This window comes from Ipomoea triloba, chromosome 1 (genome assembly GCF_003576645.1).
Source record: "Ipomoea triloba cultivar NCNSP0323 chromosome 1, ASM357664v1".
In the NCBI taxonomy this organism is placed as follows: Eukaryota; Viridiplantae; Streptophyta; class Magnoliopsida; order Solanales; family Convolvulaceae; genus Ipomoea; species Ipomoea triloba.
In genome coordinates, this window is record NC_044916.1 from 28,634,472 (window position 1) to 28,706,560 (window position 72,089).

The window sequence follows — 72,089 nt, forward strand, 5'->3', positions numbered from 1 at the left end:
TGCGGAGAGCAGTGGAGGAAAATGAAAGAAGAATTCAAGAGCTTCAAGCTCGATTTGATAGCCAGTTCCACCCTCCCTCCTTCGGCAATCAGTGATGCCTTCCTCATCCATTCTCAATCCTGACACTTGATCTGTGATTTTGAAGTCTGACTAATATTGGTTACCATGTGACACCCCAACTTTTCACAAGCCGAGATAGCTAAACTTTAACGCAAAAGCTGCCTATCTCAACTATCAAACATACATAGCGGAAGCGATTTATAACCTAAAGGGGTATCATGCCACATCTAGGTAAGAAAAGCACGGCCTAGATGCACAGGCTAACCAAAAGAACTGAACTGCATAGATAACAAATCCTCAAACATGTCTAAAACATCTGAAATCTAAACAAGAGTACATATAGTCTCAACATTGGCACACAGGCCCAAAACACATGTCTAAAACAACATAACTATGTCTAAGCTGCCTCATATAGATAAGCTCTAGCGCGCTCTCGCTTAGACTTATTGCATACCTGGAAAACATACAAGAAACCATTAGCAAAAGACTGCTAAGCAACCACCACTCACACCCGCAAGGAAGTATAGATATATAATAAGTTTGTAAATAGGTTTACACACCCATATAGAATATACACACCAACGAACTGTTCAGTATTTAAAATTGGATACTCAACAACAATACGCTGAATAAAAGATAAACCAAGACTTCTCAACAATACCAATATCCAACCGAATCATGAATACAATGGAATACTCATGAGAAACAACCAAACAAGAATACAACCAAGAATAATCAACAACCAACGAGATATGATATAACTCAAGAATCGAATAAGAGGCCAAACAGACCTCAACCCAAGGATAAGTACTAACCCTTACCCTCCAACCAACATACCAATCCTCATACCAATCATCAAAACCAAGCTCAGTTCGCAAAGGCAAATAATGCCCAAATATACAGAGGCAAATGATGCCCAAATATACACAGAGGCAAATGGTGCCCAAATATACACAGAGGCAAGTCGTGCCCAAATACATAGAGGCAAATATTCATCACTACCAAAGTGGCAAATGGTGCCGATATACACAAATGGCAAATAGTGGCCATATACACAAAGGCAAAGGGTGCCAAAATACAGAGAGGCAAATCGTGCCCAAATATACACAAAGATACTCAAAGATCCACCGTCCACATCCAACCTTAACCTTAGCCCAAGAACAACCACTCAGAGTGTTAATCTCAAATTATGAACACAAACCAACTTCCAGGTACTATAATCAAGGATTCAACTACACAAGAGATTCAAAAGGTGGACCAAGAGAGATGAATAAATACTCCAAAAAGATGGTAAAATACCCAACAAGATACTCCAACAAGGTTCAGAACAAAAGGGAAACAATCAGACAACAGATCACAGAACAGGTTACTGGAACCAGAATTGGAAATGACCTTGCGGAGCTCACCAACGGAACACCATGTTCCGCCAGACCCTTCCACCAACACTAACGGAACACCCTCACGGAGCTGCCTCTTCCACCGAACCCTTCCTCTAGTTCTAACGGAACACACCAACGGAACACCATGTTCCGCCAAACCCTTCCACCAGTACACTTGCGGACCACCTAAGCGGGACACATTATACCGCCTAAATGCACCGCAAGTGCAACCACAACACAGATTCCAAACTTGGAACAAAATACGCAATACTCATTCCAGAATACAAAACTAAGATCAGATTGTCCAGATTATATATCTCAGAAGCCAAATAAACATGGAATCCATACCAACAAATGTTCATAAACATCAATATGCAAAGGATCAAGAACACAAGTTCATAATCCATCAAAAGAAAGGTTCACAGACCAACAACAAGGCTAACATCCAAGAAATTTCAGGATTCTAATACACCAAATAATATTCATAGATCAAGAGTGTAAAAATAGGTTTTAGTGGACATGATGGTTACCTCTTGAAGCACACTTCACCCAAGAACTCTCAAAACACCTCACAAGGCACCACCTCCATCTTGATCATCCTTTTCCCAAAAGATCCCCAAAAGAACACCGTAAGAACTTGTATAAAGATTATGAAAATAACATGATGCAAGGTATACTCCTATAGATAGACACTTACCCAAGCCTCAACAATCCTAAAAGAACAATCTTGACTTGAATGTTGAAGATGAAATGAAGACCAATCTTTGAAGGGGAAGATGAATGAAAGTGGCGTGAAGAATGAGTAGGGGAAGAGAGAGAGTGGAATCTCTAGAAAATGCTAAGTCTTGAATATATATACCATAATACATATATACATATATTATATATTAGGGTGGAAGATTTAATAAGGAATAGGCTCAAATCTTTATATATAACAATTCTATGTACAACAATAATTATTGGGCCAAATGATTCATCTCTTAAATAAATGAATACATAGAATAAGGAGAAAGCCCCTAATATTAGGAATTAAATGTCTTAGAGACAATATATATATATACTAACATAAGGAATTGGGCCATTATAAAAATACTCTTACTTATAAGAATTGTAAGGATCCAAATTAGAATAAATCCCTTACAAGAATTAAATCAAGAATTGGGCTTTTGAATAAAATAATTAATTCCGGGTTCAAGAATATATATTCTTGAACCCGGAATTAATTATTTTATTCAAAAGCCCAATTCTTGATTTAATTCTTGTAAGGGATTTATTCTAATTTGGATCCTTACAATTCTAAGCCCAATTGGAAAGACTAAGCCCAATTAAATCAAATAAATTGCCCGGTGGAAATAATTACCGGTCTCAAGACTTGAACGAATTTTTGGGGTGTTACACTCTACCCCACTTAAAAGGAGCTTCGTCCCCGAAGCTCATAGCTCACGAGAACTTGAAACGGAACGGTTCAAGGAAACAAGGAATCGATTGAAGGTTAGAGAAAGGATTGCTCAACCAACTTAAGAACATACTACACCACTAACTCTTAACCTCCTAACCTACCCAACCCATGCACAACATGCAAAAACTAAGCTAACTACTTTCCTAGATCAAACAACGCTGGAACCGCTTCCTCATCACATCCCCTATATCCAAGGTTGCTGCTTTGGCCATGTGGTTGGATCACACTACCTTCGTGGACTTCACTGCTTTCCGGTGCGCTTCTCTTGACTGGGTGACAAAATTATCACCGGCTTCTCTTCATAAGATAGAGCATCTTCAAAGGTTACGACTTCAAGCTGGATATCACGAAGCGCATCATGCACATATATCTTCAGCAGCAAACGCAAAACGCATCACGCATCTGGTCCAACTTGGTCGGCATATGTCTTCTATCGGTCATGGGCAGCTTTCATTGTTTCTTGAATCAACTCAACTTTTCCGATGACACTTGCAGACACTACGGTCTTAGGGTTACCCAATTACCAAAATCTTCTAGACTGAACGGGCTGCTACACTTCTTTGCTTTAACTTTTTGACAGCTTAGGCGAACTCTCTTTTCTTGAAAGATCCAACTTAGAACCATTCCATAAGGCAAATTCGTATTGGGAACAAAAGGTTAAAACTAGTACGGTAGTACATATGGAGAAAACATTTATAGAACGTATGCTTATTTGGAAAGTTCAACCCAATAAGGAAAAAGAGAGTGAAAGGTTTAAGGTTCAAGATTCAAGGACAACGTCAGTTAAGAATAGAATCAAGAGTTATCAAGGTCACAACTTAGGAAATAAGGTTGTCACCTTGCACAAGATATTTTCAAGAAGCAAACAAGAACAACGTTTGAAATGATAGAAAGAATTTTCCAACCAAAGAAATATCAAGTTCTTTCAACAAAAGAAGAAAATGAAAAGAACTTGGCTTTGAGAAAATGTACGAACGAGATTGAAAGCACGAAAAGAGTTTTGCAACAATAAGGTATTCAGATTTCCAAAGAAGAGAAAGGAATTACATTCCAAGAGGAGTTTAGGAATGAAGTCTGAAAATACAGAAATGAGTTTTCCAACAGTAGGGTATTCAATTTCCCAAGGAAAGAAAGGAATTCATTTTTGAAAGGAGGTAAAATGAGACTTAGAATAGATCGAAGGCGTGTCTCACGGACAAAGTATGCAATTCTCCAAACAAAGAAAGGAAATTTCAATTTCAAGGGAAGATATCAATGAGGTCTAGAATTGATAGGAGGGACGTTTCAACAAAAGGCATTTGGAGTCTCAAGAAACAAAGAATAATTTAGTTTCCAAGAAGAGATAGGAATAATGATTAGAACAGATAGAAGGGATTTCTCAACAAAAGGATAATTGGGATTTCAAGGAACAAAGAAGAATTCGGCTTTAAGAAGAGTAAGGAAGTCTCTCAACTCTAAACGATTTCCACAGCTTGATGATTTGATCACGACACCTTGGCCGATCGATGTGTTTTAACCTTGCTCCTACGAAACGCGAATCTAGAATTCGGATAGCTCTACTTTATAAGCTACAGCGCGTACATCATTATTACTCCCAGAGAGGTCGAAGACGCCGAATCGCTGATGACTGGTTGGTGCAGAACGAGAGAATTCTGAGGAGGCTTCATGAAGAGGTAGGACCAATCAGGAAGGTATCGCCTGATCTCGAAAGGAGATTCGCTTATGATTAATGGTGATCTTGGAAACCGAGTTTAGTTCCTTGTACTCTGAAACATCGAGGTCCAAAAGCCAACGCAACGCGTGTAACTTCTTTAACATTAAGGATTCTTGCTCTTTTGATCGTTCAGGATCTTTCGAGGAGTCCTTTCATTACTCGAGAGGTAGGGACTGCTGTAGAACGGTTCAATCGAGTCTTGATATTCATCTTGGGAGGCTTGCAGTTTAATAGCGTGAGTATATATCGACTCATCCTTCCAGTTTTCAATGGTTCTTCTTGTTAGTCATCCGGGGTAGTGGAATGTAGCTCTCAACTTTAACCTTTGCGTTTAGCGCGATCAATGGTACCTTCCAAATGCAGGGTATATAAGCTAAACTTCTCTTAGGACCAACCTATTGGATTGAGCTAGCCTTTAGGTTCACTTTGGTTGGTCTTGATCTCTTGACGATTCGGTCTTCTAGTAGCTTGCTTAGCTACTCCTTATTTATTTCTTGCCACCGAGGTTCCTTCCTTAAGTCTGTGCACAAGTTGCCATCTTCACAATGTGCCGACTAGGTCACACGAGGTCCTTACTTCATGGTTCTCTTCTTAGTCTCTTCGCACTCCATGGGGTCAAACAACTTGCTCATAGCATTTCTTCTTATCTTCGAGGGTCTGAAGGATTCGAGTTCTTTTCCACTTGTCTTAGTCCTCTTTGCCTTCAAGGTTGCAACTTCTAACTTGTTCCTTCATTGCCGCTTTAGAGGTAGGGAGAACTACCTTAAGGTCTGCGAATCGCGACCTCGAATTATAATTCTTCGGGCTTCGTGGCTAACAAGCTTAGCTTGCACGAGGTTCTTCATTATTGATCCAAAAGCTCCTACTTGGTGAGGCTTGGCTCTTTATTAGCACGTCAACGTCTGCTCTTGTTGTTCCCTCATAACCGAGGGTCTTTGAGTCTTTAGTCTTCGGGCTCCTTTTGCTTTCTTCGTATTGCACCGAACTTCAGTTACACGAATTTTATTCTTCAAGTCTTGAGGTTAGCGAAGATCTTGCAGACGATGCTACATGCGCGAAGATGCCAATTCCGAAGAACGTAGATCGTTACCGTTGACTCCAAGCCGCGAGTAGATTAATCTTCTTCAACAAGCCGCCAACATTCTGATTGCTTAGACGCATACGGTGTTATCCATCGTCCCGTATTAACTAACTACTCATTCCTAATCTAAGGCAGGCTCCTAGGCAATTCTAAAACGAAGCAACTTAACTAAAAGCGATTAAGACTTACCCGGAAGACGCGCCCACAAGCTGCAAACAACAAGGTTAACAAAGCACAAATAACATAAACAAACAAGGCGTGTCCTCACCGCGATTTCCTAGAATTCACACATCCTAGGATTCTCAAACATCTTAATTTCTACTGATCAAGTCCTAGAGTCTCAAGTTTCAAACCCTAGGATCTCTACTCAGACCTCAACACAAGCTCTGATACCAACTGTGACACCCCAACTTTTCAAAAGCCGAGATAACTTTAACGCAAAAGCTGCCTATCTCAACTATCAAACATACATAGCGGAAGCGATTTATAACCTAAAGGGGTATCATGCCACATCTAGGTAAGAAAAGCACGGCCTAGATGCACAGGCTAACCAAAAGAACTGAACTGCATAGATAACAAATCCTCAAACATGTCTAAAACATCTGAAATCTAAACAAGAGTACATATAGTCTCAACATTGGCACACAGGCCCAAAACACATGTCTAAAACAACATAACTATGTCTAAGCTGCCTCATATAGATAAGCTCTAGCGCGCTCTCGCTTAGACTTATTGCATACCTGGAAAACATACAAGAAACCATTAGCAAAAGACTGCTAAGCAACCACCACTCACACCCGCAAGGAAGTATAGATATATAATAAGTTTGTAAATAGGTTTACACACCCATATAGAATATACACACCAACGAACTGTTCAGTATTTAAAATCGGATACTCAACAACAATACGCTGAATAAAGGATAAACCAAGACTTCTCAACAATACCAATATCCAACCGAATCATGAATACAATGGAATACTCATGAGAAACAACCAAACAAGAATACAACCAAGAATAATCAACAACCAACGAGATATGATATAACTCAAGAATCGAATAAGAGGCCAAACAGACCTCAACCCAAGGATAAGTACTAACCCTTACCCTCCAACCAACATACCAATCCTCATACCAATCATCAAAACCAAGCTCAGTTCGCAAAGGCAAATAATGCCCAAATATACAGAGGCAAATGATGCCCAAATATACACAGAGGCAAATGGTGCCCAAATATACACAGAGGCAAGTCGTGCCCAAATACATAGAGGCAAATATTCATCACTACCAAAGTGGCAAATGGTGCCGATATACACAAATGGCAAATAGTGGCCATATACACAAAGGCAAAGGGTGCCAAAATACAGAGAGGCAAATCGTGCCCAAATATACACAAAGATACTCAAAGATCCACCGTCCACATCCAACCTTAACCTTAGCCCAAGAACAACCACTCAGAGTGTTAATCTCAAATTATGAACACAAACCAACTTCCAGGTAGTATAATCAAGGATTCAACTACACAAAAGATTCAAAAGGTGGACCAAGAGAGATGAATAAATACTCCAAAAACATGGTGAAATACCCAACAAGATACTCCAACAAGGTTCAGAACAAAAGGGAAACAATCAGACAACAGATCACATAACAGGTTACTGGAACCAGAATTGGAAATGACGTTGCGGAGCTCACCAACAGAACACCATGTTCCGCTAGACCCTTCCACCAACACTAACGGAACGCCCTCATGGAACTGCCTCTTCCGCCGAACCCTTCCTCTAGTTCTAACGGAACACACCAACGGAACACCATGTTCCGCCAAACCCTTCCACCAGTACACTTGCGGACCACCTAAGCGGGACACATTATACCGCCTAAATGCACCGCAAGTGCAACCACAACACAGATTCCAAACTCGGAACAGAATACGCAATACTCATTCCAGAATACAAAACTAAGATCAGATTGTCCAGATTATATATCTCAGAAGCCAAATAAACATGGAATCCATACCAACAAATGTTCATAAACATCAATATGCAAAGGATCAAGAACACAAGTTCATAATCCATCAAAAGAAAGGTTCACAGACCAACAACAAGGCTAACATCCAAGAAATTTCAGGATTCCAATACACCAAATAATATTCATAGATCAAGAGTGTAAAAATAGGTTTTAGTGGACATGATGGTTACCTCTTGAAGCACACTTCACCCAAGAACTCTCAAAACACCTCACAAGGCACCACCTCCATCTTGATCATCTTTTTCCCAAAAGATCCCCAAAAGAACACCGTAAGAACTTGTATAAAGATTATGAAAATAACATGATGCAAGGTATACTCCTAGAGATAGACACTTACCCAAGCCTCAACAATCCTAAAAGAGCAATCTTAAATTGAATATTGAAGATGAAATGAAGACCAATCTTTGAAGGGGAAGATAAATGAAAGTGGCGTGAAGAATGAGTAGGGGAAGAGAGAGAGAGGAATCTCTAGAAAATGCTAAGTCTTGAATATATATACCATAATACATATATACATATATGTATATATTAGGGTGGGAGATTTAATAAGGAATAGGCTCAAATCTTTATATATAACAATTCTATGTACAAGAATAATTATTGGGCCAAATGATTCATCTCTTAAATAAATGAATACATAGAATAAGGAGAAAGCCCATAATATTAGGAATTAAATGTCTTAGAGACAATATATATATACTAGCATAAGGAATTGGGCCATTATGAAAATACTCTTACTTATAAGAATTGTAAGGATCCAAATTAGAATAAATCCCTTACAAGAATTAAATCAAGAATTGGGCTTTTGAATAAAAAATTAATTCCGGGTTCAAGAAATATATATATATATATATATATATATATATATATATATATATATATATATATCAATTGGAAAGACTAAGCCCAATTAAATCAAATAAATTGCCCGGTGGAAATAATTACCGGTCTCAAGGCTTGAACGAATTTTCGGGGTGTTACATACCAACATTAGATTCCCTATGGGCGGGGTTCCGACTTTATTTACTTTACTCTCCTTTACTTTATTTTTATCGCTTTATGTTATGTACATTTCAACTGCTTTACTTTTTATGCATTTAAATACTTGCTAGTTACTTGAATAATTTTGCTTATTTTATATTTACATACTTAATTATCAATGTCTATGTTTTATTGCTTTTATATTTTTATCAGCTTACAATAATTGAATACCACTCCGAAAACCCTTTTGTATGTTATGTCTCCATTTCTTATAGAGCATCGATAACGGGAGCAGACCTATGCTGGAAGCTAAAGTGTGGAAAGAGGGATGCATACTTGGTTTATCCTCTTATCCCTTTTTTTTATTTTATTTTAAGCCCCGTTTTGATCTTTAAAGTGTGAAAATATTTGTTTATATAAGCTTTGTGTATGCGTTATGTTTGAGCTTACCATGTTATATAGGATCATTAGAGCATACCCTATATCCCAGAGCAAATTCCAAAGTGTGGAAAGGGATCTTTTATTTGTCTAATCCTTAGTATCCCTATTTTATTCCATTACCCTATACCCTATGGAAACATCGAGGACGATGTTTATTTTAAAGTGTGGAAAGGACGCACTTTGTGCTTTATATGCTTATATGCTTATATGCTTAGATTAAGAAAGTTGAAGCTCTTGGGAATGATAAGCGGGTGTATTTGCAATTTGAAAAAGAGAGTTATTATTTGTGTTATCTAGAGAGAATTTTGACTAGATGCCCAAAAATTTTTACTCTTGAAATATCTTTGAGGAAGTTACTTTTCGCACCCATGAGAGTGTTTAGAGCCAAATAAGTTTATATTCTTACCTGCTTGCATGATGTTCACCTCTTTTACGTAGGACCTTAGTCAAGGATCTCTCGAAGTGGGAGTGTGCACTTTTTAATTAGAGAAAGATAAAATTAGCGAGGCCCGGAATTGGACTAATTTTGGTAGGGCATGGGGTGAAAGGTGAGCCTGTTGGTAAGCTTAACGAAAAAAATCCCTTGATCACAAATAGAAAAAGGCATGAGGGGGACATGGAGAGAAGTCGAAAAGGCAAAAGGCCAATCACCAAGTTTAAAAATTGAGGGAAGCCAATTCGTTGGGTTGTGTTCAACCATAGTCTTCGGTAAGCAAAAAGCTTTATCTGGAGTCGGTTGTTCACATAAAAAGATCCCAAGAATTGAGAAAAAAAAAAAGAGATGAGGTGAGCCGCTTCGCTAGGATTCGGGTACCCATTGCACTGTCTTCGAAAAAACATGGAGCTCCATGTGAAGTCGGGTGGCTCGATGACGTTATCCTAGGAAGTGAGAAGAAAAGAGGGACCGCTGTAACACCCCGTAAATTCGTTCAAGCCTTGAGACCGGTAATCGTTTCCGCCGGATGATTCATTTGATTTAATTGGGCTTAGTCTTTCTAATTGATATATATATATATATATATATATATATATATATATATATATATATTTCTCGAACCCGGAATTAATTATTTTATTCACAAGCCCAGTTCTTGATTTAATCCTTGTAAGGGATTTATTCTAATTTGGATCCTTACAATTCTTATAAGTAAGAGTATTTATATGATGGACCAATTCCTTATGCTAATATATATATTGTCTACACTTAATTCCAAATGTTATGGGCTTTCTCCTCATTCTATGTATTCATCTATTTAAGAGATGAATTGTTTGGCCCAATGATTATTCTTGTACATAGAATTGTTATATATATATATAAAGAGTTGAGCCCATTCCTAGAATTGTTATATATATATATATATAAAGAGTTGAGCCCATTCCTTATTAAATCTTCCACCATAATATATACATATATGTATATATGTATTATGGTATATATATTCAAGACTTAGCACTTTCTAGAGATTTCTCTCTCTCTCTCTCCCTACTCATTCACGCCATTTTCATCTTCTTCTCCTTCAAAGATTGGTCTCCAATTCACCTTCAATATTCAAGTCAAGATTGTTCTTTTAGGATTGTTGGGGCTTGGGTAAGTATCTATCTCTAAGAGTATACCTTGCATCATGTTATTTTCATAATCTTTATACAAGTTCTTATGTTGTTCTTTTGGGGATCTTTTGGGGAAAAGATAATCAAGGTGGAGGTGAAGCTTTGTGAAGAAGTTTGAGAGTTCTTGGGTGGAGTGTGCTTCAAGATGTAACCATCATGTCCACTAAAACCTATTTTACACTCTCAATCTATGATGTTATTTGGTGTATTGGAATCCTGATGATTTCTTTGCTGTAAGCCTATTTGTTGTTGTCTGTAAAGTCATTCTTGATGGATTATGAACTTGTGTTCTTGATCCTTTGCTTATTGATGTTTATGGATACTTATTGGTATGGATTCCTTGTTTATTTGGCTTCTGGGAATTATAATCTGAGTAATCTGATCCTATGTTTGTATTCTGATCTGAACATTTCGTATTTTGTCTGATCTGTTCTGGGAGGGGTGGATCACACTTATGGAGGAACTCAACGGAATAATATGCCTCGTTGGTGTCTTCCGCAAGTGTGTGGCGGTGGAGGATGGCGGAGGTGGGTCTTCCGCCAAGGTGGTCCGCCTCCTTCTTGCGGAGGAGTGCGGCAGAGCTAGGGGATCCGCTGGGGAGTTCCGTTAGGTCTGCTGGCATTCTAGTCCCAGTAACCTGTTCTGTGGTTTATTTGTTTGGTTGTTTCCCCTTTTGTTCTGAATCTTGTTGGAGTATTTTGTTGGGTATTTTACCATGTCTTTGGAGTATTTATTCCTATCTCTTGGTCCATCTTTTGAATCTCTTGCTTTGTTGAATCCTTGATTATATTATCTGGGAGTTGGTTTGTGTTCATATCTGAGATGAACACTCTGAGTGGTTGTTCTTGGGCTGAGGTTGAGGTTAGATGGGGATGGTGGATCTTTGAGTATCTTTGTGTATTCTTGAGGCTTTATTTGCCATTGTGTATATGGGCATTATTTGCCATTGTGTATATAGGCATCATTTGCCATTTGTGTATATGAGCATTATTGCCATTCGAGTAGTTGAGGAATATTTGCCTCTATGTATTCGAGCACCATTTGCCTTCGTGTATTTTGGCACCATTTGCCTTCGTGTATTTGGGCACCATTTGCCTCTATGTATTTGGGCACCATTTGCCTTTATGATTCGGGTATTACTTACCTTCGTGCACTGAGTTTGGGTTTGGTGATTGGTATGAGGATTGGTGTTAGTTGGAGGGTAAGGGTTGGTCTTATCCTTAGGTTGAGGTCTATTTGGTCTCTTTACTTGATTCTTGAGTTATGTCATATCTCGTTGGTTGCTGATTTTTCTTGGATGTATTCTTGTTGATCGTTTCTTTGAGTATTCTATTGTATTCTTGATTCGGTTGATATTCTGTTGATATCTTGTTGCCTTGTGCAATTATGTTGAATATTGGTATTGTTGAGAAGTCTTGGTTTATCCTTTATTCAGCGTGTTGTTGTTGAGTATCCGATTTTCAAGTATTGAACAGTTCGTTGGTGTTTATATTCTATATGGGTGTGTAAACCTATTTACAACTTATTATATATCTATATTTCCTTGCGGGTGTGAGTGGTGGTTGCTTAGCAGTCTTTTGCTAATGGTTTCTTATATGTTTTCCAGGTATGCAATAAGTCTAAGCGAGAGCGTGCTAGAGCTTATCTATATGAGGCAGCTTAGACATAGTTTTGTTGTTTTAGACTTTATGTTCGGGCCTGTGTGCCAGTGTTGAGACTAAATGTACTCTTGTTTAGTTTTCAGATGTTTTAGACATGTTTTGAGGATTTATATCTATACAGTTGGTTCAGTTTTTGGTTAGCCTGTGCATCTAGGCCGTGCTTTTCTTACCTAGATGTGGCATGATACCCCTTTAGGTTATAAATCGCTTCCGCTATGTATGTTTGATAGTTGAGATAGGTAGCTTTTGCGTTAAAGTTTAGCTATCTCGACTTATGAAAAGTTGGGGTGTCACAACCGCGCTAAGCCAAAAGCGGTGAGTGGTCCATGCCCCTACCCTCATTTATATTTACGTTGGGCTTTGGCGTTTAAGGTTGGAAAATTTGATTAGCTAGTGCACATTGTTCCCACTAGCGTGATCGGCTAGAGGCCCTAATTAAATAGAAGGTGAACCAAAACTTCGGAAATGCATGCTTGCGTATGGTGCGAGGAGTGTGATCCTTTATTTTACTTGATTATCTACGAAAGGTTTTTATTTCCCAAAAATATTTCTTGAGTTGATGACATCTAACCAAAATATTTGTAGATAACACAAATGATTTCTCCCGTTTCAACAGTCTTAGACACCCATCATTTTGACTTGCCAAAAGCTTTGTTTTACATGAGAAGGTATCTCGGAGACTTATGTGCTTAAATAGTACATTATCTTGCTTGAGGGCAAGCAAGAACCAAAGTGTGGAAAATTTGATAAGCCTCTGAGATACCCATAAATCAAGTACATTTTAGGGTGTTTTGTCACGTTTCTAGATCCTTACATGATGAATTATGATCATAAATGCTTTAATTTCACTAACCAACACACAAAAGCTACTTTTAGCCTAAAGGAGGTGAAACGGAGTCCCGGGAGCCAACAGGAGCAAAAGTTGAGCTTAAAGAACGAACCAGGCAAGATCGGAGCCCCGGAGGACTCAAAAGGATGGCCACACGCGTGTGAGTATGCGTGGAAATAATCCAGTAGCCTCCCACGCACGCTCACACGCGTGTGAGCTGGCGTGGAGACTGCATTGTGCGAAAAATCATAGGGTTGCTTTTCGGAGACTATTTAAATCCCTTTGATAGATTTTCAGGAGGAGGCTCCCAGAAATTCAGAGAGAGACTTTTGTTATTCCATTTTAGAACTTCTCTTTTCATTTCTTTAGATTAGTTTTAGATAAATTTCTATTGTAGAAGATAACAAGCTTGGATTGAAGGACTACTTCATTCTAGGTGATCTCTATTACATTTCTATTATATTTTGCTATCTTGTTCTTGGATTAAATTAGCTTTTGTCTTGAATTTCATATCATGAGTGGCTAGTTTAATTTAGGGATTTGGATTGTGTGAAGATATGTTGCTAGTGTGATGATCTTATATCTATATTTTGGATCTAAATGCTTAGATTGTTGGACTATCTATTCTTGTCTATTGATCGTTGTTTTGATGAGATCTTGTTTGGATTTGGCCAATCTAGATGAGAGATTGAGCTCTTGACTCTTTCATGTCTTTGATTAGATATAGGATTTGAAGCTTTGAAACAATCATAGATCCTATGGATAGCGGTCATCCACGAGTCCAACTCACCCACATCTCCGCCCTTAGTGCGAAAGGACGAGGTCCGAGAGGAGTGGTAGACAAGGTGTTCGATGAAATGCCCCAACCGAATGAGGATGTCAGTGCCAGTAGTGCCAACAAGGAGGCTTTGGCATGAATAATAAAGTACGCTGTACAATACCAATCCGAACTACATTACTCGAAGTCATTAAAACGGACAACATAACATCCAAAACTGTATCATTAGGCATCAGAATATCATTCCATCATTTGCCAAACCTGCATTCAAATGTTTTATTAATGTAATGTAGAATTAAAATTAGAATTGGCTTGTTTTTCATGAGTACTGACACTTATATAAAAATTTTGGAACAAACATACAAATTTTTCAAAGTTGTAATTCAATGTCATTAGACCATGTCCTGCTATAGAATCGATCCTTGCTCAATGTTGTCCAGTACCTGAAAAATAGTTCACACAAAATATAAACAAAAAACACCCAGATACAAACTCATTTGCCCTACATATGTACAATTTCCCAATTTTTATCAAAAACTTTAAATAGTATAGGGTTCCATTCTTCTTCATATTATGCATTTTCAAGAATAATATAACTGATAAAACTTACCTCTTAGTGTAGAATTGATCCTTGCAGAATGTTGTCCATTACCTGAACAAAAGTCCAAACAGAATAGGAAAAAAACACCCAGGTGGAAACTCATTTGCCCTGCATAGTAGACAATATAGGCCATTACTTTTGTACTTTTATAGTAAAAGATATATTTTTCCCACTACATATCAAAACATAATGTGTTTATACTATGACTGAAAGACTTCTATAAAAAATTACAACTAACAATATATTATATGCTTTGTAGTTTTTCAGCATACATTGAAATAATTAGAGTTTAGTAACCATAATTGAATGGATTGAAATTAGGTATACATTTGGATTTTACCTCTATTTGCAGAAATGTGTTTTCTCTTGCAGCAAATTGCAACCAAGCTTCTTTGTTGAATGTAGCATCCTCCCCTCCGTGTCCAAATTATTTATAGAATTCAACCTTACATTTTTACAAACACTTTGCAAGTATGAATTTTTAGTGCTAAATTTTTCGGATTCATTCAATGCCACACCCATATACATAGAAGACAAAAAAAAAAAAAACAGTTTATATCATAAAACAAACAATACAAAAATGATAAACTGAATTTACCTCATCGTTCTTTACTTTTCATGATTTCGCTTGCTCTAACTTTTGTTTCTTCATATGTTCTAACTAATCTAACCCTTATTGCTCTTTTGGTGTGTAGTTGAATGATCTCCTTGGCATATTGAGAAGACATATTTTTTGTGCGGATTGTTATTCATTGTCGATAGTCTCTAGGTGAGACTCTGGAAATCATTCGACCTGTTTATATAGAGGTTGAATTGCATCAGGAGCCTTATAGAAAAACGAAAAGGCAAGCTTTGAAACAATGAAGCATCAGATTACGTTATTTAATTAGATGTCTTCAATTAGATGTCAATCACTTCAAATTTGTAATTAAAAAATTGCAAACGATTCGTTTTCCCAGATTTATTCGAATATTGTGCCTTTTATTAATCGGAAGTTTCAAAGGCATTAAATACATGCATAGGTTATACAAAAAAGTAACTCTTTAGCCTATATGCATTAAACGGTGCTTATGATACTAAGTTGAAGTTCCAAACGGCACCGTTTCACACTAGGCGGGAAATTGGTCAAAACTGCATTTAATGCTGCTCTTGTTGCTATTTTATATATAGAGATTCCACACCAAATCTGGGTGTTGATCTCCCAGATATGCCTGGTGAAGATGACCCGAGAGCAGCGGCGAGGACTTCAACAGCAGGCTTCGGCTTCTATGGATGACGCTACAATGGCGACGAGCACTTGCGACTCTCTTTCTCTGCATTGCGAGCCGCCCATCGCCTCCAGATCACAGAGGATTCCGGCACCGCTTAACATCTTCAGGTTCCTCACGCCCTATATATATTCATCTCTATATTTGTATGTCTATGTATATATACATCTCAGTGCTAGCTAGGCTGTTGATTAATTTATGAAAAAGACTTCATTGATTTATATAAAAGGCGTACTATGTTTATAACATTTGAAACATAGGCTAAATAGGGAGTATAGGGGAAATATTTAATTAATTAAGGAAGATAATGTGCTTTAAGCTCTATTTGCTAAAAGTTGATTGATTGCTGCGAGGTTAATTTGCATTAGGTTGATGCTGAATGTGATTGGGCATTAGGTTATGGGGACATATAAGTTTGTTGGGGGTGAAATGGATACTTTGAGGATGCTTCTGCTGAAGCAATGAATAAAAAAATTGGAAGAGACGCCCATGATTTCTTTTTGTATCTAAAGTCACAATAGATTTGTGATCAAGGTATCATTAAGGCATGTTTTTAAGTGGGGCAAATTACAGATAAATGAAATGTGATCAATGTATTATCACTAAGGCCATGTTTGGTTCGCTAGAAGTGTTTTTCCATTGGAAGTGGGTTCCTTCAAATCAAAGAAATTATACTTTTCCCATGTTTGGTTGATTGGAACTTATATTCCAATGGAACTAGAGTTCTGCATTTCACAGGAAAATAAAATCGGAGGTGAGAGGTGGTATTTTATTTTCCGTGTTAGTTGGGAACAAAAAGTGAGATGGTAGGACTATTTTACCCTTTGATTCTTCCTCTTCCCGTTTCTTTGCTTCTTCTTCTTCACTGCCAAACTGGAAATTAGAAAGCTAGAACTCCAGCAAAGCCTGCGATGGTAGACCTCCTCCAGATCAGCAGATCGCCGGTCGCCGCCTCATCTCCTGCCGCCTTGTCTCTACGCCTCAAACCTCTCAGCTAGTCGCCGCCTCTGCCTTCGCCGGTCGCCGCCTCGCTCTGCGCCTCCGCCTCCCGCTTCCGCCGCGCTTCCTCCTCTGGTCTCTGGCTCTGATCTGCTGACTGCTTCAAATCCTCTTCAATGACTAAAGAAACCTAAACTGCTAAACCTATTGTATTATATCAATATTGGGCCTTTATTCAAAAAATAAAAAATAAAAATCAATTTTGGGCCCCCAAAATTGAAATAAGAATAATGGGGTTGCCGGTTGTGGACTTGTGGTTCATGGTTAGGTTAATAATAATAATAATAATAATAATAATAATAATAAGAGTTCAAAATAATAATAATAACAATAGGGGCATTTAGGTCTTTATACACACTATTCCTTATCATTCTAAATTCAACCAAACAACATAATTTATTTTCCCAGCAACTTCTTTTCCACCAACCAAACAACATAATTTATCTTCCTGGTAACTACTTTTCCACGGAATTTTACTTCCACTTCCCTTCAAATATTTTCCGCGAACCAAACATGGCCTAAGCTATTCTTCTGTTCCAAATTGCAGCAGAAGCAATTGCCAGCACCATGGTATTTATCTGTCAATATGTTTTCCTTCATTTCATGCTCCTCTAAGGTTATTTCTTTTGTTGATTTGATCCCATGAACTTCTAAAATGTATTTCTCCTGAACTTTCAGGTGAAGTACTCAAGAGAGCCCGACAATCCCACCAAGTGTAAGATCTTACAATATACAGAGTACTCTTTTCGTTATGTTTTTTTATAGTGTTTGTATAATTTATTAGAAGTCTATTTGTTTTTAATGTATGTTAGTATTCAATTCTTTTGTGTATTTTTCTATTTCTTCTACATTGCAGCTTGGAAAGCCAGGGGCTCAGATCTCAGGTTTCATTTCAAGGTACATTTTTTTCTTCCTTAAAATGGGATGATTTATTAGTCTGATAATTGTTTTTTGATAGTTCTTTTTGTATTTCATTTGTTTGATTCTGTGTTATCATTTAAAGCGGGTCATAAGCAGTGCATTAGCATTGTGATTCAACTAATTCAGTAGTTTTATGCAAATCTGGTAAATTCTAAAATGATGAAATAAGCAAAATAATAATAATAACAAAATAATAAGATATCATATATGTGCATATACAGTTTTAACTTTTATGTTGCATTTCTGAGCTTTGTAAGTGCTCTCCTAATGGTGTAATTTCTTTATTGTGGGTGCATCTTTTCCTAGCTTCATTGCTGTATTAATCATGATATAATAGTGACTCAACCTATCTATCAAAAAAAAAAACCTAAGCTCTTATCTTTTCCGATTCTAAAGATCCAAACAATATTACAATCCAAGGCGAGCTACACCGCATCATAATTCCATTTGCTGTGAATTCTACTCAACAGGATGCTCTTCTTGTGTTAAAAAACACTAAAGGTACGTTTCAGCATTATATATGGAGAAGCAGAATTTTACAAAGATGTTTTTACTTATTTTCTTTTTACAAACTTACCAGTGTTGTAGTTTATCTATATTACTCCGTATTTGTTTCTGGTAGCACTTTCTAAAAAAAGGTTCCTACATGTTGTTCCAGTATGGGAGGAAGCAGTGGTTGCCCCTTTTTTTAAATTTTATTTTTATAAATCCATTTGGGATTATTTCACTTATGGAACCTCATCAGATCCAATAATTTTTCATATTTTTTTTCATAGTTCATTCCTAAACACCATGAGTATAGCTTATAGAATTACATTCTTTCCTAAAAATGGATCAAAATTTAATTACTCATTTTCACTCCTTTTATTTATTTCATTTTTAATGATTTTTTAATTCTCTCTTTTTGCTGTCACTCTCTCCATAGTCCCTCCTGTCTTCTGTTGTAGTTACTTAATGCTTACATTTGTCAATGGGCTTATACTTTCAGGCACCAAATATAGTACGCAGATGATTGGTGAACTGTAGGACGTCCCATGGACAGCAAAGACCATCTTTCACGTAAGAGTCCTGAGCTACCATGCTAATAAGCTTTTGAGATCTTATAAGATTTCTTATATTTTCTTCGTAGGTGTCGAGGAAATATCTTACTCATTTGGTTTACATGTTATTACTTGTTACTGTTCGTTTTGCCTATTATTGATTATAGTATGATGAATTGAAAGGAGGAGAGAGATGGCCAAAAATTCCTTGGACTAGAGTACTAGACTAGTATTTGGTTGTAATTTCATTATCTCTTCTATAGCTTTCAATTATTTATAATTTAGAATTGTAAACCTTTAATTTCATTGATTCTTTTTTAAGCTTTGAAGTATTGTAGTTTCATTGATTCTTTTTTAAGTTTTGAAGTATTGTAGTTTCAATTCATAATGTTTGTGTGAGAATTGCAGGTTGAATATTATTGTTTTGGTTTTAAGTAAAATAAATAAATTAAAATATTTTTAAAAATATATCTATAACCATCCGTTACTAGCGGATGAATTTTTTTTTTTTATTATAGATCATCTGCTATCGTTCCTAGCTAGGAACGGTAGCGGATGCTTAATTTTTTTTAAAAAAAATACTAATTCGCTACCGTTCTTAGCTAGGAACGGTAGCGAATGATCAAATATTAAAAAAAAAATTTAATCCGCTACCGTTGTTTGCAAGAACGGTAGCAAATGATCAGACTTTTCGCTACTGTTGTACAACGGTAGCGAAAAGTCAGCGACATTCAGAGACTGTCCCATCCGCTACTGTTGTACAACAGTAGCGAAAAGTCTTTTACAACAGTAGCGGATGTGCAATTTTGTACTAGTGTAATTTGAGTACAGGTTAGTGCTTTTAAATTCCATCTTATAGGATTATTTTAATATTAAGTTCAAATGCTGTGGTTTGATGTTCATATACTTTCAAAAGATTTAGTATTGTATTTTTTAGTATATTAAATTTTATTTTTTAATATAAACGTGCCGTATTAACAGTTGTCGAAAATATGGATAGAAATGATGCAATTGTACAATGCAACTCAGGTACTTATTCTAATTAACATTACCTTTTTCACTATGTATAATTAAATAGAATGTTGGATTTTTTAAACTAAAATAATCATCTAAAGCTAAGTTCTAATTTTGTTGACAATTATTTTATTGTTGTAATAAGTTTTGGGCACAACAAAACATCGAGGTAGTCAATGCACGAGGTCCAATATGGCGGTTGATTTTAGTTGCAATTTGGAAGCAGACTTTGCGAATGTGCAGGGACCAGCGGAGAGAAATACAGCGTTCTACAATAACGGTATGGAAATGTGAAATAAATTATTTTTTCGCTTACAAAACCTTCATTTGCGAATTTAGGAATAACACGCATTAAATACATAGAGTAGGTATGCCAGTTTGACAACAAACAATGACAGTTAGTTCTGTAAAAACAATTTTTGGCACTAGTACAAAACAACACATACACTACACCTATAAATGCATTTTCGCTACACCTGTAGGGGTGTAGCGGATGGAAGTGACACTAAAAGTCCTTGACTTTCCGCTACACCTCTAAGCAGGTGTAACGTAAAGTATTTTTTTAATTAAAAAAATGACTTTCCGCTAAACCCGCTCGAGCGGGTGTAGTGGAAAGTCATACTAAAAATAAATAAATAAATACTCCCTCCGTCCCAAAATGGATGTCTCATTTGCTTTTTGCACGCTTTTTAAGAAATTAAAGTAAATGTGATGTACTTTCCAATTATACCCCAACTTTTTTACTTTTGGAAATAAAAGCAATAAAGAAATGAAAAGTCATAAGGGTAAAGTGGGAAAAGTAGAATGATGGTAACGTTCAATTTTAGAAAGAGGACAACATTTTGGGACAAACTAAAAAGGAAAGTAAGACACATAAAATGGGACAGAGGAAGTATATATATATATATAAAGCAAAACTTTTTTGGTAATTAAAAATAGAAAATATTTCCCGCAAATTGCAGCTAGTTGTATAAATCACTAGAATTGTCGAAATTAAATTTTATATACATATATAAATTGAAACAATAACGCAAGACTCCTTAGGTGTTTAAAGCATAATGCAACCCAGTCTTGACTCTGACCATTTATTAAACTTCACGTTCAAGCTCACAAGACAACCACTTGTACCATAGCTGTATACTTTTTCAAGTTTTCACTAAACAAAAAAAAAAATCAAAATCAAAAAAACAAAAAAATCTCTACAGTGCCCTTGCAAGCCACATCACCTTAATTCTCTTCCTTATTGTGATATCCAAGAGGGGCTGGAGAGTCCTTAAGTTCTTGTCCTAAACCCTGGTAATGAATATCCTGTAGTGCTAGCTCCATAGCTGCCCACCAGAAAGCAACAAACAAAACTCAATTTATGTTCATAACACATTACAATAATTACTCAAAAACCAACCATTTCTATTCATAGAAATGCACTTAATTACCATACAATGCATCACCGTTCTCAACGTGTTCAAATTCCGAAAGAGGTGAAAGAATACAGTGCAGCTTCACTTTTCCACCTCGGATGTTCTGTTGATTGTGTTATCCATTAAATTAAAACCACAATTAGTTAATATCTTAAGGAACCAAAAATATATTCATTCTTCTAACAACATGTATGGCGGCCATGCTTTTACGGCCATTCATTAGGCAAATCATGAAAATTCTCAGAGTTCTCAAACCTAAAATGATAAATCCAAATTAAGGATACTGATGTGAAGATCTCTAGCAAAATGTTTGCATCCCATACTTACTGAAAGACAGCACTGACTAAATGGCTATATTAAGCTAACAACTCTTAAAGGATAGGCTGTATTTTAAGGACACTGATGTGAAGATTTCTTTTATTATGTTGGAGACTGTCTTGCATGATAGCAGCATTTAGATAATAAGAAGCTCCTTACCATAATCTTTAGCAGCATTCACGGCCACTACATTTGCCTCACCATTAATCCTTTTCATCTGTTCCTCGCTTCCAAAACCCCCTAATGTTGAAACAATTGCTGTAGCCCCTACAAGCACGTCATCCCAGTTTACGTAGAAAACATCACCTGCAGAACACAAGTATCACCACTTCAATTTGTATTCACTATTCAGTAAATTGCAGTGAGAAACACTTGCTAAACATTGCTATAACTGAAAATTTCACAATATTTTCTTATATTTCTTTTTTGGATTGAAGATGGATCTTCCTAGTGAACCAGAAACTAAAAGAGAGTGAATGATTTGAGGGTGTAATTAGGGGAAACTAAAAATTTTGTACTTAACATTTATACTAGAAGTGCAAGCAAGAAGCTATTACTATTTTGGAATGCTTATGATGAGATCCAGCACTCAGCAGGGTGAGATTGAGTAGAAAGGTATAGATAACTACAGATACATAATATATATATATATATATATAGGATAATTCTCCCTGTTGTATTCCAATGATAGCCAAAGTTTCTAGGGTGACAAATGAATACAAAAGAAACCAATTTTATATTGTATTCTTCAAAGTATTAATTTGCAGTTTCATTTATAAGTAGCCTGTTGGAGGCACAAGGAAGACATGAACCTGCCTGAAATCCAAGTGACTTGATCTACCCATGATTCCGAGTATGAGGGACGGCCTGATCTGCAAAAGTTAAAAAGTTTGGTAATTCAAATTACTAGAGAAAAATAGATAAAAGTATAAATGCAACTACATAAAACTTTCATAATCAACAGTCGCTAGCAGCAGAATTATAAAGGCCATTATAATCATTGAAATCACCATTGACGCCCAAAGAAAGTATTCAAAGACCTGCTCAGTTTGTTCCTTCCCTAATTTCACCTTTTCATCCAATTTAATTCACCAAATTAATTTTGCTAGCATAAAAGCACAAACGCGCCTGAAAATAGGAACACATAGATACATTAAAGAGAGAGTGAAGAGAGAATACGAGTATAGAGAAGCCCTGGTTTTCAGACTTGGAGGAGAGGAAATGGAGAGGAGCGGGGACGGCAGATCTGGTTTTCTCCTCAAATGGCGTGGGGGCGTCGGCGGCGGGGGCTGAAGAACCTCCGGTCGGGTGGCGTCAGCAACGGCGGAGAGCGAACGGTGAGCGTCGTCGGCGGTGTGAGGCGTGTTATGCACCAAGAAGGTTGATGGCTTCAATCGTGGGTGTCCTGGGCAGTACGGTTATTTATTGTTATTTCCCTTTTTGTTATTTTTGTTCTTTTCTGCTGATGTTACAGCTGTAGATTCTATCCATAGTCCTTAATTGTAGGAGTTTGTTAAGTGTCAGCCTTTAAGAGATGCTGTGAAGGTTTTGGCAAACTATGACATGAATGAAATACAATTTTCTTCTTCAATTCTCTGCAATATTCTTCTCCCCTATCCCTTTTTCTGCAAAACTCTACCCTTTTCTTCTTTGTTATTCTGCCTTTAACCCTCATGTTCTCACATTTTGGTATCAGAGCCCCTTTCCTGAGCTATTATGGTAACCAATGAAGAGAGGTTCAGAGCACTACAAGAAAAACAAAATGAGTTTGATGAGAGGTTGGAGGCCACAAGACTGGAAGTGCAAGCTTCCAGAGAAGAAGCAAAAACAAACTCAGATAGTATGATGAAAGCTTTGACAGACATGAGAGCTGAAATGATGGATTTATTACGCCTCAATAGGCCTACAGCACCGGTAATGGAGACACCTCCTAATGGTTCTACAGTTTAGGGGAGAGGAAATGTGACCCCTATCACACATAACTCTCCCAGTCCAGAGAGGGGGGAATACAGCCAGGAGCAGGGAAGAAGACAAATCCGAACAGCCAATCCCCAGCCTCAGGCTCTAAACCCTCCTATTGCTCAAGAAGAACCATTCCCTGAGTTTCAAAACCAGGCACCAAGACCAAGGATTGAATTTCCAGATTTTGACTACCTAAATCCAAGGATGTGGATAAGGAGGGTGGAAAGGTATTTCATGATTTCTCAAACTCCACCAGTATTTTATTTAGATTATTTGACAGTAAATCTGTCAAGAAAGGTAGAGATCTGGCTAGAAGGGTATTTAAGCAATCTGAGGGGTGGATTTAATTGGGGACACTTCGTAGAAGCTGTTTGCAGAAGATTTGGCCCTGGTACTGTTTCTATAGATGAAGAATTCACAGTTCTAAAACAACTGGGGGGTGTGGAAGAATTTACTGACAAATTTGAAGAAATGAGAAGCATGTTACTTCAAGTGAGACCTTATTTAACAGATGAATATTTCTTAGGAAATTATGTGTGCAGGCTCAAACAGGTGATCCGATGCTTTGTGAGGTCAGCCAAACCAGAAAATCTTGAGGATGCCATTTGGCTAGCTAAAAACTTTGAACAAGGGGTGAAGTCCAATGAATTCTTCCCTAAAAATTCACTACAACCAAGGAATTCGGTAATGAGAACTGCTGAAAACCGTGTGCAGGATGGTCCAAGAATCAACAATACAACCAGAAATGTTGAGATGGATAAACTTAGGGAGCAGAGATTATGCTTCAACTGCAAGGAAAGGTGGCAATATGGCCACAAGTGCAAACCTAAGGGTCATATGGCTTCTGCTGAAGGGGGTGAGGAAGATGACATCCAAGAACAGGATCAAGCGAACCCAACTCCACTAAGTGAAGAATGTGTAGAAGAAGCTGAAGTCTCTCTCAATGCAGTAGTTGGGGGAGAGGGTATCAACACAATTAAGTTACCAGGATCAATTCTCAAAAGGGATATCATTATATTGGTGGATTCTGGAAGCACCCACAGCTTTGTTGATCCAGCTTTGACTCATAATCTCAGGTTGAAAGCACACAAGGTGCAGCCCCTGGTTGTAACTATAGCAAATGGGGAAAGACTATTATGTGATGAGATGAGTGGACACATAGAATGGATTATGCAAGGAGAATCCTTCCGAAAGTCCTTTAGGGTGATGAAATTAGGGGGCTGTGACATGTTGTTGGGAATGGACTGGATTGATTTGTTTGCTCCTACTGAACTGCATACAAGGCCCTTAAGTATATCATTTCACAAAGATGGGAGAAGAATTAAACTCAAAGGAATAACTCCCAAGAAGGGGCTATTGGAGGCTAGCAAAAAGGAGGTGAAAAATTGGCAAAGACAAGGAGTGAAGGGATTTTTAGTTTCGTGTATTGAGAAGGAACTCCAAGGGAACTCCTATAACATTGAAGTGACAAGAGATCCTTTAGTCTTGACACCCACCAAGATTGAGGAGACACTGTCAGAATTCTCAGAATTATTTCAGGAACCTAAATCACTGCCTCCTACTCGGGCTTGTGACCATACAGTTTCGTTAATCCCCAATCCTATTCCAGTTAACAAAGGACCATACAGGTACTCATTTGAGCAGAAAAATATTATTGAAAGAATGGTGGACGAAATGTTGCAGACTGGAATCATCAGGCCTAGTTCTTCACCTTTTGCCTCCCCAGTGCTTCTAGTACCTAAGAAAGACTCAACTTGGAGATTTTGTGTAGATTATAGAGCCCTGAATGCCATCACCATCAAGAACAAATACCCCATTCCTATTGTGGAGGATTTGTTCTCAGAATTAGCAGGATCCCGATTTTTCTCTAAGGTGGATTTGAGATCTGGATATCATCAGGTGCGGATGAGGGAAGGAAAGGAGTATAAAACAGCATTCAAAACGCACCAAGGCCTATTTGAGTTCACTGTAATGCCTTTTGGTCTCACAAATGCGCCCGCTACCTTTCAAGCACTAATGAATTCCGTGTTTAAGCCACTTCTAAGAAGGAGTGTGCTGGTTTTCTTTGATGATATTTTGATTTACAGCCCCAACTTTGAGGAACACTTGCAGCATTTGAGGGCAGTATTCAAAATAATGAGGGAGCAGCACTTGTATGCCAAGCTAAGTAAGTGTTCCTTTGCTCAACATCAAATAGAATACTTAGGGCACATCATATCTGTGGAAGGTTTACAAACTGACCCTGAAAAGATTAAAGCTGTTATGAGTTGGCCCAAGCCTAACACTGTCACGGAGCTTAGAGGGTTTTTGGGATTAACTGGATACTACAGGACGTTTGTGAAGGGCTATGGGAGCATCTGCAAGCCTCTCACTAATTTATTGAAGAAAAATGCCTTTAGTTGGGACCAAGCTGCAGATATAGCTTTTGAAGAATTAAAACAGGCCTTGTGCACTGCACCTGTATTAGCCTTACCCAACTTTGACTTGGAATTTGTTGTGGAATCTGATGCTTGTCATAAGGGAATGGGGGCAGTTCTGATGCAGGAGGGGAGACCCATTGCCTACTACAGTCAAGGATTTAATTCTAAGCACTTAGGATTATTTATTTATGAGAAGGAATACCTCTCCATAATCAATGCTGTGGATAAATGGAGAGCATACCTCATTGGGAGGCACTTTGTGATAAAAACAGACCACCAAAGTCTAAAATTTTTGCTAGAACAGAAAATTACCACAGCACTGCAGCAGAAAGGCTAAGTCAAGTTATTGGGACTAGATTTCTCAATCCAGTATAGAAAGGGCAGTGAGAATGTGGCTGCTGATGCTTTGTCAAGAAGGGAGGAGGGAAATCAGGCTGAGTAACATGGTAGCTACGGCTCAACCTAAATGGATGGAGGAAGTTCTAGGGAGTTACAAGGATGATGAATGGGCTAAAAAACATCTCACAACAGCACTAATTGTCTCTGACAACCATGATAAAGTCACAGTTACTAATGGGATGCTGAGATACAAAGGGAGGTTATATGTGAGAAGCCATGGAAATCTGAGAATGAATCTTTTGAATGAGCTACATTCTACTGCTTTGGGGGGACACTCAGGGCAGTTGGTTACTTACAAAAGGATGAAACACTTGTTTTATTGGCCGGGTCTTAAGAAACAAATTATAGACTTTGTCAGGGAATGCGATGTTTGCCAAAGGTGCAAGGGAGAACAGATTCTTACTCCAGGGTTGCTCCAACCGCTTTCAATACCTGAGGAGGCTTGGTCTAGTATTTCTATGGACTTTATTGAAGGGTTGCCTAAATCTCATGGGAAAGATGTGATCTTGGTTATAGTGGATAGGCTGACAAAATACAGTCACTTTTTAGCATTATCTCACCCTTTTAGTGCTGAACAAGTGGCTGAGTTATTTGTGGATCAGGTTTACAGGCTGCATGGACTACCCCAAAATATTGTTTCTAACAGGGATAAGATCTTTCTTAGCAAGTTCTGGAAAAGTTTGTTCAAACAGCTTACAGTCCAGCTTAGCTATTCCACTGCCTACCATCCTCAAACCTATGGCCAGACGGAGAGGGTGAATAGGTGTTTGGAGACATATCTGAGATGTATGACCTTCCAAAAGCCAAGACAATGGGTGAAGTGGTTGTCCCTAGCTGAATTTTGGTATAATACCAACTTTCACACTTCACTTAAATTATCTCTATTTGAACCCTTGTATGGTTATAAACCTCCCTCAATAGCAGTTGAAATCATCAAAGGAGGAACTGCTGATCCTCAGCTGGAATGGATTAAGAACAGAAATGAGCTTCTGAAACAGCTCAAAGACAACTTAATGCGAGCTCAGAGTAGGATGAAACACCATGCAGATAAGAATAGGTCTGAGAGAGAGCTTCAAGTGGGAGATTTGGTGTTCTTGAAACTTCAACCTTATAGACAGTCATCAGTGGCAGTAAGAGCTAATGTGAAATTAGCAGCCAAATATTATGGGCCCTATGAGGTGCTGAAAAGAGTTGGTCCTGTTGCGTACAGATTGCAATTACCCCCTGGATCCCTCATTCACCCTGTCTTCCATATCTCCCAACTCAAGAAGAGAATGGGATCCAAAGAGGTGCAAAAGCAACCCCCTGCCACAGGGCTTGATGGTGAAATTCTAGCAGAACCAGTAGCTGTTCTTGGAAAAAGGATGGTCAAGAAGGACAATGCGGCACAAGTTGAAATCCTTGTTCAGTGGGCTAATCTGCCTCCTGAGGCTGCTACCTGGGAGGAATTCCATCATTTAGTTAAACAATTCCCGAACTTTGATCCTTGGGGACAAGGATCTGTTCAAGGGGGGAGCAATGTTATGCATCAAGAAGGTTGATGGCTTCAATTGTGGGTGTTCTGGCCAGTACGGTTATTTATTGTTATTTCCCTTTTTGTTATTTTTGTTCTTTTCTGTTGATGTTACAGCTGTAGATTCTATCCATAGTCCTTAATTGTAGGAGTTTGTTAAGTGTCAGCCTTTAAGAGATGCTGTGAAGGTTTTGGCAGACTATGACATGAATGAAATACAATTTTCTTCTTCAATTCTCTGCAATATTCTTCTCCCCTATCCCTTTTTCTGCAAAACTCTACCCTTTTCTTCTCTGTTATTCTGCCTTTAACCCTCAGGTTCTCACAAGGTGTCGGCGTGGGCAGCGTTGGCGGCGGCTCTCCTCGAACGGCGGCAGCAGCGGCTGAATGCGGCGGCTCTCCGGAGGGAAAGAAGACGACGGCAGCAGATCTGTTTGTGAACAACGAGGTCGTGAAGCTCCTCAGATCTCTGGAGGGAAAGAATGAGGCTCCTCAGATCTGTTTGTGAAGGTCGTGAAGCTCCTCAGATCTCCTAAGTTTTTTTTTTTGTTGAAAAATAATGGCTTCTCCTCAGATTTGTTTTGCACTTAAGTTGGGTAGAAGTGGGTTGACTTTCCGCGGCACCCACAAAAGCGGGTGCCGCGGAAAGTAAATTATTATTTAAATCATTTACTTTCCGCGGCACCTACTCCCTATAGGTGCCGCGGAAAATTAATTAATATTTTAATTATTTATTTTTCGCTGCACCCGTTCTCGGTGGGTGTTGCGAAAAGTAGTATCTTTTATTTATTTTTAAGAATACACTACACCTCTTTTAACAGGTGTAGTGTAAAATAATCCTTATATGATCAAATTTGTAGTAGTGTGGGGTGCAGGTATTTCTTTGCCCAATAGTGACTTGGAGACGAATTGCAAAACTAACCAAAGTTATAAAAAAATGACATGTGAAGCTCAAGCAATTGTTCGCAATTTACAAGAATTGTTTGTTAATGTTGATACGGTCAAGGATGATAATGTGCGTCAAGACGCTGGTAATAAAATTAGTATTAATCTTTAATTCAAATGGATACTGAGTTCATAAAATTATGTCTTTTTAAATTTATGTAATTCATAATCATATATGGTTTTCTTCTTAGTAGTGATTTACCACGATATTGGTGACCCGAGCAACATTTGTCAAAATTGCAATGCAATCTTTTGGTTTGAAGAGAGAATGAATAAAGGTGCACGTTACGGGACACCAAAATATTCTGGTTGCTGTGGCCATGGGAAAATACTGCTCCCTAAGATGATGCTACCGCCTAAGATAGGGTTGGCCACGGGTCGGGTTCGAGTTCGACCCGTGCCCATAGTGGTCACCCGAAAGCATTTCGGGTGATCTCCTTTAAAGCCCGAAACCGAACTGAAAATTTTCGGGTTTTTTCGGGTTCGGGTGTTTCGGGTAGGGTTTGGGTTGGGTTCGGGTGTAATGAACCCGGAATTTTAACATTTATCTAAAAAGCCCTAAAAATTTGAAATTTTAAATTTTAAGCAATAAAATTCTGGAAGCAAAACCCAAAATTGAAAAACCAATCTAAACAAAATAAAATATGCAAAATAATAAAATACAATATTCTACATGACAACCCATTGAAATTAAAAGGGCAAAATACCTAACCTAGTTAGTTACAAATTTACAATCACAAAAAAAAAAAAGACAAACTAAACAAAGCATAGTGAAATAAAATTGAGGGAAAAGCCAAGTGTTCTGTATTGGATTTAGTTTGCTCATTAATCCAGTGATCTGGCTACTCGTTTGTCTGTTAATTGGAACACCCTACAACAAACAACAATAAAGATTAGTTTATTGTGAAAATTCATATATGAACTCCAATAATGCTAATTATGCTATGATACTTGATACAAATTAAAAGCACAAGTTAAAAGTTTAAATATAAAGCATAGAAGTTACTTTATTATTGATATAGCAATTAGCCAGTTAGTAAACAAAAACTTTAGTATGTCAAAAAGACAATAACTGAGCATATCATCAAATTACCAATTTAAATATGCATTCTAAGATTCTAAGGAGAAACTAATAAAAGTATACTAGCATACATATAATTGATAAAATAAAAAATCATTATTGAAAACGACATAATAGAAACTCTAAAAGCATACAAAATCAAAAACTCATATTTTCAGAAGACATCTAATAAACTCATAAAAGTCAGTAAATTCAAAAAGTCATAAATTCAAGAATTAAGACTTTTTTCACATATATATACATATATATAATCACATTTTCACACATATATGGAATATAATCACATTTTCACATATATATAAATATATAATCACATTTTCACACATATATAGAATAACTCAATTCCGTAATGCTATAATGGAGCCTGTATAGAGGAATCTTACCCTGTAGTTGTTGGATGATCTGGAATTAATGCAGTCTCAATAGTCTCAACTTGTTGATTGGAACCCTGGAAGTGAAACATAGAGTTAAAATTCGTATTACACAAAATCAAACTAACATAGTATATATAAACATGGAAATAATTGCATAATTACAGAATTTAAGGTTGCCAATTGGGCACATCAAGAAAACTATCCACTGTAAAACTAGGAGATGTAGTCTGAACCATATATATTTAGTAAAACTACCATGTTTAAAAACTAAAACAATACTCCCTCCGTCCCATTTTATGTGTCGGGTTCGGTTAACGAGGCTTGACTGAAGTTATTTTTAATCCAATTTTTCATAATATTAATTTTTGTATTAATATACAAAATTTATATATTTAGAAACTACACTAAAAGTACTATTAAACACAAAAAATCAAATTTTAAAAATAAGTAAAAAATAATAAAGAAAACAAACAAAGAAGAAAGAGTTGTTTTGACCAATGAATAGTAAGTAGGACAGATAAAATGGGATAGAGGGAGTATCTTTTAGTCTCCAAATAAAATTATAGTTAATTTTAATTTTCTAGGAAAAATGAAAATAAATAAAAAAACAAGACAAAACAAATAAAAATTTACAAATAAAAAATGAAAAACAGTGACTAATAAAAATAAATATTTATAAATAAAAACCTTAGAATAACATTAAAAACACTATAATATAGTTTTCTGCTGAAAAAAGTTGTATAAAAAACTACAAATTTGAAAAAAAAAAAACAATCTTAGTCAAATTAATAGTTTAATGCAAAAAAAAATTGTAAAGTCTTAAAATTTTAATTCTCTGTTAAAAAATGAAAAGGCAAACTAAAATAATAGTAAATTACTTTTTTCCCCTATTATATTTTCATGGCCAGAAACGGTCACTAATATCCAGGCCATCCGTGAGCATTCTGTGACTCACTAGAAAAGTCTACAAACTCGAAGCTTAAATGGAGATCTCACCGGATCTATAGAGAGCCAAATACTGAGAGGTTAGAGGAGACTTACCGGGAGTGATTGAGCAAAGGCGAGACTTGAGAGTAAGAGCGGGCCTGAAACTCTGAGAAAATTTTCCAAACACGGTTAAAACACATATTTTCAAGAAAAAAATGGAAAAAAATTTCCAAACACGGTTAATAAACTACCTGTTACCTGTTAGATTGTTAACGGCTTTGGCCTTTGCCTCGAAGGAGCGTAGCGGACCGTCGGTCACCGGAGAAGTGGAGGAGTCTATGCCCATCTCCCAGATCTACGTTGTGGATGAGAGGCGGAGTTTGAGGCTATGACCAGCCAAGATTTGAGAAGGTGAGTGACAAAGAGAGTGAGGGAAGAGATACTGAGATGCGAGATATGGGAGACAGAAGAGCAGAGAACTAGAGAAGAGGCTCAGAGATGGGAAGTCTTGACAGAGAAAGGGGCAGAGAATTGAGAAAGAAGATAGAGGTCAGGGGAAGTAGCGAGAGAGGAGGTCAAGAGGCGGAGACGCGGAGGATAAGTCTGTAACCCTAGGTTCATTACTATTATTTATATACTACCTATATAATTTCGGGTTTCGGGTCGAATCCGAACTAAAATTCTTAAATCCGAAGCCCGAACCGTATAAAAGCATGGCAGTATATTTCAAATCGGGTTGGACCCGAACCGGGTCGAATCCGAACCGAAAATGCACTATTCGGGTCGAACCCACGAAAATTCGAGTTTGACACGAAATGTGCCCACTCCTAGCCTAAGAGGTTGTTCGACTTATTTTTTACTCATGGAAAAAAACAAAAAGAATTTTTAAGATACATTAGGAGGTATAATAACATGTTTGCGTTTACCTCATTAGGAGCAAAGTTGGACAAATCCATAAACATTGGTAATGACCCTCCTATTTTTAGGATTCATGGACAAAATTTTCACTTAATGGGAGGCTTAATTCCTCAAGAAGGAAATAAGCCCAAATTTGCTCAATTATACATCCACGACACGGATAATGAGGTAGACAATCGGATCAATTCATTTAGGTAATACTCCTACAATACTTTCAATTTACTTTTTACTTAATCATTATATTTAATTAAACTTCATAAATAATAAAGCTAACACAAACTTTTGCTGTCATTATTTTGTATTAGCATGGGTGAAAAGAATACAACAGTGCATTTGGAAATAGTGGAAGATATTAAGCAGGATCTGGATGATCACAATGTGTTAGTGAAATCATTCCGTTGTGCCAATGATCATATTGACTCAAATCCAGGTATAGATTTCAAAATAAGGTTAATTGGTAAGCGAAATGGTGATGCAAGGACATACAACCTACCAATGGTATCAGAGGTGGCTGCTCTTATCGTGGGTATTTGATCCAACTATGGGTTAGCGGGATATTTTGGTTGAGACTAATTCAGGTGGCCTAAAGAGGATAAACGAGCTTAACCCTACTTATCTGCCTTTGCAATATCCGATTCTTTTCCCGTATGGCGAAGACGGCTATAGAGAGGATATCCAATTCAATGGAGTTCGAAACAAGAAAAGTGGTGGTCGAGTTCGTGTCTCGCAGCGTGAGTTCTTCACTTACAGGATACATGAGAGGTTTAATGATTTGTCTACAATGCTATATGCACGGAGACTTTTCCAACAATTTCTAGTAGATGCCTACACCATGGTTGAATCTAGCAGGCTTCTATATATTAGAAATAATCAGAAGGCATTGAGATGTGAAGCATACAAATGCCTTTCAGATGCGTTGACCAGAGGAGAAGTTGATACTAGCAAACAAGGTAAACGAATAATATTGCCATCCAGTTTCACTTGTGGTCATTTGTCGACATAAGGGTTATCCAAATTTATTTATCACATTTACACGCAATCCGAAGTGGCCGGAGATTCAAAGATACATGAAAAAATGCAACCTCAATGCTGAAGATAGACCAGACATTGTATGCAGGGTGTTTAAGATGAAGTTTGATTGCTTAGTAAAAGAAATACGGTCGGGAACACGTTTTGGTACTGTTACTGCAGATATGTCGGTTTTAATCTTTAGTTTTTGTAAATCAATGTGAAGAATTTATCATATCTTGAAATCTTTGCAATCTAACATTTACTAAATTATTCCCGTGTCAGTCGTATATACCATTGAATTCCAGAAGCAGGGCTTACCCCATGGTCATAACATTATAATCTTCCTGGAAAGATTGTCAACACCATTTACTGCCGAAACAATGGAAAAATTCATCTCAGCTGAAATACCTGACAAAGAGGTTGACATGGATTACNTAATGCAACCCAGTCTTGACTCTGACCATTTATTAAACTTCATGTTCAAGCTCACAAGACAACCACTTGTACCATAGTTGTATACTGTTTCAAGTTTTCACTAAACAAAAAAAAATCAAAATCAAAAATTTTTTTAATTAAAAAAAATGACTTTCCGCTACACCCGCGAGCGGGTGTAGTGGAAAGTCATACTAAAAATAAATAAATATATATATATATATATATATATATATATAAAGCAAAACTTTTTTGGTAATTAAAAATAGAAAATATTTCCCGCAAATTGCAGCTAGTTGTATAAATCACTAGAATTTTCGAAATTAAATTTTATATACATATATAAATTGAAACAATAACGCAAGACTCCTTAGGTGTTTAAAGCATAATGCAACCCAGTCTTGACTCTGACCATTTATTAAACTTCACGTTCAAGCTCACAAGACAACCACTTGTACCATAGCTGTATACTTTTTCAAGTTTTCACTAAACAAAAAAAAAAATCAAAATCAAAAAAACAAAAAAATCTCTACAGTGCCCTTGCAAGCCACATCACCTTAATTCTCTTCCTTATTGTGATATCCAAGAGGGGCTGGAGAGTCCTTAAGTTCTTGTCCTAAACCCTGGTAATGAATATCCTGTAGTGCTAGCTCCATAGCTGCCCACCAGAAAGCAACAAACAAAACTCAATTTATGTTCATAACACATTACAATAATTACTCAAAAACCAACCATTTCTATTCATAGAAATGCACTTAATTACCATACAATGCATCACCGTTCTCAACGTGTTCAAATTCCGAAAGAGGTGAAAGAATACAGTGCAGCTTCACTTTTCCACCTCGGATGTTCTGTTGATTGTGTTATCCATTAAATTAAAACCACAATTAGTTAATATCTTAAGGAACCAAAAATATATTCATTCTTCTAACAACATGTATGGCGGCCATGCTTTTACGGCCATTCATTAGGCAAATCATGAAAATTCTCAGAGTTCTCAAACCTAAAATGATAAATCCAAATTAAGGATACTGATGTGAAGATCTCTAGCAAAATGTTTGCATCCCATACTTACTGAAAGACAGCACTGACTAAATGGCTATATTAAGCTAACAACTCTTAAAGGATAGGCTGTATTTTAAGGACACTGATGTGAAGATTTCTTTTATTATGTTGGAGACTGTCTTGCATGATAGCAGCATTTAGATAATAAGAAGCTCCTTACCATAATCTTTAGCAGCATTCACGGCCACTACATTTGCCTCACCATTAATCCTTTTCATCTGTTCCTCGCTTCCAAAACCCCCTAATGTTGAAACAATTGCTGTAGCCCCTACAAGCACGTCATCCCAGTTTACGTAGAAAACATCACCTGCAGAACACAAGTATCACCACTTCAATTTGTATTCACTATTCAGTAAATTGCAGTGAGAAACACTTGCTAAACATTGCTATAACTGAAAATTTCACAATATTTTCTTATATTTCTTTTTTGGATTGAAGATGGATCTTCCTAGTGAACCAGAAACTAAAAGAGAGTGAATGATTTGAGGGTGTAATTAGGGGAAACTAAAAATTTTGTACTTAACATTTATACTAGAAGTGCAAGCAAGAAGCTATTACTATTTTGGAATGCTTATGATGAGATCCAGCACTCAGCAGGGTGAGATTGAGTAGAAAGGTATAGATAACTACAGATACATAATATATATATATATATATATAGGATAATTCTCCCTGTTGTATTCCAATGATAGCCAAAGTTTCTAGGGTGACAAATGAATACAAAAGAAACCAATTTTATATTGTATTCTTCAAAGTATTAATTTGCAGTTTCATTTATAAGTAGCCTGTTGGAGGCACAAGGAAGACATGAACCTGCCTGAAATCCAAGTGACTTGATCTACCCATGATTCCGAGTATGAGGGACGGCCTGATCTGCAAAAGTTAAAAAGTTTGGTAATTCAAATTACTAGAGAAAAATAGATAAAAGTATAAATGCAACTACATAAAACTTTCATAATCAACAGTCGCTAGCAGCAGAATTATAAAGGCCATTATAATCATTGAAATCACCATTGACGCCCAAAGAAAGTATTCAAAGACCTGCTCAGTTTGTTCCTTCCCTAATTTCACCTTTTCATCCAATTTAATTCACCAAATTAATTTTGCTAGCATAAAAGCACAAACGCGCCTGAAAATAGGAACACATAGATACATTAAAGAGAGAGTGAAGAGAGAATACGAGTATAGAGAAGCCCTGGTTTTCAGACTTGGAGGAGAGGAAATGGAGAGGAGCGGGGACGGCAGATCTGGTTTTCTCCTCAAATGGCGTGGGGGCGTCGGCGGCGGGGGCTGAAGAACCTCCGGTCGGGTGGCGTCAGCAACGGCGGAGAGCGAACGGTGAGCGTCGTCGGCGGTGTGAGGCGTGTTATGCACCAAGAAGGTTGATGGCTTCAATCGTGGGTGTCCTGGGCAGTACGGTTATTTATTGTTATTTCCCTTTTTGTTATTTTTGTTCTTTTCTGCTGATGTTACAGCTGTAGATTCTATCCATAGTCCTTAATTGTAGGAGTTTGTTAAGTGTCAGCCTTTAAGAGATGCTGTGAAGGTTTTGGCAAACTATGACATGAATGAAATACAATTTTCTTCTTCAATTCTCTGCAATATTCTTCTCCCCTATCCCTTTTTCTGCAAAACTCTACCCTTTTCTTCTTTGTTATTCTGCCTTTAACCCTCATGTTCTCACATTTTGGTATCAGAGCCCCTTTCCTGAGCTATTATGGTAACCAATGAAGAGAGGTTCAGAGCACTACAAGAAAAACAAAATGAGTTTGATGAGAGGTTGGAGGCCACAAGACTGGAAGTGCAAGCTTCCAGAGAAGAAGCAAAAACAAACTCAGATAGTATGATGAAAGCTTTGACAGACATGAGAGCTGAAATGATGGATTTATTACGCCTCAATAGGCCTACAGCACCGGTAATGGAGACACCTCCTAATGGTTCTACAGTTTAGGGGAGAGGAAATGTGACCCCTATCACACATAACTCTCCCAGTCCAGAGAGGGGGGAATACAGCCAGGAGCAGGGAAGAAGACAAATCCGAACAGCCAATCCCCAGCCTCAGGCTCTAAACCCTCCTATTGCTCAAGAAGAACCATTCCCTGAGTTTCAAAACCAGGCACCAAGACCAAGGATTGAATTTCCAGATTTTGACTACCTAAATCCAAGGATGTGGATAAGGAGGGTGGAAAGGTATTTCATGATTTCTCAAACTCCACCAGTATTTTATTTAGATTATTTGACAGTAAATCTGTCAAGAAAGGTAGAGATCTGGCTAGAAGGGTATTTAAGCAATCTGAGGGGTGGATTTAATTGGGGACACTTCGTAGAAGCTGTTTGCAGAAGATTTGGCCCTGGTACTGTTTCTATAGATGAAGAATTCACAGTTCTAAAACAACTGGGGGGTGTGGAAGAATTTACTGACAAATTTGAAGAAATGAGAAGCATGTTACTTCAAGTGAGACCTTATTTAACAGATGAATATTTCTTAGGAAATTATGTGTGCAGGCTCAAACAGGTGATCCGATGCTTTGTGAGGTCAGCCAAACCAGAAAATCTTGAGGATGCCATTTGGCTAGCTAAAAACTTTGAACAAGGGGTGAAGTCCAATGAATTCTTCCCTAAAAATTCACTACAACCAAGGAATTCGGTAATGAGAACTGCTGAAAACCGTGTGCAGGATGGTCCAAGAATCAACAATACAACCAGAAATGTTGAGATGGATAAACTTAGGGAGCAGAGATTATGCTTCAACTGCAAGGAAAGGTGGCAATATGGCCACAAGTGCAAACCTAAGGGTCATATGGCTTCTGCTGAAGGGGGTGAGGAAGATGACATCCAAGAACAGGATCAAGCGAACCCAACTCCACTAAGTGAAGAATGTGTAGAAGAAGCTGAAGTCTCTCTCAATGCAGTAGTTGGGGGAGAGGGTATCAACACAATTAAGTTACCAGGATCAATTCTCAAAAGGGATATCATTATATTGGTGGATTCTGGAAGCACCCACAGCTTTGTTGATCCAGCTTTGACTCATAATCTCAGGTTGAAAGCACACAAGGTGCAGCCCCTGGTTGTAACTATAGCAAATGGGGAAAGACTATTATGTGATGAGATGAGTGGACACATAGAATGGATTATGCAAGGAGAATCCTTCCGAAAGTCCTTTAGGGTGATGAAATTAGGGGGCTGTGACATGTTGTTGGGAATGGACTGGATTGATTTGTTTGCTCCTACTGAACTGCATACAAGGCCCTTAAGTATATCATTTCACAAAGATGGGAGAAGAATTAAACTCAAAGGAATAACTCCCAAGAAGGGGCTATTGGAGGCTAGCAAAAAGGAGGTGAAAAATTGGCAAAGACAAGGAGTGAAGGGATTTTTAGTTTCGTGTATTGAGAAGGAACTCCAAGGGAACTCCTATAACATTGAAGTGACAAGAGATCCTTTAGTCTTGACACCCACCAAGATTGAGGAGACACTGTCAGAATTCTCAGAATTATTTCAGGAACCTAAATCACTGCCTCCTACTCGGGCTTGTGACCATACAGTTTCGTTAATCCCCAATCCTATTCCAGTTAACAAAGGACCATACAGGTACTCATTTGAGCAGAAAAATATTATTGAAAGAATGGTGGACGAAATGTTGCAGACTGGAATCATCAGGCCTAGTTCTTCACCTTTTGCCTCCCCAGTGCTTCTAGTACCTAAGAAAGACTCAACTTGGAGATTTTGTGTAGATTATAGAGCCCTGAATGCCATCACCATCAAGAACAAATACCCCATTCCTATTGTGGAGGATTTGTTCTCAGAATTAGCAGGATCCCGATTTTTCTCTAAGGTGGATTTGAGATCTGGATATCATCAGGTGCGGATGAGGGAAGGAAAGGAGTATAAAACAGCATTCAAAACGCACCAAGGCCTATTTGAGTTCACTGTAATGCCTTTTGGTCTCACAAATGCGCCCGCTACCTTTCAAGCACTAATGAATTCCGTGTTTAAGCCACTTCTAAGAAGGAGTGTGCTGGTTTTCTTTGATGATATTTTGATTTACAGCCCCAACTTTGAGGAACACTTGCAGCATTTGAGGGCAGTATTCAAAATAATGAGGGAGCAGCACTTGTATGCCAAGCTAAGTAAGTGTTCCTTTGCTCAACATCAAATAGAATACTTAGGGCACATCATATCTGTGGAAGGTTTACAAACTGACCCTGAAAAGATTAAAGCTGTTATGAGTTGGCCCAAGCCTAACACTGTCACGGAGCTTAGAGGGTTTTTGGGATTAACTGGATACTACAGGACGTTTGTGAAGGGCTATGGGAGCATCTGCAAGCCTCTCACTAATTTATTGAAGAAAAATGCCTTTAGTTGGGACCAAGCTGCAGATATAGCTTTTGAAGAATTAAAACAGGCCTTGTGCACTGCACCTGTATTAGCCTTACCCAACTTTGACTTGGAATTTGTTGTGGAATCTGATGCTTGTCATAAGGGAATGGGGGCAGTTCTGATGCAGGAGGGGAGACCCATTGCCTACTACAGTCAAGGATTTAATTCTAAGCACTTAGGATTATTTATTTATGAGAAGGAATACCTCTCCATAATCAATGCTGTGGATAAATGGAGAGCATACCTCATTGGGAGGCACTTTGTGATAAAAACAGACCACCAAAGTCTAAAATTTTTGCTAGAACAGAAAATTACCACAGCACTGCAGCAGAAAGGCTAAGTCAAGTTATTGGGACTAGATTTCTCAATCCAGTATAGAAAGGGCAGTGAGAATGTGGCTGCTGATGCTTTGTCAAGAAGGGAGGAGGGAAATCAGGCTGAGTAACATGGTAGCTACGGCTCAACCTAAATGGATGGAGGAAGTTCTAGGGAGTTACAAGGATGATGAATGGGCTAAAAAACATCTCACAACAGCACTAATTGTCTCTGACAACCATGATAAAGTCACAGTTACTAATGGGATGCTGAGATACAAAGGGAGGTTATATGTGAGAAGCCATGGAAATCTGAGAATGAATCTTTTGAATGAGCTACATTCTACTGCTTTGGGGGGACACTCAGGGCAGTTGGTTACTTACAAAAGGATGAAACACTTGTTTTATTGGCCGGGTCTTAAGAAACAAATTATAGACTTTGTCAGGGAATGCGATGTTTGCCAAAGGTGCAAGGGAGAACAGATTCTTACTCCAGGGTTGCTCCAACCGCTTTCAATACCTGAGGAGGCTTGGTCTAGTATTTCTATGGACTTTATTGAAGGGTTGCCTAAATCTCATGGGAAAGATGTGATCTTGGTTATAGTGGATAGGCTGACAAAATACAGTCACTTTTTAGCATTATCTCACCCTTTTAGTGCTGAACAAGTGGCTGAGTTATTTGTGGATCAGGTTTACAGGCTGCATGGACTACCCCAAAATATTGTTTCTAACAGGGATAAGATCTTTCTTAGCAAGTTCTGGAAAAGTTTGTTCAAACAGCTTACAGTCCAGCTTAGCTATTCCACTGCCTACCATCCTCAAACCTATGGCCAGACGGAGAGGGTGAATAGGTGTTTGGAGACATATCTGAGATGTATGACCTTCCAAAAGCCAAGACAATGGGTGAAGTGGTTGTCCCTAGCTGAATTTTGGTATAATACCAACTTTCACACTTCACTTAAATTATCTCTATTTGAACCCTTGTATGGTTATAAACCTCCCTCAATAGCAGTTGAAATCATCAAAGGAGGAACTGCTGATCCTCAGCTGGAATGGATTAAGAACAGAAATGAGCTTCTGAAACAGCTCAAAGACAACTTAATGCGAGCTCAGAGTAGGATGAAACACCATGCAGATAAGAATAGGTCTGAGAGAGAGCTTCAAGTGGGAGATTTGGTGTTCTTGAAACTTCAACCTTATAGACAGTCATCAGTGGCAGTAAGAGCTAATGTGAAATTAGCAGCCAAATATTATGGGCCCTATGAGGTGCTGAAAAGAGTTGGTCCTGTTGCGTACAGATTGCAATTACCCCCTGGATCCCTCATTCACCCTGTCTTCCATATCTCCCAACTCAAGAAGAGAATGGGATCCAAAGAGGTGCAAAAGCAACCCCCTGCCACAGGGCTTGATGGTGAAATTCTAGCAGAACCAGTAGCTGTTCTTGGAAAAAGGATGGTCAAGAAGGACAATGCGGCACAAGTTGAAATCCTTGTTCAGTGGGCTAATCTGCCTCCTGAGGCTGCTACCTGGGAGGAATTCCATCATTTAGTTAAACAATTCCCGAACTTTGATCCTTGGGGACAAGGATCTGTTCAAGGGGGGAGCAATGTTATGCATCAAGAAGGTTGATGGCTTCAATTGTGGGTGTTCTGGCCAGTACGGTTATTTATTGTTATTTCCCTTTTTGTTATTTTTGTTCTTTTCTGTTGATGTTACAGCTGTAGATTCTATCCATAGTCCTTAATTGTAGGAGTTTGTTAAGTGTCAGCCTTTAAGAGATGCTGTGAAGGTTTTGGCAGACTATGACATGAATGAAATACAATTTTCTTCTTCAATTCTCTGCAATATTCTTCTCCCCTATCCCTTTTTCTGCAAAACTCTACCCTTTTCTTCTCTGTTATTCTGCCTTTAACCCTCAGGTTCTCACAAGGTGTCGGCGTGGGCAGCGTTGGCGGCGGCTCTCCTCGAACGGCGGCAGCAGCGGCTGAATGCGGCGGCTCTCCGGAGGGAAAGAAGACGACGGCAGCAGATCTGTTTGTGAACAACGAGGTCGTGAAGCTCCTCAGATCTCTGGAGGGAAAGAATGAGGCTCCTCAGATCTGTTTGTGAAGGTCGTGAAGCTCCTCAGATCTCCTAAGTTTTTTTTTTTGTTGAAAAATAATGGCTTCTCCTCAGATTTGTTTTGCACTTAAGTTGGGTAGAAGTGGGTTGACTTTCCGCGGCACCCACAAAAGCGGGTGCCGCGGAAAGTAAATTATTATTTAAATCATTTACTTTCCGCGGCACCTACTCCCTATAGGTGCCGCGGAAAATTAATTAATATTTTAATTATTTATTTTTCGCTGCACCCGTTCTCGGTGGGTGTTGCGAAAAGTAGTATCTTTTATTTATTTTTAAGAATACACTACACCTCTTTTAACAGGTGTAGTGTAAAATAATCCTTATATGATCAAATTTGTAGTAGTGTGGGGTGCAGGTATTTCTTTGCCCAATAGTGACTTGGAGACGAATTGCAAAACTAACCAAAGTTATAAAAAAATGACATGTGAAGCTCAAGCAATTGTTCGCAATTTACAAGAATTGTTTGTTAATGTTGATACGGTCAAGGATGATAATGTGCGTCAAGACGCTGGTAATAAAATTAGTATTAATCTTTAATTCAAATGGATACTGAGTTCATAAAATTATGTCTTTTTAAATTTATGTAATTCATAATCATATATGGTTTTCTTCTTAGTAGTGATTTACCACGATATTGGTGACCCGAGCAACATTTGTCAAAATTGCAATGCAATCTTTTGGTTTGAAGAGAGAATGAATAAAGGTGCACGTTACGGGACACCAAAATATTCTGGTTGCTGTGGCCATGGGAAAATACTGCTCCCTAAGATGATGCTACCGCCTAAGATAGGGTTGGCCACGGGTCGGGTTCGAGTTCGACCCGTGCCCATAGTGGTCACCCGAAAGCATTTCGGGTGATCTCCTTTAAAGCCCGAAACCGAACTGAAAATTTTCGGGTTTTTTCGGGTTCGGGTGTTTCGGGTAGGGTTTGGGTTGGGTTCGGGTGTAATGAACCCGGAATTTTAACATTTATCTAAAAAGCCCTAAAAATTTGAAATTTTAAATTTTAAGCAATAAAATTCTGGAAGCAAAACCCAAAATTGAAAAACCAATCTAAACAAAATAAAATATGCAAAATAATAAAATACAATATTCTACATGACAACCCATTGAAATTAAAAGGGCAAAATACCTAACCTAGTTAGTTACAAATTTACAATCACAAAAAAAAAAAAGACAAACTAAACAAAGCATAGTGAAATAAAATTGAGGGAAAAGCCAAGTGTTCTGTATTGGATTTAGTTTGCTCATTAATCCAGTGATCTGGCTACTCGTTTGTCTGTTAATTGGAACACCCTACAACAAACAACAATAAAGATTAGTTTATTGTGAAAATTCATATATGAACTCCAATAATGCTAATTATGCTATGATACTTGATACAAATTAAAAGCACAAGTTAAAAGTTTAAATATAAAGCATAGAAGTTACTTTATTATTGATATAGCAATTAGCCAGTTAGTAAACAAAAACTTTAGTATGTCAAAAAGACAATAACTGAGCATATCATCAAATTACCAATTTAAATATGCATTCTAAGATTCTAAGGAGAAACTAATAAAAGTATACTAGCATACATATAATTGATAAAATAAAAAATCATTATTGAAAACGACATAATAGAAACTCTAAAAGCATACAAAATCAAAAACTCATATTTTCANTACAAATTAAAAGCACAAGTTAAAAGTTTAAATATAAAGCATAGAAGTTACTTTATTATTGATATAGCAATTAGCCAGTTAGTAAACAAAAACTTTAGTATGTCAAAAAGACAATAACTGAGCATATCATCAAATTACCAATTTAAATATGCATTCTAAGATTCTAAGGAGAAACTAATAAAAGTATACTAGCATACATATAATTGATAAAATAAAAAATCATTATTGAAAACGACATAATAGAAACTCTAAAAGCATACAAAATCAAAAACTCATATTTTCAGAAGACATCTAATAAACTCATAAAAGTCAGTAAATTCAAAAAGTCATAAATTCAAGAATTAAGACTTTTTTCACATATATATACATATATATAATCACATTTTCACACATATATGGAATATAATCACATTTTCACATATATATAAATATATAATCACATTTTCACACATATATAGAATAACTCAATTCCGTAATGCTATAATGGAGCCTGTATAGAGGAATCTTACCCTGTAGTTGTTGGATGATCTGGAATTAATGCAGTCTCAATAGTCTCAACTTGTTGATTGGAACCCTGGAAGTGAAACATAGAGTTAAAATTCGTATTACACAAAATCAAACTAACATAGTATATATAAACATGGAAATAATTGCATAATTACAGAATTTAAGGTTGCCAATTGGGCACATCAAGAAAACTATCCACTGTAAAACTAGGAGATGTAGTCTGAACCATATATATTTAGTAAAACTACCATGTTTAAAAACTAAAACAATACTCCCTCCGTCCCATTTTATGTGTCGGGTTCGGTTAACGAGGCTTGACTGAAGTTATTTTTAATCCAATTTTTCATAATATTAATTTTTGTATTAATATACAAAATTTATATATTTAGAAACTACACTAAAAGTACTATTAAACACAAAAAATCAAATTTTAAAAATAAGTAAAAAATAATAAAGAAAACAAACAAAGAAGAAAGAGTTGTTTTGACCAATGAATAGTAAGTAGGACAGATAAAATGGGATAGAGGGAGTATCTTTTAGTCTCCAAATAAAATTATAGTTAATTTTAATTTTCTAGGAAAAATGAAAATAAATAAAAAAACAAGACAAAACAAATAAAAATTTACAAATAAAAAATGAAAAACAGTGACTAATAAAAATAAATATTTATAAATAAAAACCTTAGAATAACATTAAAAACACTATAATATAGTTTTCTGCTGAAAAAAGTTGTATAAAAAACTACAAATTTGAAAAAAAAAAAACAATCTTAGTCAAATTAATAGTTTAATGCAAAAAAAAATTGTAAAGTCTTAAAATTTTAATTCTCTGTTAAAAAATGAAAAGGCAAACTAAAATAATAGTAAATTACTTTTTTCCCCTATTATATTTTCATGGCCAGAAACGGTCACTAATATCCAGGCCATCCGTGAGCATTCTGTGACTCACTAGAAAAGTCTACAAACTCGAAGCTTAAATGGAGATCTCACCGGATCTATAGAGAGCCAAATACTGAGAGGTTAGAGGAGACTTACCGGGAGTGATTGAGCAAAGGCGAGACTTGAGAGTAAGAGCGGGCCTGAAACTCTGAGAAAATTTTCCAAACACGGTTAAAACACATATTTTCAAGAAAAAAATGGAAAAAAATTTCCAAACACGGTTAATAAACTACCTGTTACCTGTTAGATTGTTAACGGCTTTGGCCTTTGCCTCGAAGGAGCGTAGCGGACCGTCGGTCACCGGAGAAGTGGAGGAGTCTATGCCCATCTCCCAGATCTACGTTGTGGATGAGAGGCGGAGTTTGAGGCTATGACCAGCCAAGATTTGAGAAGGTGAGTGACAAAGAGAGTGAGGGAAGAGATACTGAGATGCGAGATATGGGAGACAGAAGAGCAGAGAACTAGAGAAGAGGCTCAGAGATGGGAAGTCTTGACAGAGAAAGGGGCAGAGAATTGAGAAAGAAGATAGAGGTCAGGGGAAGTAGCGAGAGAGGAGGTCAAGAGGCGGAGACGCGGAGGATAAGTCTGTAACCCTAGGTTCATTACTATTATTTATATACTACCTATATAATTTCGGGTTTCGGGTCGAATCCGAACTAAAATTCTTAAATCCGAAGCCCGAACCGTATAAAAGCATGGCAGTATATTTCAAATCGGGTTGGACCCGAACCGGGTCGAATCCGAACCGAAAATGCACTATTCGGGTCGAACCCACGAAAATTCGAGTTTGACACGAAATGTGCCCACTCCTAGCCTAAGAGGTTGTTCGACTTATTTTTTACTCATGGAAAAAAACAAAAAGAATTTTTAAGATACATTAGGAGGTATAATAACATGTTTGCGTTTACCTCATTAGGAGCAAAGTTGGACAAATCCATAAACATTGGTAATGACCCTCCTATTTTTAGGATTCATGGACAAAATTTTCACTTAATGGGAGGCTTAATTCCTCAAGAAGGAAATAAGCCCAAATTTGCTCAATTATACATCCACGACACGGATAATGAGGTAGACAATCGGATCAATTCATTTAGGTAATACTCCTACAATACTTTCAATTTACTTTTTACTTAATCATTATATTTAATTAAACTTCATAAATAATAAAGCTAACACAAACTTTTGCTGTCATTATTTTGTATTAGCATGGGTGAAAAGAATACAACAGTGCATTTGGAAATAGTGGAAGATATTAAGCAGGATCTGGATGATCACAATGTGTTAGTGAAATCATTCCGTTGTGCCAATGATCATATTGACTCAAATCCAGGTATAGATTTCAAAATAAGGTTAATTGGTAAGCGAAATGGTGATGCAAGGACATACAACCTACCAATGGTATCAGAGGTGGCTGCTCTTATCGTGGGTATTTGATCCAACTATGGGTTAGCGGGATATTTTGGTTGAGACTAATTCAGGTGGCCTAAAGAGGATAAACGAGCTTAACCCTACTTATCTGCCTTTGCAATATCCGATTCTTTTCCCGTATGGCGAAGACGGCTATAGAGAGGATATCCAATTCAATGGAGTTCGAAACAAGAAAAGTGGTGGTCGAGTTCGTGTCTCGCAGCGTGAGTTCTTCACTTACAGGATACATGAGAGGTTTAATGATTTGTCTACAATGCTATATGCACGGAGACTTTTCCAACAATTTCTAGTAGATGCCTACACCATGGTTGAATCTAGCAGGCTTCTATATATTAGAAATAATCAGAAGGCATTGAGATGTGAAGCATACAAATGCCTTTCAGATGCGTTGACCAGAGGAGAAGTTGATACTAGCAAACAAGGTAAACGAATAATATTGCCATCCAGTTTCACTTGTGGTCATTTGTCGACATAAGGGTTATCCAAATTTATTTATCACATTTACACGCAATCCGAAGTGGCCGGAGATTCAAAGATACATGAAAAAATGCAACCTCAATGCTGAAGATAGACCAGACATTGTATGCAGGGTGTTTAAGATGAAGTTTGATTGCTTAGTAAAAGAAATACGGTCGGGAACACGTTTTGGTACTGTTACTGCAGATATGTCGGTTTTAATCTTTAGTTTTTGTAAATCAATGTGAAGAATTTATCATATCTTGAAATCTTTGCAATCTAACATTTACTAAATTATTCCCGTGTCAGTCGTATATACCATTGAATTCCAGAAGCAGGGCTTACCCCATGGTCATAACATTATAATCTTCCTGGAAAGATTGTCAACACCATTTACTGCCGAAACAATGGAAAAATTCATCTCAGCTGAAATACCTGACAAAGAGGTTGACATGGATTACTACAAAGCTGTTGAAGAATTTATGATTCATGGACCATGTCGATTACATAGGCCATAATCTCCATGTATGGTCAACAAGAAGTGTTCAAAGCACTTCCCGAAGAAATTTGTTAATGTATCAACTTGGGATGATGATGGGTATCCGATATACAAGCGAAGGGAAAGTTCTAGAATTGTGGCACACATCAATGTGGAATGGTACAATCAATTTAGGGCAATCAAATATCTTTCTAAGTACGTGAATAAAGGCAACGACAAGGTCACTACAGAATTCTACAGAAGCACGAATGATGAGCAACAAAATGACGTTGTCGATGAAATAGCAATGTATTACGATTGCAGATACGTCTCTGCTTGTGAGGCCGCCTGGCGTCTTCTAAGCTACGATGTCCAATTTAGGCACCCAACATTTGAAAGATTAAGTTTCCATCTACCTGAATGCCAATCTGTTATTTTCGAGGATGATGATCGTATAGATAATGTCCTGAATCGACCAACGGTGAATCAAAGTATGTTCACTGCTTGGTTTGAGGCTAACAAGAAATTCGGTTCTGCGAAGGAGTTGCCATACATTGACATGCCAACAAAGTTTGTTTGGAAAAATGATATCAGAGAGTGGCATCCAAGGCAGAGGGGGTTCTCAATTGGATGAATTTTTTACATACCTCCAGGAAGTGGTGAAATATATTACTTGAGATGTCTCCTAAATGTAGTTCAAGGGCCAACTAATTTTGAAGACATCAAGTCATATAAGGGTGTCATATACCCCACTTTTCGAGAGGCATGTTATGCAAGAGGGTTGTTAGGCGATGATAAAGAATACATTGACGCAATTAATGAAGCAAGCCAGTGGTCTACTGCCCAGTCAATGAGGAAATTGTTTGTCATACTACTTACATCGAACTTGGTGAACCGCCCGGAAAATGTGTGGAATGTAGTGTGGCATCACCTAGCAGAAGATGTACAATTTAACAAACGCAAAGTGTTGCAACAAGAAGGTAAATTATAATTCGTTTTATATAATATTCAATACTTGTAATATTTAAGCATAATCTCTTTAACATTGTCCTTTACAAATTTTAGATTTGTGTTGGTCGGATGACGAAAAGAAGAATTTGGCATTGATTGTAATAGAGTGTTTGTTACAGTTGTACAACAAGACCTTGAAAGATTACCCTCATATGCCAATTCCAAACTACGATCATGCTATGCGTTGTGATAATCGTCTGTTGTGGGATGAGCTTGATTACGACCGTGACGCATTATTAAAGGATAGTCAAACAATGGAAAGCCAATTGACGGATGAGCAAAAAGTTGTCTACGAAACTGTATTAAATGACGTAGATCAGCAGAATGGGTGATGGACAATTTTAATATATGTTCTCGCAAGTGCACGAGTCGGTGTAGTGATAGTGTGCAAAAGCAAGGGTCGATCCCACTGGAAATTAAAAGAATGCAATTTATAAACTTGAAAATAATTAACTCGAATGAAATTAAGTAAACTAGAACACTTAGAGAAATGGCATAAAAAGACAACAAAAACGAGATAGCAAAATTAGCTAAGCATCCTTTAATCAAGAATTAAAATAAAGTAAGTAGCAAAGCTTCACAATTAGCACTAATTGTAAATGAAATAATTAAATTAAACTTGCAATGGCAGTATCATCATCTTCCTAAAATATTTAACAAATCATTTTCTTACATCAACAACTAAATTCAATAGCAAATAAATCTTATAAATACGGCACTATAATCTATGCTCCTCAAATCAAGACTTACAATTTGAGGAAAGAATAATTAAATTGACGTGCTTCAAATTGAAGAGAGAAAAAAGAAAAGAAACAAAACCAGGCTAAAGTCAGAATTCGCAAAATGCTCATGAAAGATTATTCCTGTTCCCAGATTGATTGATGAAACTAGTAGTGCATTACTACAAGAGCAAATTCACTTAGCGATGGCTTCATACTAATGTTTATACCCTCACAAATAATAGTAAGCTCAAGGATTAAAACACAAAACATAGAATGTGATGACAGCAATGTAATTCACAACTCACAACACAACTCCCGAAATTGAAATAATATGAATAGCAAATGTATTTCAATAGAACAAGGAAAACACTACTGCTGCAGAATTAAAGTGTTACTGTAGTAAAGCAATTTATAATCAATTATTGATAGCAATGTAACCAAGCTTAGAAATTGATACAGTGTAATCTAGGCTCAATGTAGCAACACGTACAATTAAAAACCAATTTAAAGAATTAGTTTTAAAAAGAGGAAAAACCAAAGTTGGTATGAGATTGAAGCCGTAGAGAACCCACAAGGAATTGCTCGCTGCCGCCGTTGCACTAATCACTCACCGACGAAAATCAGGAAAAACAATTGGAGCTACCTGGAACTAAATCTGCCGCAGACCTGAATTCGCCATTAATTGCACCGAGGGCTGGGAATGGAATTGAAGCTGCTGACCGCAACTAAGGAAATCGTCAAAAAGAAATTTTTGGTGAAGAGCTGATAGATTGGTGATGAAAAATTGATTCTCCATTGATCGAATTAGCCTTCTTTTTATACACCCAGCCCCAACCGTACCTCCGTGATTCAGATTGAGGACAGCCGTAGAAAGCTCTTGAGCCAAGGGTTGCCGTCCGGAAATTTGGTGCGCGATCCCCTTCTCTCGCCCATCGCCGCTGGTTTCTCTCGGTTCATCGCCCTGCGCTCTTCAATTCAATCTCCCGAAGAATCGGATCAAGGAACGATAGATGCGAAGCCTGACCAACGCTCTGGACCTCTGGTTCGCTGCTCTGCGCCTCTCTCTCTCTCGTTTACGTTGAGGCTAACATTTGGGAAGGGCTAAAATACACAAACTAAACTAACATAATAAAATAATAATAATAATAATAATAATAAATAAATAAATAAATTATTAGGCTGACAAACTTTTAATAACTTAATTTAATAACAAAAACAACCCTAGAAAATTGACAGTATTATTAAAACTACTTATAAAAATGATAAATTAAAATAGATAAAAATTAATCCATTATTGCAAATTAACTATAAAAAGAATGTTAAAAAAACATTAAAAATAATGTTTATCAATTCCCCACACTTATTTATTTGCTTGTCCTCAAGCAAAGACATTATTAAAAAGAAAAGAAAAGAAATTAAGAATAAAACCAAAGCATTAAACTGAGCTTTACCCGAGTAGCCTTTCAGATTATTGCCTCAAAAATGCAAAATTAGTATCAACTCAAAGGATGTATAGAACATTTGACTGGAAAATTAAATAACCTTAACATGCTTATTAACAAAATAAAACTTGTGCTCGTGTGCTATCACCCCTTATATGAGTTATAAAAAAATAAAATGAATATGAAAATTTCACAAAATACAACCTAAGCCAAATTCAGAAATAATCAATCACAGTGCAGGTGCAAGACATGAAAGAACAAGGATCAAGGCATTTATTGAAAATTAAAAAGCGAATATTCGTCTCTTCCAAAGTTCACTCATTATTTTTCTATTTATGACTTTTTCCAAAGAGAACTTCCCCAAAAAATCTCGCTATTTTACGCCAGGCATGTTTGGGTTTTCAATTCTGTGTTTTTTTTTTTTTTTGGATAAAGCTATTCAAGATATAAAGCTAAAGTAATTAATAATTAGCCACATGCAGTATACACACTAAGAGCTGACAGAAACTTGCATTATTTTCATCATAGGTTATTCAAAAAGACTTATTGGGTAAGAGCTCAAGTTAATACTTATTTATTTAAAAGTTTTTTTTTATTTTTTTTATCAAAAGAAATGAGAATGACAAACATATTAAAATAGAAATTCCCTCCCCCACACTTATTTCAAACATTGTCCTCAATGTTGAGAATAAAAATTAAAAAAGAAACACAACATAAGAGCTCATCAAATTATGGAAAGAACATAAATAAGGGGAATGAAAATAAAGGAAAAGGGAAAGAGAACCGGGTTGCCTCCCAAAAAGCGCTTCAGTTATTGTGACAACATGGGCATTCATAATCTTGCAACTATACCTGGTCAACAATATGGGCTGATGGATCACCCTCAAAGTATTGTTTAAGTCTTTCCCCATTGACCTTAAATTTTTCACCTGTTTTTGGATTTTCAATCTCACAGGCACCATGAGAAAATACTTCAACTACCACAAATGGCCCTGTCCATCTTGATTTTAATTTACCTGGAAACAATCTCAATCGAGAGTTAAATAACAAAACTTTCATACCAGGTTCACAATTTTTCCTCAAAATGAATTTATCATGATAGGCCTTGGTTTTCTCTTTATAAATTTTTGAATTTTCATAAGCCTCATTTAAGTCAAACCCACCATCCTGATAACAAGTAGAGTTGAACCTTGACTTTTTTCACCTTTAGTGGTTTCTTGAAAAGCAAAGTTTCTAAATGTTACCACATCACATGTTTAAAATAAGAAAAACAAAATATTTTAAAATAACACGTTGCCCCTATGTTGGCATAGCCGACACCGTGCTAAGAAAAAAATATTTGATTTCTTACGATGGTAGAGAGCCACGATTAGGTAATCTCAACTCTTGAGACCTAACCGTTACAACTTAATATTTAATAAAGGGAAGATTTTAAGAACATTATGTTTCACTTTACTCATGCAACATTTTCACATATATTACATATATAAAGTGCATGAAAAGTAAACTCGATATCGGTCATGGACTTCTAAATGGTCAAAATTGAGCCAGCTAATTTTGACCGTGCACAGTAAATAGTGAAAAATTAAAATCCTATCTATTACATGTAAGCTTCCATCATACATATACAAGTCTTCAACTCTTGAAGTCTTCAGATCTTCAACTCTTGAAGTCTTCGATTCTTCATACATACATTTCCTATCTACCATTGTAACACCCCCAGATTTTTCCAACATACTAAAAGGCATAGATAATCATATTTACTAATTTCCTAAAACGTAAGCGCATAAAATCCAAAGGTGTTACTCCACACCTAAGTCTATCCCAAACTTAGATGCTAAGGTAACCACTACTTCTATTATCCAAAATATATCATATTCATAATTTACAACCCAATATTTACTTTTACACAACCAAAAGATCTCTAATACCCATAGTACACTTCTTCTAATATCGCTCTCAAGAGTCATAATATACTCTAAACCTGAAGCATAAGTAAACCAGAATTAGCACATATAGTGCTAAGTAATTCCCACTCCACCATGTAAAACCGTTTATTTTGGAAAAAGATTTTCATAACACGATTTTATTTTTAGAAAATGGTTTTATATTCAAAATAGGTTTTGAAACTCAATTTCCATTTACCAATTCAACATCACATAATATATATATATATATATATATATATATATATATATTAAGGGAGATATACAACCACACATGATCACAATTAAGAAGATATTTTTTTAATTAATAAATCTAATTCACACAATCCCCTAAATTCCACCGCACACCAAGTCCAACCGAACACCAGTCCATCCGGAACTCCAGATCCCACCTTAACACCAATAATAAGAATAATGATAACATATGAGCCGAAGCTCTAACCACCGATCTTTCAGGAGCCGAAGCTCTAACCACCAATCTATCAGGAGCCGAAGCTCTAACCACCAATCTATCAGGAGTCGAAGCTCTAACCACCAATCCATTCCGCCAAACCATATATATTAAATCATGATAAATCACATTTTTCAATCATATACATTAACTATCAATAATTCTCAACCACACATATATATATATATAACATATGAATCATACTTGTAACATATATACACATCTTAAACACACATATTTTTCAATAGTAGTAATAAGAACAATAATAATAATATTAATATAATAATAATAATAATATATAATAATAATAATAATACATGTATAATAATACACTATATATTACGGCATAGTATAGTTATATAATAATAATAATAATAATAATAATAATAATAATAGTAATAATAACAATATTAAATATATATAGATATGTATTACGGTATACATACATATATATATAACATATAATGAATTTATACCATGATCATAAAATACCCAATTATCATCAAGGCTTTTATCAAATAATATACCAATATCAAGCAATTAAGGAATTTGAATAAACATGGTGGAGAAAATATTTTGGTTGGACATGGAAATTACCTCAACACTTTGAAACTTCTACTAAAATATCTAGTTGATCACTCCTCCAACTCCTTTGGTTCTTCTCAAGATTATCCTAAATTAGCTTAGGGGAAAAGGTCTTGATGCCTTAGAGAAGGAAAGATTTAAAGATGAATTTATTTGGGTAGCAAGGAGAGTGATGGCCGAAAATGGTGTGTATATATAGAAGAATACTAAAGCTTAGTTGGTTTAGCTAGAATGGTCTATCACTTGGTAGAGATTTCTAGAGATTTCTTTGAGCTTATCTCTTAATTATATATACATATATTAAGATTTAGATAGTCAAAAAGGGTGGCTAAAAATATCTAGATTTTTTTTTCTTCTTTTGTAGAGATTCCTAGCATGGTTTATTGGGCTAAAAAAATTAAGTTTGGGTTTGGGCTTTATTTTTATTTATTGGGCCTCTTAAGAAATAAAATAAATTATAAATTTCTAGGCCCAATTTTAGTAGAATAATTAAAATTAATAAAAGAATTAAGGATTTTCTAATATATTATGGTTTTCGAAATAACAAAAATACGGGGTATTACACTCTACCCCCCTTAAAAGGAGTTTCGTCCTCGAAACTCAAGAATTATTCTGGAATAGGGTTTAATATGAGAATGATTATTTGGTTCCAAATATGGTTAATAAAGGGTATGAGATGCAAAGAGTAGGGGAAAAAAGTATATCAAATACTAGAATTCTCCCCTCCTAACACACGGTCTAACGCTGATCTAATGCCTTATATCAATAACGGTTACTAGTACCTGTAATCACGTTGCTGGTTCCTGCCTGGGTCCTGCTCATCACGTAGATTTTACTTTGCTGGGTTTCATCCTGGTTGTTTAGGCGCGCGATGTTGCCGCCATTGTTGTTACTATCTCTCACGCCATTTACTCTTGAGTTTTGATTGATTGACAGACGGTTGGCCTATGCTTCCATGCGGACGTAAGCTGGATGAAGTCACATTCTTGCCAGCACGGCATTCGAATGCTCGATGACCTCTTTTCCCACAGTTGAGACACGCCACAATGTTCCCCTGACAATCTACACCAGGGTGATCCTTCCCACACTTTTGACAATAGTAGTGTCTTTCTCTGGTCCAGCTTCCTCCAGTGGTCATTTGATTCTGCGGATGATAGTTCCTCCTAAGGTCACTACTATAACTTCTAGGGTAATCCCTAACTCGCTTGACGCTTTCTATCCTAGGTTTCTTATTAACAAATCTATCGCTTTCTGCAGCCTTCCTCTTATTCCTCTCGAGGACGTTCTTCTGAAGCTGATTTACCCGAAAATGATTTGCTGCTCGACTGTACGCTTCGCCAAGAGTTTGACATTCGAAAACGCAAACAGCTTTCTGTGTTTCGAAGGTTAAACCACTAACGAATTTCCTAGCCTTGCTAGGTTCATCGGGTACCAAGGCAGGGGCAAACCGGGCAAGTTCAAGGAATCGGGCGTAATATTCCTGCACAGTAGTATTCCCTTGTCGCAGATGTAGAAATTCTTCATACTTGGCGGCTCTCACGTGCTCCGGATAGAAACGACAACGTACTCTATCCTTGAAAGTTTCCCATCCAAACCCGTTCTCCTGTCGGTAACTTGGTCCCATCATTCCCCACCAGTTATCGGCTTCTTGTCGAAGATAGAAGGCCGCGATCTCTACGCGTCGCTCTTCAGGGCAGTTTATAGCTTCAAACATCTTGTCAAATGCTCGGATCCAATCTTCAAGTACGAGTGGATCCTCTTGACCGTCAAAGTAGGGTGGATGACGCTCCGCTACTATTTTAGCTATGTCCGGCCCATTGCGGTTATTGTTGAGGAGAGTATTTGCCAAGGCTTGCGTTAGTTGAGTTAGTTGCTGCAAATTTTGAGCTAATAGCTCATCCGTCGAAGTTCCTCGATTCTTGGCTCGTTGTCCGGTCGGGGCCATCGTTAACTTATTTACGAAACGAACACGAATTTAAGGTAATTACAAAAGAAAACTTACTTATTCTATAAATATCCCTCTAGGAAGGGGCACACCAGTCGGGTGCAGCAGCCACAAGTATAATTAACTTAAGTAAAATGAAAGCACTCCCTCACCACGATTTCTTATCACAATTAAAATCTTAAGGTTTCAAACCTAGATTTCTAATTTCAAATGTTCAAACTTAAATTTCTATAGTCAAGTCCTCACACCTAGAGTCAACCTAGGTTCTTAAAGTTCAATTCTTAATTTCTTAGAATTCTACCTAAGTTCCCAAAGGTTCGAATTGCTCTGATACAAACTGTAACAGAGCGTACCAAACTTTATTGCCCATAACAAAGATCTCACAACCTAAGCTCTGATACCAACTATAACACCCCCAGATTTTTCCAACATACTAAAAGGCATAGATAATCATATTTACTAATTTCCCAAAACGTAAGCGCATAAAATCCAAAGGTGTTACTCCACACCTAAGTCTATCCCAAACTTAGATGCTAAGGTAACCACTACTTCTATTATCCAAAATATATCATATTCATAATTTACAACCCAATATTTACTTTTACACAACCAAAAGATCTCTAATACCCATAGTACACTTCTTCTAATATCGCTCTCAAGAGTCATAATATACTCTAAACCTGAAGCATAAGTAAACCAGAATTAGCACATATAGTGCTAAGTAATTCCCACTCCACCATGTAAAACCGTTTATTTTGGAAAAAGGTTTTCATAACACGATTTTATTTTTAGAAAATGGTTTTATATTCAAAATAGGTTTTGAAACTCAATTTCCATTTACCTATTCAACATCACATAATATATATATATATATTAAGGGAGATATACAACCACACATGATCACAATTAAGAAGATATTTTTTTAATTAATAAATCTAATTCACACAATCCCCTAAATTCCACCGCACACCAAGTCCAACCGAACACCAGTCCATCCGGAACTCCAGATCCCACCTTAACACCAATAATAAGAATAATGATAACATATGAGTCGAAGCTCTAACCACCGATCTTTCAGGAGCCGAAGCTCTAACCACCAATCTATCAGGAGCCGAAGCTCTAACCACCAATCTATCAGGAGTCGAAGCTCTAACCACCAATCCATTCCGCCAAACCATATATATTAAATCATGATAAATCACATTTTTCAATCATATACATTAACTATCAATAATTCTCAACCACACACATATATATATAACATATGAATCATACTTGTAACATATATACACATCTTAAACACACATATTTTTCAATAGTAGTAATAAGAACAATAATAATAATATTAATATAATAATAATAATAATATATAATAATAATAATACATGTATAATAATATACCATATATTACGGCATAGTATAGTTATATAATAATAATAATAATAATAATAATAATAATAATAGTAATAATAACAATATTAAATATATATAGATATGTATTACGGTATACATACATACATACATATATATATATATATATATATAACATATAATGAATTTATACCATGATCATAAAATACCCAATTATCATCAAGGCTTTTATCAAATAATATACCAATATCAAGCAATTAAGGAATTTGAATAAACATGGTGGAGAAAATATTTTGGTTGGACATGGAAATTACCTCAACACTTTGAAACTTCTACTAAAATATCTAGTTGATCACTCCTCCAACTCCTTTGGTTCTTCTCAAGATTATCCTAAATTAGCTTAGGGGAAAAGGTCTTGATGCCTTAGAGAAGGAAAGATTTAAAGATGAATTTATTTGGGTAGCAAGGAGAGTGATGGCCGAAAATGGTGTGTATATATAGAAGAATACTAAAGCTTAGTTGGTTTAGCTAGAATGGTCTATCACTTGGTAGAGATTTCTAGAGATTTCTTTGAGCTTATCTCTTAATTATATATACATATATTAAGATTTAGATAGTCAAAAAGGGTGGCTAAAAATATCTAGATTTTTTTTTCTTCTTTTGTAGAGATTCCTAGCATGGTTTATTGGGCTAAAAGAATTAAGTTTGGGTTTGGGCTTTATTTTTATTTATTGGGCCTCTTAAGAAATAAAATAAATTATAAATTTCTAGGCCCAATTTTAGTAGAATAATTAAAATTAATAAAAGAATTAAGGATTTTCTAATATATTATGGTTTTCGAAATAACAAAAATACGGGGTATTACAACCATAAAATAGGTACATATTTCGGGAAGGGATTTACATTACAATAATAGATAAGAGACACGCAGTCCCCAATTTTAATTAATCACCAAAAACGGTGCAAAATCCAAAATAAATCACATTCATTCAACGGGTCCTAAGTCCATGACCAAACCGACATGCTAAGCAAACCATACATAGCATAAAATAAATAATGCATTAATTTGTGGCTTTAAAAGATATAATCCAATTATACCATAAAAACTTGGGTCAATCTAAAATACAATTTATATGGAAACCAATTTCCATATAACAAATCAAAACTTCCCATTAATTAATTAATTTCATACCAAAATTTAATTTGTATGTAATCAATTAATTACTATTATAATATTACATTAAACACTTTAATCTAAAATATTATAATCATGGAAACATACTTAAATAGTATTCAATTATCGCATAAAGAATCACTATTTAAGGAGAAAAATAAATATTTCAAAGATTATAATAATATAATTATTACTACCATAAAAATCATATTTTAATGATAATAATAGTATATTATCATATAATCTTCTAAAATATTAATTTCTCAAAAATAGAAAATAATCATTATGATAATAATTAATACTACCAAAAATATCTCATATTAAATTAGCAGTAATTAATTTCTAATTATCAATATAAAATATTTTCAAATATGATAACAATTTACTACCATAAAAAATATCTAATATTTAATATGGTAATTTAAAATTCTAATTATCATAACAATATTTTAAAATATAATACTACTATAATTATCAAATAATTAATTGGTAATATTATATTCTTGCCAAACTTCCGCTTCAACCCCGTCTTCAACGCCAAGTCGCCAACTAATCATAATGCCGGAGCTCCGTCGGACGGTGCCGAACCGAGAGCAACCATCTTCGCCGGCCATACTGCCATCCTTCTCCGATCGGACAGCCCACGCGGTCAGCGACGACTGGCGGGTAACCCATTGCAACTCCCAGCCACGTATCATGCCGCCTTTGCGCCGAAACCATCAGCAATGAACTTTTCATCGCTTTTCAGCAAGCGACAACGCCTAGACACACCACCGCTCGTAGCCAACAGCCGCTCAATCAGCGCACCGCAGCCACGACCAGCCGTGTCGCCTTGGCTGCCGGTGCGTCCATCAAGAGGAACAACCAGCCTCCAACCCCTGAGATGCCTCACCATCTTCGGATCGACTGTCGATCGGAAGCGAGGAAAACAGAGATGGAGAAGATAGACGGAAGTGACCGGAAAACGCAAAAGAAATCGCAGCGGGAAGATGAACGAAAAACTTGAACTCCTTTTTCTTTTATTATTATTATAATAATAATATTCTCATATATTATTATATATAATATAAACAAAAGCGAACCAAGGAAGATCACTGAATACGAAAACGGTATTTCTTTTATTATTATAATAACATATCTTGTATATTATTATATAATACAATATAATATAATAATCCAATTATTATATTAACTAATTAAACCAAGAATTTTTTGATCAAAAAAAAAATCAAAAGCCACAAATTAATCTAAACATAAAATCATAAGAAAAAGTCTGGCTCTTGATGCCACTGTTAGAAAAACATACATGCGCATCAGAAGCATCAAATCACTTTTTCAATGATTCTATGTAAACGAGGGAGTTTGAAAGGTTTACCCTTGAAGCGTGCTTTGGCAGAATCAAAACCGTCCAATAGTCCGGCCTCTAGTCTGTCCACCGGTCGGGCACGCGAGAACTCCTAGAGATTTCTAGGTGAAACTCTTTTCCAGACTAATCTCTGTATTGTTCTCTCTCTCTATTAAGAAATAGGGCAAGGCTTATATATATAGCCTGGTTTGGGCCCAAAGGTGCTAGCCTTTTAAAAGCCCAAATCTGCCCAGTATTGAATTAATTCATTAATCAGTCATTAATGTATTAATTCAATATCGATAACTCTTTATCCATTTCTTTTAAAGTTCTCAGCATTACCACGAACCATTAAGGTGTGACTTCCTAGGTTCATAGTCAAACTAGCAACGAGTAATATTTAATAACTCATTATTAAATAACTCGTAAGTCATGAGTGACACCTAGCAGTATGTCATGACTACCTAGTTGACAATGAATATAATTAATATATTATAATGAACCTTTCCGTTACAAATATTATGCAACATTCTTTCCACACAACACTTGTTCCGAACCAGATAAAGGTCATGGTCAAACTTGGTCAAACCCATAAAACCTGGTCAATATGTCTATTCAATATTCTTAACCTGAAGTCCAACTTCATTGTACTCTGGCCAGAGATTCTCTTTGTATGATTATTGAATAGACTGGAACATCCTTGTTACCTCAAGGCGGTGGATCCTCTATTGAACGCACACATGTCTCCATACAATACTGAACTAGGCCACCAAGTACACTTATAGTCCCATAAGGAACAAAAGACGCATACTGGCAAAAACTAGTCCACCATATGTACAAGACAACCATGTCATCTCAAGTCAAAGGATTATTGCATACTTGTAACATACAACATACCGATGACACGTAGATAGACACCATGCGGTACGTTGTAGTTAGTCAATGTTCAATGACTTGTTCTCTAACAACCATCCACATGTCCACTCTCTGTATCTCATACAGAATGGCATGAGACTCACCATAAGAAGGACAATGTGCTAGTCTTATCGGAATTCTAATGCCCAATTAGAATTCATATGACTAGGAACATTTTTACAATACTTCATTTATTAATTCTTCGTCACTCATATTCTTAACACTTAAGAATGAAGAATTAAGAAGATTGTATGGAATAATATCAAATATTAACTAAGCTTTAATAAAATAAATAAAATAATTATTTATTATATTTATTTAATAAGAAATTAATGCCCAAAACAATAAATGTTGGCTCCTAGGGCATACATGTCTAACAGTAGCCACTCTATGAGTAATGCCATATTTTTTCAGTAGACCTGCAAAAAGTTTATTACAGAAGTGGGTACCTTCATCGCTAATAATAGCTCTGGGCGTCCCAAATCTTGCAAAAATATCTTTCAAGAACTTTAAAACAACCTTACTGTCATTTGTTCTGGTGGCCACAGCTTCAACCTATTTCGAGACATATTCAACAGCCACAAGAATGTACTGATAACCAAAGGAAGTGGGAAAAGGCCCCATGAAATCAATTCCCCAAACATCAAACAGATCAACAACTAAAATATTTGAAAGGGACATTTCATGACGCTTACTTATATTACCAGTCCTCTGGCATCTATCACACTTAGCACAAAATTCAAGTGCATCCTTGAACAAAGTGGGCCAATAAAAACTAGACTGCAAAACTTTCAATGCAGTTTTCTTCCCAGTAAAATGTCCTCCGCAACTTAAAGTGTGGCTATGATTCAAAATATTTTGTTGTTCAAACTCAGGAATACTCCTTCTAATTATTTGATCAGGACAAATTTTAAACAAATAAGGCTCATCCCAAAAGAAATGTTTAACTTTAGAAAGAAAATGTTTTTTTCCTTGTGAATTCAAGTCTAGGTGAAAGTGACCCGAGACTAAATAATTCACAGAATCTGCATACTAAGGCTCTTTATTTTGTAACGAAAGCAACTGTTCATCAGGGAACCTGTCATTTATAGGAATATTAGAATTAGGACAAATATTAGCTACATCAGGTAAACAAGACAAATGATCAGCAACCACATTCTCGCACCCTTTCTTGTCCTTGATAGTCAAATCCAATTCTTGAAGCAACAAAATCCATCTTATTAGCCTAGGCTTAGCATCTTTTTTAGCCAACAAAAATTTCAGAGCAGAATGATCAGAATAAACAATCACCTTAGAACCAAGCAAGTAAGAACGAAATTTTTCTAATGCAAACTATAGCTAACAACTCCATTTCAGTAGTTGTATAGTTAACCTGAGCAGTATCCAAAGTTTTACTTGCATAATGAATCACATAAGGTAGTTTATTAATTCTTTGGCCTAAAACAGCACCTATGGCATAATCAGATGCATCGCACATTATTTCAAAAGGATGCTCCCAATTAGGTGCAGCAAGAATGGGAGCAGAAGTTAATTTTTCTTTCAAAAAGTTGAAAGTAGACACACATTCATCATCAAATTTGAAGACAACATCTTTTGCTAACAGGTTACACATAGGCCTACAAATCTTTGAAAAGTCTTTTATGAAGCGCCTATAAAAACCTGCGTGACCAAGAAAACTTCGCACTTCTTTGACAGATGTAAGGGGAGGTAATTTAGAAATAACTTCAATCTTTGCCCTGTCAACCTCTATTCCCCTATCAGAAATTATATGGCCCAAAACAATGCCTTCTTTAACCATGAAATTACTTTTTTCCCAACTCAAGGTTAAGTTCATTTTAACACATCTTTCAAGCACAGAAGATAAATGAGTGACAATAGTAATCCCAGATTTCTTTGGCACTACGTGAACTGGACTTACCCATTTACTATCTGAAATTGGGTAAATAATACCTGAGTCCAACAACTTTAAGACTTCTGCACGTACAACTTCCTTCATATTTGGATTTAACCTGCGTTGGGGTTGACGGACAGGCGTTGCCCCTTCTTCAAGTAGGATCCGGTGCATACAAACTGTTGGACTTATTCCTTTAATATTCCCTACTGTCCAACCAATTGCACTTTTATATTTTTTTAATACCCCTAACAGCTTTTTTTCTTGTTCCTGTGAAAGGTTAGAGGCAATTATTACAAAATAAGTATTACTTGGACCTAAGAAAACATATTTTAAAGAACTAGGAAGAGGTTTTAATTCCAACTTGGGCGGAACGTCAGCTTCAATTGAGGGATGGTGTTTTTCTTTGATTTTCTCTAGACAGTCTGTGACTGAACATCCTTCAACATCCCCCTCTTTTATTGGGCTTTGATTAGGTTCCTCTTCATCAGCTTCGACCTTCAACGGAGATTCATCTAAAAACTCAACAGAAATTATAGAATCTAAAATGTCTACAGCAAAGCAATGATTATTATTGTTTTCAGGCAATTTCATTGATTTCAGAATAGAAAATTCAACAATTTCATCAAGGACAGTCATGGTTAATTTTCCATTTTGGACATCAATCATTGTTTTTGTTGTGGCCATAAAAGGTCGGCCAAGCAAAATCGGCATGTCATGTGCATGATTGCACTTTTTATTTATGTCTCAAACAAAAAAGTCAGCAGGAATTATTAATTTATCAACTTGGACCAAAACATCTTCTACAATGCCCCTAGGATATCTAACAGAACGATCAGCAAGCTCTAGGGACATTGTAGTAGGTTTTAATCTATCCAGACCTAACTGCAAGTAGACAAAATAAGGCATCAAGTTAATGCTTACCCCTAAATCAAGCATTGCCTTTTCTTTCTTAGAATTCCCCATTGTAATAGTTATTATGAAACTACCGGGGTCTTCTAATTTTGGGGGCAAGTCAGTTTGCAAAACAGCACTAACGGTTTTAGACATAAAAACTTTTTCATTATGTTCATACACTACAAGAAAAATCGCGAATTGCGACGGAAAATCGCGACGGAAATTATTTCGTCGCAACATAGCAACGGATATTGCGACGGAATAGTTTCCGTCGCAACTTAACGACGGAAATTAATTCCGTCGCAACTTAACGACGGAAATTAATTCCGTCGTGATTTTTAGCGCAAAGAGAAAATAAAACCCGCGAAATCTTGGCGGTAATATATTCACGACAGAATTTGCGACGGATATAAATTACATCGTCTATTTAGCGACGAAAAGGCAACGGATTTATTTTTCATCGCGAAATAGCGATAGAAATTGCGACGGATTTCATTCCATCGCGAAAGGAAAGAATTTTTTGTAAATGAATAAATATTGTGACGGAATTAACGACCGAATAAATTTCGTCGTAATTGTGTTTTTTATTTTTTTTATTATGAAGTTTTAAAATGCCAGAACCCTAACCGCATAAGCCATTCTGCTATAGTCAATACTCCATACGCAGCCACGCACCCATAAGCCATCACTCTCCTCGGCTCCTTGCCATCGACCACCGTAGCCTGACGTCTGAACGCCATCTACCACCAGTGGCCAGTCTCCTCGCTCCTCGCCAGTCGCCACCGTAGCAATGCCTATTGAAGAACTCACAATTCCATGCCTATCGATAGTCTTCCACCGCGGGCGGTTCTCCTTCGTATAGGTTAGTTCTATTACTCTAAATCTTAAACCCTAATCCCTATATTCCTAATTCTATTTATCCCTGATTGTTTGGAAAATGCTTTACATATTTATGCTTGGTTAAGATGTGGATTTTGGTCATATTTATGCTTTCAATCTTTAATTATTTTCTTTATTGATTAATGCTAGTTGGGTAGTTTTCAGTGTTTACAATTGCTTTGTGTTGATTAATGCCACTTTGGGTTGTTTTCAGTCTTTATTCAGCACTCTTTTGATTGAGCTCTGCAAATGTTTTGCCACTTTCATGTAGTTCAGCTATGATTGGTCTTGTCCGGTTGAAGTTCTTCTGTTTGCTATATATAGGCTAGTTAAAGGTTGTGTATTTGCTGGAATTTAGTTGGAAGAAAGTAGGGTAGATAGTTTTTTAATTTGTTGGCTAGGTTGTGCAAACAGGAGTGGTTGACAGTTACTTAATGCAGTGCAAATTTTTTTCACAGAATGCAGGTAGAGGTAAGCAAATACATTGAAGGAGTTGTTGACAAGATATTGTGACTGAATGGATTGCCTCAGTCATTGATTTGATATGATGGTGAGCTCAAGTGTTTATCTCTCACTTAATTCTTTAGTTTACAGCAAATAGTGATGTCAAGTTTACTTTGAAGAAAAAAGTTCTCTAAATGCCTTTAGGAATTTATGATGCACTGCTATTTTGTTGTATGTCCAATTGTCCAGATTACTTTTCTTTTTATGAGTATTGTCTTGAGACAAATTGTTTATTGTAATATAAAAATTATAAAATGCATTGTGTATGCTTCTGCTGTAGTGAAGGACACAGACCAATGGATCTGCTGATGTGTTATAGTCAAAAGTATTGGATTTCTTATAAATGTAGCAGCTTTGCATCTTCTTCATGCAAAGATGAAGAGAATTAGGAAAAAAGCTCAATTTTTTAATGTTTTTTTTTAAGATCTCCTTAGAGAATTGATTTTAAATTAAAAATATATTGTTTTCTAATTTTAAAATACATTTCAAAATTTTGTAGTCTTTATTTTTATTTATAATTGTAGATTTCTATTGTCAAAGGATCTACACATTCTTAAAGTTCAACTTAATTGAGGAATAATATATTTGTCTATAATGGTATTTTGGTTATTTGACTGATTTTACAATTTTTTTGGATTGATTTTTTTTCTCTGCAAATGACTCTTTGAAAACAAGTACAAAACATTTTCCATTGTTTTTGTCAATTAAAGTGAACACCATTGTAACAGCTTTTCCATACAAAACAAGGCCTTGGTAAATGGTTTAACATATCATCACTAGTTTAACATATCTATTTTACATTTAGTTACAAGTGCAGTACACACACATATCTAGATGTATGTCCATGTGTCTTTTTGCTTATGTATGTGGATCTGTATCTAGGTTCTCTCGACATTCTTCACTTCAATTTGGTAAATGGTTTATTGCTATGGATGTAAAACATATATATATATATATATATATATATATATATATATATATATATATATATATATATATATATTGGCTTATGGTTTAGTTACCCCTTGTATTTTATTTGATGATGATTCCAACTAGATTCGTATTAAGGCTTAGTTTAGTTGAGTTCCTTTGTTCTTATTGAAAATATGATAGCCGAAAGTGTAGTCTCTGTAGTGATTTTCTGGTTAATTATCATTTTGAAATCATGTGGCATTTGAATCTTAAAATGTTCTTTTATTGGAGGAGTTGCTCTAGTGCTAAGGTTTTTGTTGTGTTTATCATGCCATTTTGAGAGAATTAAATAGACAAAAAACTAATTTTTTTTCTTACTTTTTGCATAACCAATGATACTTTTCATACATTTATGTGTGCACATTTGCATACTGTTTAGGAATCAAATTGTACAAAGCTTTTGGGATTGTTACAATTTCCTAAGAAACTACAAGCAAATGTTTACAGGTCCCCCAATAAGCTTGTAGGTTTTTTATTTGTTAGCTTGTTAATGTAATAATGATGCATGGCAAACTTAATCAGAGATTTTGTTATTTATTGCAGAGGTTATAACTTCGGCAAAGTTTCACCCAACCCGCCCATTGTAAGACGTTAGCTTATAGTAGTTCAAAAGATGAAATTGAGAACTTGAAGCTTACTATTCTCCTTATGCAACGACGAGTTGATACTATTGATGGCGAGAGAGCTGGTACTTCATCATCACTCCCATCCCAAACCAATTGATCTTAATGTAGATTGTTATTCGTGGGAACTATTATATTGTTGTTTAAACTTGAATTTACTATTGTTAGTTATTAAATGTAAATTGATGGTGTATTATTACTTGAACTTAATTAATGAGATTGATGATGTTTTAGAATTAATTGTGTTTTAGTATGCCATTGTAGTTTTATATTAATATTTTAAAAGTTCATATTACTATTTAAAAATAATTATTATAAATAATTTTTTAAAAAAATAATTAAAAAATGCGACGGAATCGCGATAGAATATAAGTTTTGCGATGAAATATTTGTTGCACTAAATGCGACGGAATCGCGATGGAAAACAATTCCGTTGTAAAAATGCGACGGAAATCGCGACGGAAAAAACATATGGTAGCGTAATATTCGTTTACAAAATGGCTACGGAATTGCAACGGAAAAAATTCTATTGCTAATTTGTGACGCCTTATTCCGTTGCCATATTTTGCGACGGAATTATTCCGTCGCGTACAAAAATACGACAAGGCGATAGACGACGGAATGAATTTCGTCGCAATTTCGTCGCAAAACGTGATTCGCGACAAAATTTTGTTGTTTCACGACGAAATTTTTCCGTCGCGATTCGCGAATTTTCTTGTAGTGATACCTACGCTTTCTAGTGTTTAGTTCTTTTAAAAACTTAGCATAGGCAAGCATATTTTTAATCATGTCTAACAAAGGCAAATTCACATTCACTTTTGACAACAAATCATAAATCTCAGAAAATGATCTATCAAACTTTGAATTTTTCAACCTACCAGGAAATGGAATTGGGGGAGCATATGGCTTAGTGAGCACACAAGGATCATTAGATTTATGTAATTTGGGTTCATCCTTATTAGCATCATTATCAACATTCAAATTTTCAACTATTTCAGCTTGTTTAGAAGTTGCGTTTTCTTTAACAACATTTTCAATAACTTTACCACTTCTTAACACAGTCATAACCTTAGCTTCTTCAGGTTAGCTAGGCAACTTACCTGGCACATGGCCTTGTAGAGCTTCGGCAATTTGCCCCACTTGGACTTCCAACTTTCTCATGGAAGCTTCATTTCTAGCAAGAGATGCCTCAGTTTTAGCAAGTGATGCCTCTGTTCGTTGGAACCGCTAGTCATTTGCTTCTTACTGTCTATTGCAGGCCTGTATAAAAGTATTCAAAGAATCCTCCCAAGATGGTTTTTTCGGTTGAGGTGGAGCAAATGGTTGAAAATTATTCTGGTTATTATTCCAAGAAAAATTAGAATGGTTTTTCCAACCCGGATTATAAGAATTAGAATACGGGTCATTTCTAGGCCTTTGATTGAAACTATTCATAACATATGTTCAAAATTATGAACATTTTCGTCCACCATAGATGCATTGCTTTGCTTCATACTCATCATAGAACACATGCTTTTCACTTGTTTAGCTAACTCAGACACTTGAATTTCCAACCCAGCATTAGAGTTAACTTCATACATACCTGGCGTCCGTCCCCTTATACTCTTTTGTTGGGAGTTTGCCCCTAGCATTTCATACAATGTTAAAGTTTCTTCCGTAGTTTTTTCTCCCATGGCCCCTCCAACTGCATTGTCAACCATGGATTGGCTAGTTTGGGTCAAACCATCATAAAAGGTTTGATTTTGAAGCTCTAATGGGTGGCCATGATGGGGGCATTGAATGAGTAACATTTTGAATCTTTCCCATGCCTCAAGAAACGGTTCACCTTCAGCTTGCGAAAAAGTCGCAATTTTTCTTCTCAATTCAGCAGTTTTAGCATGGGAATAGAACTTACCGATAAACTTGTTATACACCTCCGGCCATGTCCGAAGGGACCCAGGTGTGAGAGTCATGAACCATGTTTTTGCTGCATCTTTCAAGGTGTATGGTAAACACCTCATCCTTAGTGCATCCTCGGTCAAGTCATTCAACGGGAAGTGTTGGACTATCCCGTAGAAATCCCTTATAAAGGTAAGGGCATCTTCACTTGCTAAACCGTGAAAAGACGGTAGCTGGTTGTAATGGACCGTTTTTAGCTCATAATTCCTGGCTGCGTCAGTAAGCACTATACAAGAAGGTGAAGCTCTTACTTGGGGCCTACCAAAGTCTTTCATTAGCCTAGGATTGGGTTGAGGGTATGTTTGAGGGGGTTGAAGAAGTGCATCCATAGTTGTTGTTGTTTCTTTTGGTTCAAAACTAGGTTTTTCAGCAGGTAAATGTTTTTTCTTTTTTCTATCAATGTAATCGTCCAAAGTCAATAATGTAGGTTTTAAAGAACGACGACCTTGCATAAAATAAAAGCACAAATAAACTAACAAGCAAACCGAATAAATAAAATAAAATATTCAATAAAGAGTAAAAGGACAAAAAAACTAAACAAATACTAGGCACATTTTTTATTTTTTATTTTTTTGAAAGTAATATTAAGCGAAGGGAAAAAGAAATAAATAAATAAATTGCAAAATATATAATTCCCCGGCAACGGCGCCAAAAATTGATGGACAATTTTTAATATATGTCCTCACAAGTGCACGAGTCGGTGTAGTGATAGTGTGCAAAAGTAAGGGTCGATCCCACAGGAAATTAAAAGAATGCAATTTATAAACTTTGAAAATAATTAACTCGAATGAAATTAAGTAAACCAGAACTAGCAAAACACTTAGAGAAATGGCATAAAAAGACAACAAAAACGAGATAGCAAAATTAGCTAAGCATCCTTTAATCAAGAATTAAAATAAAGTACGTAGCAAAGCTTCACAATTAGCACTAATTGTAAATGAAACGTAGCAAAGCTTCACAATAGCTAGCAAAATCTCTCTCTCTCGTTTACGTAGAGGCTAACATTTGGGAAGGGCTAAAATACACAAACTAAACTAGCATAATAAAATAATAATAATAATAATAATAATAATAATAATAATAATAATAATAAATAAATAAATAAATAAATTATTAGGCTGACAAACTTTTAATAACTTAATTTAATAACAAAAACAACCCTAGAAAATTGACAATATTATTAAAACTACTTATAAAAATAATAAATTAAAATAGATAAAAATTAATCAATTATTGCAAGTTAACTATAAAAAGAATGTTAAAAAAATGTAAAATAACGTTTATCAATGGGGGGTTGTACTTTGTCTACGGTTACGGTGGTATTGGTAAAACATTTGTCTGGAGAGCGTTATCTGCAAAAATCCGATCTAGAGGCGATATTGTCATCAACGTAGCATCCAGTGGAATTGCATCTTTGTTATTGCCTGGAGGACGAACTGCACATTCAAGATTTGCAATACCAATTGCAGTCACAGAGGATTCAACTTGCAACATCACTCAAGGGAGTAACTTGGCAGAACTCATTATCCAATGCAAACTTATAATATGGGATGAAGCACCGATGATGCACAAGCATTGCTTCGAGGCACTGGATATGACATTGCGTGATCTACTTTGGTTCACTGATCAGAACGTTGCCAGCCGAACGTTTGGAGGCAAAACTGTAGTACTTGGTGGTGATTTCAGACAAATACTGCCAGTGATCCCTAAAGGGTCAAGACAAGACATTGTGTCAGCTTCAATCAACTCTTCGTACCTTTGGAATTCATGTCAAGTGCTGAGATTAACAAAGAATCTAAGACTTCCAAACAAAGAATCAAGAGTTGATCTCAGCAACGTTCAACAATTTGCATCGTGGCTAGCTGCTATCGGAGATGGCACAATGGGAGGACCTAATGATGGTTATTCAAACGTACACATCCCTAATGAAATGTTGTTACCATCTAATGGTAATGACATTGCCACAATTGTTGATAGTATATTTTCATTGTTCAAGGAAGGAGGTTGTCAGCAACAATACATATCAAATCGGGCAATTTTGGCTCCCACACTAGACGTTGTCAATGCAATCAATGAATATATGACTGATTTGCATGTTGCGGAGAGTAAGACATATCTCAGCTGCGATACTATGTGTAAATCTGATTCAAACAATGGTATCCTAGCGGATATGCACACTCCAGAATTCCTAAATGGCTTGAAAGCTTCTAGCATACCTAACCATGCTTTAACTTTAAAGGTGGGATCTCCGGTTATGTTGTTGAGAAACATAGATCACTCGATGGGTCTTTGTAATGGTACAAGACTTATCATCACCAGATTATCTGATCATGTTGTGAAGGCAAAGATTGTTACAGAGAATAATGCAGGCCAAATTATCTTGATACCATGGATGTCAATGACCCCAACTGATACAAGATTACCATTTAAATTCCAAAGAAGACAATTTCCTTTGATGCTATCATACGCAATGACTATCAACAAAAGTCAAGGGCAAACCTTGTCACATGTAGGCTTACTATTAATGAAACCGGTCTTTGTTCATGGTCAACTCTACGTCGTTGCTTTAAGGATTAGCAACCCTAAAGGTCTACGAATTTTGATAGCAAACGAAGGTACTGAGAGTAGTAATTATACTACAAATGTTGTGTACCATGAAGTTTTTAATAATTTGTAATCTCAAATATTCTATTGCTTTAAATAAAGTAGTTACCTTTTCTTAAATATCCGGTTTAATCTCATCCATGCAACACACGGGTATAATACTAGTATAGTTTTTTGAAGACAGTATAGTAAATAATATAAAAGGGTATTTTCGGTATTATATTATAAAAGCTATTCCCAAGTTCTTGGGAATAGCTAATACTAGGGGGTCCCCTAGGAATGGTTATTCCCCTTGCAAAGGGAATAGCTCATTCCCGTGAACGCTATTCCTAGGAATAAAAAGACGAACCAAACGATGGAATAGGTCTATTCCTGGGAATGGTATTCCATTCCCGACCTATTGCATGAACCAAACACGTTGTAATAGTAATAGTAATAGTAATAATGTACGTACCTGAAGGAGACGACCGGAGAGGAGTTCATTTATGCCCTCTGAACTCATTGCACTGCCCAGAAGTTTGTGAAACAGCATCAACATATTGAAACTCATATTTTGAGCAAACCACTACTGATTTATAGCTTAAACATTTTGCCAAACTTTCACTTTTATTCCACCTAATTTATATGATTTTGTATGTATTTAAGCACTCACGCCGGATGGTCTGGAAGGTCATGCCGTCGTCGTCACCGATCTACTCAAGCCCGATGCTCACGCCGTCGCTCGCTACTCAACGTCGCGTACGTGAGAATGAAGAAGGCTGTTGTGCGTACGTGAAGTTTAAAGAGATGAAGAAGCTAAGGCTGTTGCGCGTACGTGAAGGGATGAGAGATCTATGCATGAAGGAAAGTAAGGCTTGTGATCTGTGATCTGTGAATTACGTACGTAAAGAACGAAGAAGGAGAGAGATTGTGATTTGCCGCTACTCTTTACGTAAAGAAGGAGAGATCTGTGATTTGTGAATTAAATAAAGAAGGCTGCTGCGTGAAGGCCGCTGCTGCTTTAGGTTTTTTTTTTAAAAAAAAAATTTGAATTAAACATACGGCGTTGGTTCTTGGAAGAACCGACGCCGTATGTCTTTAATTTTTTTTAAATAAATTATTTATAACATACGACGTCGGTTCTGTCCAGAACCGATGTTGTATGTCTTCAATTTTTTTTAAATATTAAAGACATACGGCGTCAGTTCTCCCTAGAACCGACGTCGTATGTCTTATTATTTTAAAAAAAAAATATTTATGACGTCGGTTATTGCCAAGAACTGACGTCGTAAATAATAAATATTATTTTTGCTTTATTTTATTCACATATGACATCAATTTGTCAAAAATCGACGTTAATTAGGCGACGTAGTAACCTTTTTCTATAGTAGTGAATTTTATCTTTCATCTAACATTGCTTGACTAATATCATTAGCAATTAAGCTTTTCCCATTCTATTTGCAACTGCACAAGTTTACATGTTTACTTTTCATCAGTGTTGCAAAAATCCCGCCTAGGCGCCGATTAATCCCCGCCTAGGCGCTAGGCGCTGGTCGACCGCCTAGCGTATCACATTAAATGGTGGTCTAGGCGGCTAGCCGGCTAGGCGACCGCCTAGGCCGCCTAAGCTCCGCCTAGGCCGCCAAAGCACCGCCTAGGCCGCTTAGGCGCTGACCGCCTAGGCGTCGACTAGACCGACTAGGCCTTCTAGTTGGTCGATTAACTATTGTTCTTTTTTTTTAATGGGTTATCTCACTCAAAACAACATTGTTTTGAGCGAAATAATTCTAAATTGTATAAACTTTAGATATTTTTTTAGGTTAATATTTAATATTTTAGTATTAACTATTAAAGTATTATATAATTTATAATTATTAGTCTTTAAAAAATTAAAAATACTTAAACAAATTTTTAAAAAATAAAAAATAAAATAAAAAAATACACGGACGCCTAGGCGCCGATTAATC

At 36.4% G+C, this 72,089-nt stretch overlaps 3 protein-coding genes, 1 long non-coding RNA gene and 1 other non-coding gene across 5 annotated transcripts; 3 read left to right on the forward strand and 2 right to left on the reverse strand.

The window, feature by feature from the left end:
* Positions 1-23,165: 23,165 nt before the first annotated feature.
* Positions 23,166-26,335, forward strand: LOC116014459. The gene has a single exon (XM_031254524.1). The coding sequence runs from the start codon at positions 23,762-23,764 to the stop codon at positions 26,312-26,314; it is 2,553 nt and encodes an 850-aa protein (XP_031110384.1). The 5' UTR covers positions 23,166-23,761; the 3' UTR covers positions 26,315-26,335.
* Positions 26,336-36,213: 9,878 nt separating this feature from the next.
* LOC116014814 lies at positions 36,214-39,383 on the forward strand. Its single transcript, XM_031254771.1, has one exon. The coding sequence runs from the start codon at positions 36,810-36,812 to the stop codon at positions 39,360-39,362; it is 2,553 nt and encodes an 850-aa protein (XP_031110631.1). The 5' UTR covers positions 36,214-36,809; the 3' UTR covers positions 39,363-39,383.
* A 9,610-nt stretch (positions 39,384-48,993) lies between these two features.
* LOC115999785 lies at positions 48,994-49,749 on the reverse strand. Its single transcript, XR_004094034.1, has 2 exons — positions 49,502-49,749; positions 48,994-49,386 (listed from the first exon to the last, which is right to left on the reverse strand). It is a non-coding gene; the product is annotated as an uncharacterized LOC115999785 (long non-coding RNA).
* A 4,228-nt stretch (positions 49,750-53,977) lies between these two features.
* Positions 53,978-55,030, reverse strand: LOC116011998. Its single transcript, XM_031251456.1, has one exon. It carries the CDS (start codon positions 55,028-55,030, stop codon positions 53,978-53,980), a length of 1,053 nt encoding a protein of 350 aa, XP_031107316.1.
* A 12,329-nt stretch (positions 55,031-67,359) lies between these two features.
* On the forward strand, positions 67,360-67,466 carry LOC116002430. Its single transcript, XR_004094461.1, has one exon. It is a non-coding gene; the product is annotated as a small nucleolar RNA R71 (small nucleolar RNA).
* Positions 67,467-72,089: the final 4,623 nt, after the last annotated feature.

Excerpts from the sequence above, each read along its gene's own strand:
- LOC116014459 (XM_031254524.1), top strand. The coding sequence starts at position 23,762 with ATGTGGATAAGGAGGGTGGAAAGGTATTTCATGATTTCTCAAACTCCA.
- LOC116014814 (XM_031254771.1), top strand. The coding sequence starts at position 36,810 with ATGTGGATAAGGAGGGTGGAAAGGTATTTCATGATTTCTCAAACTCCA.
- LOC116011998 (XM_031251456.1), bottom strand. The coding sequence starts at position 55,030 with ATGGCCCCGACCGGACAACGAGCCAAGAATCGAGGAACTTCGACGGAT.